Source organism: Muscardinus avellanarius (genome assembly GCF_963383645.1).
Source record: "Muscardinus avellanarius genome assembly, chromosome: 4".
In the NCBI taxonomy this organism is placed as follows: Eukaryota; Metazoa; Chordata; class Mammalia; order Rodentia; family Gliridae; genus Muscardinus; species Muscardinus avellanarius.
The window spans coordinates 105,520,753-105,589,723 of NC_137789.1; the positions used below are offsets into that span (position 1 = coordinate 105,520,753).

Consider the following 68,971-nt stretch of genomic DNA (forward strand, 5'->3'; position numbering starts at 1 on the left):
GGTTAATTCCATCTATTTTTGTGCTTAACGGAAAGAGGATGACATGTCCTCATTCTGGTTCCCCTAGGAGCTGACCCCAGTAAAAAAGACATTACTCACGTCATTTATTGAGAGGCATAGGTAACACTGAGTGGGGCACCAGGACACAGGAGGCCGCAGCCAAGGGGGTGTGTTAGGAGGGAAAGTCTCGTGGGAGGCTGGAGCTTCTGCCCACAGGAAAGCTTTGAAACACTGCCCAGTCCACTCCCTGGGACTGCCCTGCTCAGGGGAAGGAGCGGGCTATTTGCATACCTGATCAGGAATGGTCCACTAATGTCCTTTTCCTGCTCCAACACCCACCCCAGGTCCTGCTCTGCATTCAGATGTCAGGTCTCTTCAGTCCCCTTTCTTCTGGGATGGTGCTTCAGTCTATTTTTTTTTATGACCGTGGGCTGTGAAGAGTGTTGCTCAGTTATTTTTTAGAATGCCCCATTCTATAAAAATTCTGGTTTCTCTGCATTGCTTTCTGTGGTGGTGAGGTTCATATAGCACATATGTAACCAGAGGACTCAAATTCAGATCGTCTGTCTCCAGAGAGCTGGTTTGTAATCACTAAACCCTGGTGAATTCTTAAAATATTTTACTAAATTAGTTTCTATTACAAAGTGGAAGTAGCTGCTCTTGTCTGAAAATGCCTTTTTATGGATTTTCAATGTATGTTTCAAAATTAAATTAATCACCACATGTGTGATTTTAAATTTGGGAGATAATGAGTACATAAACAGTTGCTGGGTGCTATGTATGGATAATAAGAATATGAAAAGATGCTCAACAACAATAATGACCAGGGAAATGTAAGACAAAATCACAATGGGATTCCCATCGGGGATAGTTACTATTTACAAAACTATAGTCGGTGTGGAGGTGCACATCTATCCTGCCAGTACTTAGGAGGCTAAGAGGAAGACTGCAGATTCAAAGCCAGCCTCAGAAACTAGTGAGACCCTGTTTCAAAATAAAAAGTCAAAGGGAACAGGGTGTAGCTTGGAGGTAGAATGCCTGTGGGTTCAATCTCTAGTACCAAAAATCATAAAAATAAAAAATAAGCTAAACAGAAAATAAGTATTTTGGGGGCTGTGGAGCAATTGGAGCCTTAGTTCACTGTTGGGGATTGTAAAAACGGCAGAGCCAATGTGGAAGACTGTAAGGTGCATCCTCAAAAGTAAATGAGTTAGAAAGGAGAATGGGGAGCCAGGCCTGGTGGTGTAACCTGTAATCTATCTTAGTACTTAAAATGCAGAGACAGGAGGGTCACAGAGCCAGCCTCACAAAGCCAGTGAGACTCTCAGCAACGTAGCAAGACAGTGTTGCAATTTAAATATAAGAAGGGCTGGATGTGTAGCTTAAAGGTAAAAATCCTCAGTAGTAAAGAGAGAGAGAGGGAGAGAGAGAGAGGGAAAGATATCAAATTTGAGTGGCTGGGCTGGTGAGAGAGGGCTATTGGGAGGTACTGATTGATGGGCCAGAAATTCAGTTGGGGAAGATTAAAAGAAGTTGTGTAGATGGATGATGGTAAGAATAGCAATGTGAATGTGTTTAAGTCACTGAATTGCATACTTTAAAAAGGTTAAAAAGGTAAACTTTATGTTTCATATTGTTTATTCCCCCCTCCTCATTAAGAAAGAAATGTGTATTTTTTAGATTTTTTCAGCGATTGAAGCAGGATAGGTTTACATGGAAAGTGTGCTCCTCAGAAACACTGGTTCATCCACCCATCCTCATTCCACAGTAGGAAAAGCATCTGGCTTTTCTGTGTTGGAGATAATTGACTGGAAATGGCTTCATCCAACCGGTGGGAGTTCAGAGACTTTGGGGGCCTCTAACACGGAGCTTGAGGCACTGAAGGCCCTGGAAGTTTAGGTCCAGATGTGGACTCTGCCGATAGGATCTAGAGGCACCACATCTTGAGATATGTCCAAAAGAAGCATGTTTCTCGTCCACCCTGCTGGCTTTCTACAGTGTTGGGCCATCAGACAGCATTTATTAATAATGTGGAGACATGGCCTCTCCATGTGGCCCAGGCTGATCCTGAAGTGTACATCCTTCTACCTCAGCGTCATGAATAGCTGAGATTTCAGGCCTGCAGCACTGTACTCATCTTTAGAACATCCTTTTTTCTGTTTATTTTTATTTATTTATTTATTTTTAGACAAGGTCGTGCTACATTAACAAGGCTGCTTTCATACTCTTGGTTTCAAGTGATCCTGCTTCCTTAGTCCCCCAGGAGATGAGACCACAGCTACACATCAGCGAGCCTGGTGTCGAGCATTATTTCTAACAGTGTGCTCACCAGATCCCTTGGGCAGCTTAGGTGCCCAGTACCTGCATGGGCCTAAATGCACTAGCCTTATAGCTGCTCGCTCCCTGGAACACACTGAGTCACCTTGTGATAACTCTGAGTCTTCCCCAGATCCCTTTCCATATACTGGACAGCAGTGATGGGTTGACCATGAATTATTGTTTTTAATTTTTAAATTTTTTATTGGTACACTATAGTTTCACATCATAATGTGGATCATATTGACAGTGGCATAATTCACACAGTACTTGGTGCCTACCCTCCCCCACCACTTCCTCTTTCCCCCTCTCAACAATGAGCGTCAGGTTGACCATGCTACATTCACCATTATACACATATTTGAATGTAGCTCCTCCATTATTCTTTGCAGTACTGGGGACCAAAGCCCAGGGCCTGGAGCATACTAGGCTAGTGCTCTATACCTGAGCTGTACCCCAGCCCTATTTTTGTCTTTTGTATCAATGTTTTATTCTACCACTAAGCTACACACTTTTATTTTTATTTTTTTATTTCTCCCTTTCTTTTGAAACAGGATCTCACTAGGTTGATGAACGTCTTGTAAACTTGCTGAAAATGGCCTCCAACCTGTGACCTCCCTGTCTCAGCCTCCAGAGTACAGGATTACAGGTGTACACTGCCACGTGTGTCTTGGAATCTTCTTTTCAAAACACACCACTCCTTCCACAGCCCACTCTCAACTGTGGGATTTCAACCTCTACAGAGTATGTCAGGCCAAGCATTCTCCCCCTGACTTCCAACTGCATGGAGACACTGGAGGTAAGAGGAAAAGTTGGTGTAAGAGGAGAGAGAGCTCAGGGCTTGGTTCTCCTGGCTCCTTCCCTGATGAGGCACACTTTAGTAATAACAATGTTTTTTCTTACTCTATCCTGTGCTACTATGATTATCAGACTATCTAAGACTGAGGAATTCATTTTTGTGCTTTTCTTGGTGCATTAAGGTCTCATATCATAATGTCAATCATGTTGACAATGAGATACTTGCACACCCTCTTACTGTCCCCCTCCACATTTTCCTCCCTTCCAATATGGAGTACCCAGATTGATGCTGGTATATATTCACATGTATACACATAGTCTATGGTAGTATTTCTCTTAATGAGCCTAAGTCTTCCTCCAGCCCTACCCTATATCTCCTCCCTGGCTCTCCTCCTCATCTGGAGTCTCTCTTGTATCATAACTACTCCCTATCCTGCACATATATGATCCTTCACTCTCTATGATTGGCTAATCTCACTTAACATAATATTCTCCATGTCCTTCTATTTTCTTGCAAATGATATAATTTTATTTTTTATTGTTGAGTAGAATTCCATTGTGTGTATTTCCCATAATTTTGTAATTCATTTATTTGTTGAATAACACCTAGGTTGGTTCCTTAGTTTGGCCATTGTATCATGCTGCTATGAACAGGGGTATGTGTATGTAATTGTAGTTGTCTGGTTTAAACCCCTTTGGAAAGATACCCAGCAGTGGTGTGGCCAGATTATATGGTGGATTCATTCCCAGACTGGGTAATTTATAATGAACAGAAATTGATTTGGGTCACGGTTCTGGAAGCTAAGAAGACCAAGGAGAGGCTGACCTCTGGGAGATTCTTCTTGCTGTATCATCACGTGACAGAAGGAAAAGTAAAAGAAAGCAAGAGAGAAGGAGGGACCAGAGATGAACATGGAGGAAGAGGAAAACCTTCTTTTATAGGAAACCCACTCGCATGACAATGACATTAACCATGATCTCAGTACCTCTTGAAAGCCTCGCCTCCTGACACCCAGCATTGGGAATCAAATTGCTAAGTCATACACTTTGGGGGACACATTCAAACCACAGCACTCCTTCACCCATGGTCTTCCATCTGGACCCTCTCCCAAGACAACAGGTTTTTTCCCCAGATTCCAATGAGGAGCCCATCTCTGCTGCTCAGGCTCAGGGTTGACGGTGGCTCCTGGTTACTGCAAGTCTCTGAGAACACAGACATCCTGGAACTGTGTAGGCCTTGTAAACAACTCCTGTGCTAACTGTGAAATCTGTGCATGTGTAGCCATTCTTCCAGCTGGATTCTCAGTGATGGAGCAGCCAAAAAAGGAGGAGGAAAATGAGAGGGAGAAAAAGGAGGAGAAGAAGCAAGAAGAAAACGAAGGAGGAGCAAGAAGGAGTAGGAGGATGAAGAGGAGAAAGAGCTAGAAGGAGGAGAAGGAAGAGGAGTAAGAGCAAGAAGAAGGAGAGGAGCAAGAAGAAAAAGGAGGAGGAAAAATAAGGAAAAGAAGGAGAAGGTGAGGAGCAAGGAAGAGGAGTAGGAGGAAGAGCAAGAAGAAGGAGAAGGAGTAAGAAAAAGAGGAAGAGCAAGAAGAAGGAGGAGGAGGAGGAGGAACAGGAAGAACACAGAGAAGGACAGAAGGAGAAGGAGGAGGAAGCAGGAGGAGGAGGCATGACAGCATGGGAAAAGAAAATCTGGTCCTGACTCACTGGATACTATTAGCATTTCACCTTTGTTATCTCATATAATCTTCAAACTGACCCCATGATAAAGGTTTTGTTATCTTTACTCTCTCATGGGGTTAAACAATTGCTCCATATCCTCCAGTCAGTAGTGGGGCTAGGACCTCAACTTGGGTCTTCCTGTGTTTTCTTCTGCCTTTAGAGCTGAAGGAGTTATGGAAAATTCACTACAGTCTGTGCAGCAAACTTTTCAGGTAATAGACATCAATCTGTATGTGCAATGTCAAGTTCCATGTGAGAAAGTCACATACAAAATATTTGATGTATTAACTTAACGATATTTAATTCTGTTATTTTAAATTTTATAAATCTAAAAATATTAAAGTTTAGAAATCTAAATTTTAAATCTAGATTTAAAAAGATACATTTTAGAAAAATCTTAACACAAATTGCATCTCTATTAAGAACTTGGATCGTTTCGCTCTTCCTGGAGAGAACTGTGTGACTTTCTTTGATTTATTGTCTGCCTAAGTTCTGATGCAGTTGTAAAGGCCCCTCCACTTTCTGGAAAGTGCTATTACCACTGTATGGACTTTGTTTAAAATTGCTTTGCAACAAATACATGAAATCAATCATGTATATATAAATATAGATCTAAGCGTAGTCCAAGATAAAGATGATGACTCAACCCAATAATCTCAAAGAAGGATCTTAGAGGATCAGAGTTGGGTTTAAACCACTGCCAGCCAGGACATGGCCATCAGACATCAGCAGAGTTGTCTTTCTTTACACAGAACTTGCATTCTCCTATTACCACAATCTTCAACTGTAATGAGCCAGTGCTTAATTAAGGGAAGAATCAACATGTATTTACCTCCCACAATTTAGAGCCAAAAGGCATATCAGTGATTTCCTTCTTTCAACACATCCTGTTTGCCAAATGTTTTCCAAGAGTAATTTGTCATGTAAAGGTAAAATCCTTAAATGACACATGGTTTACTTACACAAAATGGATCAGTTTTGAGACATTGTTACTCCCTTTGATGTGGTTATTGTGAAACAAATGGTGAGAATTTGAATTGGTCCCTCTAATTAGAGTACTGAAATTAAGTCTACTTAATTTATCGAGTCATGTCCATAGCCTGATTTGATAGAAGTTTTTTTTTTTTTTTTTTTTTTGGTGGTACTGGGGGTGGAACCCAGAGGCTTTCTACCTCCGGGCTATACTCCCAGACCCATTTTATATTTTATTTGGAAACAGGGTCACACTAAATTGCTGAGAGCCTCACTAAGTAGCTGAGGCTGGCTTCGAACCCACGCGATCCTCCTGTTTCAGCCTCCCAAGTGCGGGGATTACAAGCGTGCGCCACCACGCCCAGCGATTTTACATAATTTTGTCTATCAATAAACATTGTGATACTTGAAGGAAAAGAAGAAGAAGAAATCCTAAGGAGCCCACAGCTAATGCAGTGGACCAGCAAGGTTGGGAAGATGCCTTAGTGCCATGTCACCCCCAGTCATCTTTGACAGCCACTGGGTAAAGGAAGTTCACTCACGGTAGAAACAAGTGCAAATGACTCTTCCGAAGTCTTTTTCAGTAACTCAGACAGATTATTCCTCAAATTAAGCAGGCTATTTGTCAAGTTCTGGCTCCTAAATAGCTCGTAGTTTAAGATCTGAAAAAGCCAAATTTTTTTGTTATAGTGGTATATGTGTGGATTAAGGGGGTTTGTTTTGGTTTATTTGTAATTCAAAGTTAACTGACTTGGCTGGGCATGGTGGCATATCCCTGTACTTAGGAAGCTGAGACAGGAGGGCTGCAGGTTCCAGGCCAGCCTCAGCAACTTGGCAAAACCCTGTTTCAAATGAAAATAAAAAGGGCTGGGGGTGTAGCTCAGAGGTAGAATGCCCTTGGGTTCAATCCCCAGTACCGAACAAACAAAAAGTTAACTGACTCTAGAGGTCAAGTAGAAGATGTTAGTCTGACCACACGGTGTGAGGGTAACTGGAGAGAAGAGGCGACTGTTTCCTTAACCTGGGTGCTTACTGTGCAACCAATACAATCTGGGAGCCATTCTCATGGGCAGAGAAAATTCCCCATCTGGCACCTTTTCTCCTCTCCCAGGACTTCCGGGTGGGCCTGCGGTGTCTGTAGCAGCCCTCAGCAGTGCAGGCTTGATCCTGTAATTGCCATGTCTTGGCAGCTCTAGGAGAAGGAAGCAATCCGTTAAAACACTGTGGGTTTGTCAGTCAAATTGCCTAGGGTGGAATCTATCTAACAGAGACTTGTGGCCATTACAGCTTCTTGGCAGGCTGGGCTGAGCCTCTCTCTGCACCAGGTGCACTTGGTTCAAATTGCTGACACTGTGGGTGTGGGGGGCAGCCAGGCCCTGTGCACCTGCTGGTGCTGCTGGTGCTGCTGCTCTGCCCTTCTCTGCACATCAAGGCTGCCGCTGCCCCCTCCCCTTCACCCCTGCCCATCTCTGATGCTACCCCTCCTAAAAAAACAACTCCTCCAGTGCTGGCGGGGTAGGGGGCTCCCCTCTGACAGTGCAGGGGTCCCCATTTCTGTCTCTCACCTTTCCACTCGACAAGTGTCTCCTCTAGTAGCCACGAGCCAGAGGCAACCTTGCTGCCACCTCCTTATGCATTCATCCATCCATCCATCCATCCATCCATCCATCATCCATCCCAATAACCCTCTTGTTATCCCTCCCAGCTTCACCCTTTCTTGGGCCTCAGTTTCCCTTGGGGCCCGGCTCCCATAGCGCCCTGGGGTTGGGCTCCCAGGACCCATTGAACACTACCTGTAGTGCTCCAAGTTCCCAGGGTGAGTGGCAGGCCACGTGACCAGGACAGTTGCCCATACAGTGGACTAAGAGCTGGGGGCTCTTAGGAGTCCATGGAGAGGATGAGGCCAGGGGAGTCAGGGAGGCTCCTGGAGGAGGCCACCCAGCGGATGCCTAGGGTGGAATCTAACTAATGGAGACTTGTGTCAGTCGCAGCTTCTTGGCAGGTTGGGCTGAGCCTCTCTCTGCACCATGAGGCCGTGGGTCAGTGGTAGCAGAGGTGGAACAGCTGGAGAAGAGGAGGCCAGGCCAGGGAAGCCCAGCGGGACCTTGGGAGGTGTTGCTTGGGAGCTGGATCAGGGAATAGACTGCGGGCTGATCCTGAAGGTGAAGACTCCCTGAGGAAGGTCGCAGGCACTGAGCTGCATGAGGCAGCGCTTTCTAGAAGGCGATGGGCAGAGGCCCCAGAGTTGGTGGTAGAGGCTTTGAGTGCTCCGGGGAGCACGCCATCTCCACAGCCCCCACCCCTGCCCACCACCATGCTCCCTGCCCAGCCCAGTCTCTAGTGAGAGCTGAGTCTGACTCAGTGCTTACAAGTTCCTTCACCAGGAATACGCTGAATAAAAGTGGGTGCATCACTCCTAGGCAGGGTAGGGAAGGCACCTGCCAGGGACTCTCAAGAAGGCCACAGAGGAGCAGGGAGGCAGCCCTGACCTTCCACCTCTAGAGGCCAGAGGAGGACAGCTTTCAGCAGGACTCCCTGTACTCGCCAAGCAGGTTCTGGGAAAGTACTTAGCGATGAGTGGTCAAAGGTCCATAAGACCTGGAATCAGCTTGAATGGCTGTTGCTATTCTCACCTGGGGCCTGTGAGCACCAAAGTGAGCTTTCCCTGCTCCTCTGTGTGCTGGTTTGTTGTGCTGATCAGTGTAGAAGGAATGAAAGACTGATCATTTGGCACACAACATAGTAAAGAATTGATGCAAGCAGGAATCATCAAGGAAATGCGAAATCCAGGGGGTGAAATTTTGAGGAGCAATCAGATATTTACAGGCTCCCAAATCATCTCCACCTGAATTAACGGAGGACATGCAAAGAGTACATGGTAACTTTACCATGGACCCACCTGACATGCATCCTAGAAGAACTCTCTTCAAGAGTCAAAGTCACAAAGGTCAAGAAGAAACTGAGCAATGTTTGAGACCGCAGGTGTCTAAAAATACAATGAAGTGCAATTCGTGGATCTGAATGGATACTTTGCTATAAAGGACACTATTAGACAATTAGTGAAATTTAAGAAGTTCTGAGGATTAAGTGATAGGAAGTATTAGTGTTACAGTGTTTATTATGAAGGTTGTATTGTAGTTAGAGATCATATTCTGTCTTGTAGTACATATACACTAAAGTAATCATGAATGATAGCATATGTCAGCAATTCACTCTCCAATGGATTGGGGCAAAGTTCTCTGTACTAGAAACTGGACCTTTAATTTTAAGAGTCTTTCCAAAAAGTTAACCAAAGTTAAACAAATAAACAGAAAAGGTGAGAAGCAGCCAGGCATGGTGGCTCACACATGCAATTCCAGTACTTGGGAGGCTGAGACAGAAAATCACAGATTAGAGGCCAGTATGAGCAATTTAGAGAGATCCTCACCAATTTAGTGAGACATTGTTCAAAATATAAATAAATAAATAAATAAAGGCTGGGAGAACAGCTCATTGATAGAATGCCCCTGGGTTAAATCTCTAGTACTACAAGTAAGGAGGCGGGAGAGGTGGAGGAAAGAAAAAAAGAGAAGGAGGAAAAGGAAAAGGAGGAGGAGGAAGAGGAGGAAGAGGAGGAAGAGAAGGAGGAGAAGGAAGGTGGTAGGAAAGAGAATAAAAGGAAGAAATGGATGAAAAGCCTCAGACAGCATTGTTTCCCATGAAGAAAGAAGTATAAGTCAACATTTAAAAGTATGTAAGTTCAGTGGCACAAAACAATGAAAATACATTAAAACATTGGCAATGGCTGTTATCACCGGCATACCAAAATAATGTTAGTCGAAATTTTTAGTCCATATATAGTAATGAAAATTGGAAAATATAAATAAACCACCAATAATGTGTTGCTTACTTATTTATGTATTTATTTAATGTGGTATTAGGGATAGAACCCAGGGATGTTCTACCTACAAACCAAACCCAAGCTATATTTAGTTTTTAATTAGTTATTCATTTTTTTATGCATGGTGCTGCGAATTCAACCCAGAGGCATTCTGCCTCCAAGCTATACTCCCAGCCCTATTTTTTTTTTTTTTTTGAAATGAGGTCTCACTAAGTTGCTGAAAGCCTCACTAATTTGCAGAGGCTGACTTCAATCTTGCAGTCCTCCTGTCCAGCATCTCAAATACTGGGATTAGAGGGGTGTGCTGCCACATCTGGCTTCTTTTCATTTTGTAACGAATATCGCTGAATTGCTGAGATTGGCCTTGAACCTGTGACCCTTCTGTCTCAGCCTTCCAGATACTGGGGGTACAGGCGTATGCCACTCTTCTCAGCTTTAGCATGATATTTAACTCACCAAAGTGTTAATGTCTGCTGGTTAGCTGGGGGCTGTTTAGAGAGCTGGCATTTCAACAGTTGAACCATTCCGACTCAACAATACTGGTTTGTACTTGCACTTAAAACTTTGTCATAAATGCCAGGAAATGCTTCAAATGTTTTATTAATATTTATTATACTTAATACAAAACTAATTTCATTCAATAACATTTTCACATTAGAACTTAAAGGGGAACAAAGTGTTAAGCTAACAATCCAACTAATAAAATACGATTCAGATAATCTCCTTTTGTGATATTTCTGAAAGATGTTGGCTTCTTAGGAGCGCATCCGGTCCAGAAGCGCTAAAGGATCCGGATTAGAGTTCTTTATTCACTAGAAAGAAAATTAATTATATTCTTTACCTCAAAGGTTTCATAGATGATAAACATTAGCCAGTAAATTTGAGAATTTTACCAGTGTTTCTAAGAATAAAAAATACGTATGTTCAAGTCCAGTACAAAATTACTCTTAAATAGAATTTGCCCTTAGTTGCAGACTGAATTTGTTATCCTTGTGACTGAGTAGCAGGGCTTCTGGTTTTTTGCATTCTTCATTCATTAAGTCAGCAACTGCGTGCTGAGTTACTGTGGCAAGCACTGGAATGCCAAGATAAAGATGGCTCCGGCAACTCCTCAACAGTCACAGAGCAGAACCCCAAAACACAGGGGATGAGGCGTTCTGTATACAATGTCCTAGCTACACGACAGGTATAAAACAGGGCAAGCCTGGAACGCAGAGACGGGATTGTGTCACAGTTTTATGCCCCTATTGGGGGCTTTCTGGTGGATGTGACATGTAATACCTGAACATGTAATACCTTCATGTTCATACCTGAACAAGAAGGAGTAACCACACTAGTACGACGCTTGAGAAGGAAGGTGGGTCGTTGAGGTCGGGTAGAAGTCCAAGCACAGGGCCGCCTAGGAGGAATGGCAAGAGAAGAAGCTCAATAACTGCAAGAACCAAACTGGCTGGGTTCAGAGTCCTTTGGAACATACCTGTTAGGTTTCTGTTGACACGTTGTTCCAACCGCTGATGCATCTGAAATAAGTATGATTTATATTGTTTTACTTGAAAGGGACATTATGATGGGTGTGATATATAACTTATAAAATGCGGCCTTCTTTGTAAGACATTTAGCATCTGGACCCAACCTGAGAATAGCTTACTAACACAAGAAAAATAAAATTCCTAAGCTTGGCATGGTGGAAGCTGAAATGGGAGGATCCGAGCTTCTGGGACAGCGTCAGTGATGTAGTGAGGCCCTCAGCAAGTTAGTGAGACCCTATTTACAAATAAAAAATAAAACAGGGCCGGAGGTGCAGATCAGAGATAGAATGCCTCTGGGTTCAATTCCCAGCAAAACACACACACACACACACACACACACACACACACACACACACACACATCTACTTATTTTAAGTTGAGAGAATTGATATATGCAATGACAATCTGATAAAAATACAACTAAAATTGGTTTGAATTATACATCATCTCAGAAGAATGCTGGTTCATCTTATTAATACATTACTATACATTTTATACTGAATGCAGTTCAGTGTGATTCTTTGCAAAATTTGCCCTTTAGAAAAACTTAGGGTTTTTTTTTCTGTTTAATGGATTTCCCCTTAAAATGAACTTTCATTTCTACTATCATAATGTCATGTGAAGATGTACTAGCAAAAGATTAGAAATGTTATGTGGATGATGACCAAACATTTCTTGATTAATATGAACACAAATATTTCTGAAAGTTTGTCTGAAAATAGAAGTGGGCACAGTGACACACGCCTACAATCCCAGTGACTCTGGAGGCTGAGGCAGGAGAACTGCAGGTGGATTTTGTGTTTTAAGCGGTGGGTCTTCCCTGTGTTGTCTAGAGTGGCCTCAGACTCCTAAGCTCCAACCATAACACTCTTGCCTCAACCTCTGGAGAAACTGCCCTACAGGGAGCACACGACAGCTCTCCAACGAGCAAAGTTAAATTTTGAAGAAATCTTAGAGTCTCTTAATCGACCTCCGTGAGTTTCTAACTAGTACATTAAATAGGAAACTTCTGAGTGAAAGATTTTATTTAAAAAGCTTTTTCTTTTTCAAACATGGATATTCCCCTTGTGTCAAATCATCTCATCAAGTCTGGAAAAAAGGAAAAGAATTAAGAATGAGGAGACAAGCCAGGCCTGGTGGTGCATTCTTGTAATCCCAGTACTTGGGAGGCTGAGACAAGAGGATCACAGTTCATGCACAGCCTCAGCTACTTAGTGAGGCCCTCCGGAACTTAGTGAGAGATGTTTCATATTTAAACATTCGGCTCAGAGATAGAATGTAGTGCTGATCTTGCCATGGTCCTGTCTTCTTAAATGTCCTGCTTTTTGCTCACAAGCCTTCCACATTTTTTTTTTTTGTTTTGTTTGTATGTTTTTGCACTACTGGGGACTGCACCCAGGGGCATTTTACCTCTGAACTATAACGCCAGCTCTACTTTTTATTCTCTATTTTGAAACAAGGTCTCACTGTGTTTCAGACGGCCTAAGTAGCTTAGGCTGCCTGGCAAGCTGAAATCCTCCTGTCTCAACTTCCCAAATACTGGGATGACAAGTCTATCTGATGATGTGAGGGCAACCTCCATGCTCCATGATGGGAGAAGCCTGCCATGCTCTCAGATCAGAGCAGTTTCAGCCCCTGTCATGTGGCAACAGATTTTGTCCTCCTTGATGTGAGAGTGGCTTTGGTCCCTCCATGACGTGGGAGCAGCTTCCATCCTCTATGCTATAAGAATGTGTTCCAGCCACTGTGATGTGAAAACAACTCCCATCCTCCATAATGGAAGAGCAGCCTCCACTCTCCAAAATGTGAGCGTGACTTCTAGCACCGTGATAGGAGAGCGGCTTCTGGCCTCTGAGATGTGAGAGCAGCTTCCGGCGTCCATCGTGTGAAAGCGGCTACCCAACCTTCTATATTTTAAAATCAGTTAAAAATAACAACTTTGGTATTCAAGAAATAACTTTTAGTGTGTCTTTTGTTTCCAAAATCATTTTGAGTTGGAATGCCTTCTCAGTCTCTAAAGGATTTTGCTGAAGTGACTATCTTATCAAAAAATTAGCTACCTTGGGCTAAGGATAGAAGACCCAAATTAATAAAATGGGAGACAAAAGAGGAATATTACAACAGAAGCCACAAATTATATGCCAATAAAATGGAAAAATCTAAAAGAAATGGACAGATTTCTGGACACATGTGACTTATCCAAATTGAATCAAGAGGACATAAAAACACGTAAATGATCAGGAACTAAGCAGGTGATTAAAAGAACAATGAAGAGCCTCCCAAGAAAGAAATCCCAGGACTGGATAGATTCCTGCCGAATCGTGTAAGACTGCTAAAGAAGCACTAACACCAGTGCTTCTCAAACTATTCCATCAAACAGAATGGGAAGGAAAGCTTCCAAACTCATTCTACAAAGCCAGTACTGCCCTGCTAGGCAAACCTGGGAAAGACACACTAGAAAAAGAAAACTCTACCAATGTCCTTTGTGAACACAGATGCAAAGATATTTAATAAGAAACTTGCAAACTGAATGCAATAACATATTTCAAAGACTGGTACACCACGGTCAATTTGGTTTCTTTGCAGGGATACAAGGATGGTTCGACATACATGAACAATAAATAAAATACGACACATAAGCAGAATCAAAGATAAAAGTCACATGGTCATCTCAAAAATGCAAGAAAAAAAAGCCTTTGGTAAAATTCAACGTCCCTTCATGACAAAAAGCTGTGAATAAATTAGGTGTGAAAGAATCATGTCTAAAAGTAATAAAGGCCATCCACAACAAATACTTAGCCAACATCATACTGGATGGGGAAAATTGAAAGCATTTTCCCTAAAATCAGGAAAAAAAAAGAATTTTCACTCTCAACACCCAGTATGTACTTAAAATTATAGCTAAAACTATCAGACAAGAGAACTAAACAAATAGTATACAAGTAGAAAAGGAAAATTTCTAATAAGGCTTGTCTGCAGAAATTCAGGTTATATACTTAGAATACCCTATTAAAGACTCTACCAAAAGACTATTAACTAAAAAAAAAATTGGTAGATTTTCTAAGCACTAATAATAAACCTGCTGGGAATAAAATCAGGAAAACAATGGTATTCACAACAGAAAAAAAAAAAATAACAAGCTGGGAATGGGGGGTGCATGCTTGTAATCCCAGTGTTTGAGAAGATGAGATAGGAGGAGCTGAGTTTACAATCAGCCTCAGCTAGTTAGTGAGGCCTTTTGCAACTTAGTGAGACCTTGTTTCAAAATAAAGAATAAAATCTCAGAGGTAGAATGTCCCTGGGTTTCATTCCCAGTACCGCACAAAGAGTAAAACCCAAGGAATAAACCTAACCAAAGAAGGTAAAAAACTTTTACAATGAAAATTATGAAACACTAAAGAAAAATCAAAGAAGACATCAGGAAATGGAAAGGCCTCCAATATTTATGGATTGGGATCATTAATACTGTTAAAATGGCCATACTGATGAAAGTAATCTATAGACTTGATGCAATCCACATCAAAATACCAATGGCATCTTCATGGAACTAGAAAGTTCTACACTTAATATGAAAGCCCAAAAGATCCCAAATAGCCAAAGCAATTGTGAACAAAAAGAGCAATGCTGGAGGCTTCACAATGCTTGACTCCAAAACATACTGCAGAGCCACAGCAACAAAACCAGCATGGCACTGGCATGTAAAAACAGACATGGAGATCAATGAACAGAATAGAGGACCCAGCAGAAAACCCATGCAGATACAGATAACTGATTGGGAACAAAAGCATCTCAGATCAAAGACATCCTTTGATTTAGCAAATGGTGCCGGGAAATCTGAATATCTGACTGTAAAATATTGAAACTAGATCCTCATCTCTCACTCTGGACAAAAGTCACCTCAAAATGGATCAAAGGCCTTGAGGGTCCTTTGGATATCATCTCTGTGATTCCCATGATGTACAATGTTTTTTCATACATTTATTTGTCATTTGTTGTGCTTCTTTTGTGAAGGGTCTATTTAGTTTACTTGCCCATTATTTAACTGGGTTATGCAACAAAATTATGTCCTTTGCCGTAAAATAGATGGAGCTAGAGAATATTATGTTAAATGAGGTTAGTCAGTCCCAGAAGTGAAGGGCCATATGTTTTCACTCCTATGTGGAAACATGGGAGAAATTGGGAAACAAAACACACGTCAGATAATCAAGGGGAAATATTGGAAGAATGGTGGAAGAGGACTTGGGGAGGTGAAAGGGGAGATTTGATGAAGGACACAGTGCAAACAATCTTTTTATATAGGGTAGGAACATGAAGAGTAATTCACCACTTAAGGTCTTACCTGGATTGCATGGACTGCTCTGTTGAGAATATTCTTTGGAATATTGAAAAACTATATGCCTATTTTATGCATGAAAAATTAATATTAGTATTTAATACTGACATGAAACATATTAACCAAATATATTAAATTCTTAAGAGTATGTTTGAAAGTACCAGAGCTAATATAGACATTTTTATCCCATATATTTCAAATTTGAAAACTCTAGAAACATGTCAGTAAGTATATTTGTAGGCTTTATGTGCTTTTATGGGTGCATTACAGCCTCACATCATAATGTAAATGTATTTTGCTTTTGATTTTGTTTTTGAGATGGAGTTTTACCATGTTGCCCAAATTGGTCTTGAACTGTGAATTTCAAGCCATCCTCCTACTTCAGCCTCCCAAGTAGCCAGGATTAAAGTATATGCTACTGTGCCTGCAAGACTGTAATTGAAGAGGGAAAAAGTAAGGTGAAAGGACCATGCATAGAGGACAGTACAGCTCCACGCACTGTCTAGATTAGCCTGGCCTCACAGGAAGTGTCCTCACACAGAGGATGTTCTTGTTCTGTCACCAGCAGCCCTTTGTTCTTGCTCAGGTCTTTTCTCTTAGGCTCAAACTTTTTCTATGAAATAAGGACTATACTGCTATTAGGTTGTTAGGAAGATTTAACAAGATAATATGAAGACATACTCAAAGGAAAAGGAACGTGATGGCAAAATCTTTTACTTATTTGGAATCCCAGGCTCTAGGTATTCGAATGCTACACTTGTTAGAAAGTGTCATGGAAGCCAGGCATGGTGGTGCACGTTTGTAATCCCAGCATTTGAGAGGCCAGACAGGAAGATTAGGGTTCGCGGCCAGCCTAAGGTACTTAATGAGGCTTTTTGCAACTCAGTGAGATCATCTTTCAAAATAAAGAATAAAAAAATCTAGGGCTGAGGGTATTGCTCAAAGGTAGGTTCCATCCTCAGTACCGCAAAAATAAAAAAAAAGAAAGATAATGTCATTGAATGATAATTTCGGTTATTAACTCTTTCTTGTGCTTTATAACTCAGGGCAAATCAGCTGTTTAATAATTTATAATTGAATTTGCTTATAAGCACGCTATTTCACTAAACTAGATAACAAAAGCGCCCCCTTTGATGAAACTCATCCAAGGCACCAAGAGCTGCAAACTAATGAATGCAGCAATTTGACTTGGACTGCTGTTCTCCATCTCCACCTATCAAACTGGACCCACAGATCTTTATGAGCATGGTGACTAATATCCATGTCTACCTCCAAGTGCCTTGAAAGACAAAATCCCTTCAGACACAAATACTGACGAGTAATGAGAGGGCATTGCTCTCTGAATATCAATGAATGAATGTGTTTAATGGTTTCCTTGTGAGGCAGATTTTGATAATATCCTGAAAAGTAGAGGCAGAGGTGCACGTAGTTGGGGACAGGTTCCTTACTATGGAAAACAAGTCACTTAGAGTACCAAGTAAAATGTGACATCCACCCTTGGAAATGGTAAACTGGGCTCCCACAACTAAAGTTAAGATGAGACACAGGGATAAAAGGCCTGATCTTTTCCTGGAACATTATTTAAACCTATCTGATAGTTTCAAATGATTTCTACAAATACCAGGGGACTGCAGAAAATGGAGGAGAAACTCCAGTGGAGTCAGGAGCTGGTCTAGGGAAAGAGTAAGAGAATCACTGAAGAAATTCCTTCCATAGACACGATGTACATAGGTGAAATTCCCAGGGTCAATCTCAATAGCCTGTATGGGGAAAGGGAGATGGGGAGGAAGCCAGGAAAGTTCACCAAGATCTGTGTGCATGGATGTCACTATCTCTAGGAACTGCATTGTGATGGGAGATCATAATGCACCAATAAAAGTGTAAAAAAAAAAACCCACATATGGTCCCAACTAATCTTTGTGGGCAGAAAATATAAACAAGAGCCTCAAAGGATAACTCACCATGAAGTTCTAGGCCACCATGTGGCCTCTCCATAAGTTTGGGGTAGGAGAGAGGCTCAATTTGCTCACTATTCCTGTGGCTAAAGTTAGGAGGCCCCACTGCCAAAGCAGGGTGCTGCTGCTTTGGGAATGATAGCTGAGCAGAAAGGTATCTGTGTAAGTGACCTAAGCATATGTCAACTCTCAGGTCTAAGTGTGGGTCAGGAAGGACAAGCTGGTAGGAGAGGTTAATTATCATGGACTCCATGGACAACAGCACTGCAGCAAAAATGTTAGAAACAATGACCAAGAAGTCCTCCCACCTCCACCTGACTTGTGAGAGAGGGTTGTATTCCTTGTATGCAAGAAACCCATTAGATTCTTGGGAAATTCAAGAAGATAGTAGAAAATAGCTCCCAAGGGAAAGTGATGAGATTTCCTGCTTATTAAACTTTTAAGTATTTTTAAATTTATTAATTCATTTTGGCATTGGGGGTCAAACTCAGAAGCATTCTATCTCTGAACTACATCCCCTCCCCCCCAGTTTTTCACATTTTCTTTTTGTACTACCAGGGATTGAATCCAGGAGCATTCTACCTCCAAGCTACATGTCTAGGCCTATTTTTACTCTTTATTTTGAAACAGGATCTCACTATGTTGTGGAGGACCTCACAAAGTAGCTGAGGCTGGGCATGAAATTGCCATCCTTCTGTCTCAGCCTCCTGTCTCATCCTTCTGTCTCAGTAGTGGAATTACAAGCGTGTGCCACCATTCCCAGCTCCCTTTACTTTTTATTTTGAAATAGTCTCACAAACTTACCGAGGGTCTTGCTAAGTTGTTGATAAACGGAATATTTCAAGACCCGAATAGCTAATTAGGAAAAGCAAAGATGTGCCACTATTTGTACATTATCGTAGTAGCACTTATACTTGGAATAAAATGAATAGTGATGGAATCCCTACGATAAAGGTTTTTGAAGTCTGAGGGCAGGGGCTGGGAGTATAGCTGTAGAGGACTTGCCTAGCATGTGTGAGGTCCTGGGCTGGGTCCCTAGCTTAGCCACAAAAGTCCTGTGATGGCTCCTCTAGCCATTGCTCTTTCTACCTCGTCTAGATGTTTACAGGGTTTCTGGCTGATGAAGTGAACTAACTCACTGCCACCCACAACTACCTAAACTATGAAATCCCAGCTCATATAAAATGAGACAGTGGCAATTATTTTAAACTTCCATTTAATGTTAACTAACATTTTAAGATAAATACTTACATATGACGGCCACAAGAAACAGCATATGACAGGGCTGTTCTTTCATATTTATCCTTGTGCCATATATTAACTCTATGTTGAATTAGATAATCTACAATTCTTCTCGACTTCCCCTGGACTGCCAATATTAGCGTTGTTCTAAAATAATGGAAAGATCATTTTACCTTCTAGGAATGTTAAAGATAAACAGCTAAATTAATATTTATTACCAATTTAAAATCTTGTTGTCAATGTAGAATTAACGCTTTATGCATAGTAACAGAGGTCAGCATCTTGAGATCTCAAGCGTTCAACTTTATAAATTGTCTACAAGTTAAAAAGGAAAAAACAGGACCGAGAAAAGCGAGGCTTAAGAGCCCCGCTAACAACCAATCTCCATTACCACAAAATCAGCGCCTTTCATAGACAGAAAACACCATCACCAGAGAAACAAAAAAATCACCAGCCGCCCCAGAGAGGAGGGGGCTCAGAGCGGAGCTCAGAGCCATAAAGGAGTTACGCCAGCCTCACGCCCGAGGATGCAGCAGCAGCGCCTTGCTGCCAGCGGCAGCGGCGAATTCACCAGACGGCTACGGCTACAAACCAACGCACTCAACAGCCCACCAGGCTCCAGAGAGAAGAGGCGGACAGCGAGCCGAGGGAGTCAGAGCGGAGCTCAAAACCAAAGAAATACGCCAGCCTCACGGCCGAGGGCGTAGCAGCGGAGTCATATTGCCACCGGCGGCAGCAGCAGCGAATTCACCAAGTCCACTACAGCTCCAGCTGCGTACTCAACAACAGTGAGTCAAATTGCGGGCCCCAGAGGAGAAACCCCAGTACTGATTCCCAGGGACTTGACCCAGTGGGGGAGTGGCGGTGGCAGAGATATCATACCATAGGAGAACGCCCAACCTGGCACCCCCCCCCCATAGTCTAAAGAAGCCTCTATTGACTCCCTGGGTCTGAGACTCTGTGATACAACCCAGTAAAGGAGTAGTGGGGTCTGAGATACCACAGACTCGAGATCCAGAGCACCTTAAGTGAAGTCGTAGTGACCCAAGGGAAGAACCCAGAGAAGGTACAAACTTACAAAATCATGGGAAAGAGGAATAACAATGGAGCAATGAATGCCCACAACCCCACAACATCAGAACCCGATAAAACAGAAATTCAGAGATTTCTAGAAGATCAAATCAGGAAAATAACTGTAGAAATATTAGAGGTGTTTTGAAAAGAATTCAGAGAGAGCCAAAGAGAGATAAAGGATGCAATTAATGAAGTAAAGGCCTCAATTCAAAGTACAAACAACCGATTAGACCACATGGAGAATAGAATCTCGCTCTTAGAAGATGAGCAATCCAAAATGAACGCATAGTTTCTAATCTAGAAAAAAATATCCAACAGCAGGAATCTGACATTGAAGAAATATGGGCCCATTTTAAGAGAGCTAACCTAAGAATAATTGGAATAGAGGAGGGAAAAGAAAGTGAAACCAAAGGGATCAACAATCTCTTCAAGGAAGTAATAGCAGAAAATTTTCCAAACATAGAGCAAGAGGTCGATACACAGGTCCAGGAAACTTATAAAACTCCCTTTAGACAGGATCGGAGAAGAGGATCCCCACGCCACATCATTGTCAAAATGACCAATGTGGAAGCCAAGCAGAGAATCTTAAAGGCAAGAAAAACAAAGGGCCAAGTGACATTCAGAGGCAAACCAATTAGAATCACTCCAGACTTCCCAAACCAAGTCATGAGAGCCAGAAGGGCTTGGAGTAACATATTCCAAACTCTGAAAGAAAACAACTTCCAGCCAAATATTTCCTACCCAGCAAAACTTTCTATCAAATTAGATGGAGAAATAAGAAGCTTCCATGACAAACAGAAACTGAAGGAATTTATGTCTTCAAAACCAGCGCTAGAGAAAATACTCAAAGAGATTAACTACAAAGAAGAAATAGGTAACACACACCAGAACCAGAGAAACAAGATTTTCCATCCAACAGACAACTAAGATTAGTTATCTGTGGAGATTCATTATTTATGTTAGTCTTATACCTATCTCTAAATTGTATTGTTTGCTTTTATTGTTGCTAAACTTTTAGGATTTCTAGTTGGGATATTAATATACCTTCAGATACAGCATTTGTAAATATTTTATTCCATTCTATCAGTAACTGTTAACTCTTTTTACATTGTCTTTGGATATACAATATTTTATTTTTTAGGGAGTTTGTATACCCTTCTGTTGCCTCTGCCATTGAAATCATATCCAAGAAATCACTGCCAATCTCAATGTTGTGAGATTTTATGACCCAGATTTTCTTCTAAAAGTTTATAGTCTTAAGATTTATATTTAGGTCTTTTATCTATTTTGAGTTAATATTTGTATATGGGATTAGGTAAGGGTCCAATTTTATTCTTTTTCATGTAATTATTATTTTTCAACAATATTTAGTTAAAAGATTATTATTTCCTCCACCAAATGTTCGTGGAAACCTTGTCAAAAATAACTTGACAATATATGGAAGAATGTATCTCTAGGCTTTTACTTAACTCCAATGGTTTATATATCTGCCTTTAGAACAGTACTACACTGTTTCAATTATTGTAGCTTTATATGGTTTGAAATCAGAAAATATATATCTTCTAGCTTTGTTCTTTTTTGAGATCGTTTTGGGTATCTAGAGTCCATATTCCATATTAGGATAGATTTTTTTCTGAAAAATAAATATATAAATATATGATAGTTTCACCTAAAAAAAAAAAGAAAAAATATTCTCTGGTAAGAAAGAAAGCAAAAAGAAATATTGAAATGTTATCTTTAAGTTATCAAAAGCTTGGTATTAGACAAATGAAACTGTTATGTGAGATTATCATTTTTAATTTTGGATAAATTGCTATAATACTAGATGTCAACCACTAAGCCAAGCATGGGAAGGAGGGATGGGGAGGGAATGGGGTGGGGATCGGGTGGGGGCTGAATGGGCGATGTGTGCATGTATGTCTACAAAAGTTTGTATCCCACTATGATGTATGAATACAGTGCACCAATAAAAAATTTAAAAAAAGGAAAAAACAAGTAGGAAACTCTCTTGTCCCACTGAGATATTCTGTAGTAGAAGTTACTAATGAGGGTCCTTTGATGGATAGTAACACACTGAGGTCATTAATGTGAAGTAGCCAAACATTTACACACGAAATTTTCCATTTCTTCCCTAGTCTGAGGTAAGATATTGCAAGTTACAGTAAGCTATTTGTCATAAAAGTAAATGCTATTTGCAGACTTAAAGAATACTATTAATAAGAGTGATAATAATAATGGGCATAGTAGTTTCAGGCAATAACACATTTGATAGATGCTGAACTAAGATTATATATGTGTATAATCTTTCACTCAAAACTTCAAGCAGACATCCTCCTCCTTTCATGCTAGAAAATATATTTAGTGATAAGTAGTATTTCCAAAGTAACATAGTTAGCAATGGGAAAGACAAGAATTCAATCCAGTCATGCATGCATCTAAAGCCTACCCCTTTATATCACCCACCTAGGACATTTCTTCATTAAAGGAAATGTTTATTCATTGAAAGCTATTTTTCTTTTACCTGCCCATGTCAATTAAAAAAAGCATCAAAATATGTTGGAAATTAATAGGAAAAGAAATGAACTGCATCTGGCAACAGCAATTAATACTCACTGAGGAGTAACCCAACACCAATGTTCTTCAAAGAAAGTAACTAAAGCAGTCATTCAAAAGGCAAACTGAAGAATTGTTTATACATAATCATTACATAACTGTGTGTAATTATTTATGCCTAACGTAGAATTCATGAAGGAAAATATATAGGAAGTTAGAATACTATGAAATGGTTAAGAATAGCAATATTGAATCAAATAGTAAACTGAAAGTCTATACTTTATAAAACTAATATAAAAGCCCCTTAATTAATAGACCAGATGCCCAACAAAGTCAGATTCTAAATAACACACAGAAGTCATTATTATAAGGGAATTACTACTATATTGTCAATAGAATACTACTATATAATGTTTTTGTCCTGCTCTGCATAATTGTTTTTCTGCCAAACTGGTGGTTTGTGTTCAGATTTTTCACTCGACTCGATAATTACAAGTTAATGTTTGTCCAATAATGAATTTAATGCTTATGACTTAAGTGATTGTTACCACACCATTCAGTTCAAAAAGAAAAGATCATACTACTATACCTTCCCAATAGATCAACGGCGTGTATATTTGCCTTTTGCCATAGCAAATATGCTGCCATGTTTGTTCTATTTTCACGCAGTGAAAAGAGCAGGGGCGTGAGACCCACCTGTTAAAGGACAAGAGCAATTGATAATTCTCAAGAGCACATATTTCTCAGCCAAACTGCATCTTATAAAAGACCCCGTGAATAGCAACAGAGCAGGAAATCAACAGGCTCCTTCTGTGCTCCACTGTGCTTTCCCATGTGCTGCTCCTGCCCTTGCAAACCGCCCTCTGTAGGGAGTTGCCACACATTCCAGCCATCTCCAAACTCACTGCACACATGAGCTGGCTCCAGGAATTGTGGCCTCTAACACAGCATTTATCATGGGACTGTGGAGTTATAGAACTGTTAAGGACTCTTGAGGACAGGAACTGTATCTTTCATCTCAAAAGCCCAAACCCTGAAACTTAGGAAAGGGTTGAAGTGTTTTACTGAAACCATGAGCTAAACTCTCAGCTCTAGTGCAGACCTTCCCAATCTATGTTCTAAAGACTCCTGGCATTCTCACAAGTCCATGACTCCACAGATATTCCTTGATTCACTGTTAGAGAAATATCACAAAACTGTGTGCAAGTCTTAAAGAAATCTCTTTAATGTTGCTTCATGCTCATTTAAAATACTTTTCTGTGGTAAAGATTAACATTTCAAATATTCGAGTTTCAGGGATACAGTATTGAGAGATTATCAGTAACATGGAGTTTCCTCCATGTTATATCAGCTTACTTGACTTCTTCTACTTGTAATGTCAGGATTCCAGATAGCAATGTCAGGCCCTCTGGCTCCCAATTGGTCATTAAGGAAATGGGCTCTGAATTAAAAGGTGTAGGCTTGAAATGAACCTCAATTACTTATTAATCATTGGCCCATGGGTTTTCTTCTTTTAAAAGATGAAAGATGCCAGGCATAGTAACACACTCCTATAATCCTGCTCCTTAGGAGCCTGAGACAGTAGGATTGTGGGTTTATGTCCAGCCTCAGGAACATAGGGAGGCCCTCCACAACTTAGCAGGATCTGGCTTCAAAATAAAAGAATAAAATATGGCTAGGGGTGGAGCTCGGAGGTGGAATTCCCCTGGGTTCCATCCCCAGTACCACAATAAAAAAGCAAAGGGGGAGGGACAGGGAAGAAACATGGAAGAAAGGATGGCGAGAAAAAGAATTAAACCTCAAACTCTCATCCTGCACAAGTGTCAACTCAAAATGGATGAAAGACCTGGAAATTAGGCCAGAGACCATGAAGAGAGCACAGGACCCAAACTCTAATATATGGACACTGGTAGAATCTTCCTCAATGACATCCTGCAAAGGTCAGGAAATTAAAATGAAAATTAATAAGTGAGGTGACCTAAAATTAAAAACTTTCTATGCAGCAAAGAAAGCCATCAAGATTTTAAGGAGGTGACATGTGGAGATGCAACTCCTCTAACCCCAATACGTTGGAGGCTGAAACAGTAGGATCACAGGTCTACGGTCATCCTCAGCAATATAGCAAGATCCTCTATAACTTGGTGAGATTCCAGTTTACAATAAAAAATAAAATAGACTAGGGGTATAGCTCGGAGGCAGAATTCCCCTGGGTTCAATCCCCATTATCACACACACACACACACACACACACACACACTCACACACAGAAGTTTAAAGGGACAACCTACTGAATAGAAGATCTTTGCCAGCTACTCCTTTGATAAAGGACTAATATCTAAAACATATAAAGAACTTAAAACATGAAAAAAAATCTAGGCCTGTTGTGGTGGGCCACACTTGTAATCCCAGTGTTTGGGAGGCTGAGACAGGAGGATCGTGGTTTGCAGTTAGCCTCAGCTAACTGCTAAGACCCTGTTTCAAAATAAAAAATACAAAATAGGGCTGGGTGTGTAGCTCGGAGATACAATGCCCTGAGTTCGTCCCCATCACCACACACACGCACAAATAGTTCATATAATCAAGTAGGCCTTTTCAGGGATGCAAGGCTGGTTCAAGTTACACAAATCAGTAAATATAATTCACCCCATTAATGAGCTAAGGACAAAAATCACAAGATTATCTCAATAGATGCAGAAAAAGCATTTGGCAAAGTCCAACACTGTTTCTTCATAAAAATGCTGGGGAAATTAAGAATGGAAGAAACTTACCTAAACACCATGAAGGCTATCTACAATAAATCCAAAGCCAGCATCATTGTGAATAGGGAAAATTTGACAGAATTTCCTGTAAGATCAGGAAAAAGAGAAGGATGGCCACTGTCACCACTCCTATTCACCATCGTACTTTAAACTCTAGCCTCAGTAATAAGACAGGATAAAGCAATCAAAAGAATACAAATAGGGAAAGAAGAACTGAAACTATCTTTGTTTGTAGATGACATGATCACTTTCTTAGAAGATCCAAAAACGTAACCAGAAGAATTTCAGAATAGTTTCAGCAAAGTAGCATGATGCCCAATCAACCTACCAAAATCCTTTGCATTCCATTACACAAATCATGAATTCACTGACAAAGCAACATAGAAAACAATTCCATTCACAATAACTTCTGAAAGGATAAGATCGTTAACAATGAATATAATTGAGGAGGTGAAAGATCTCTACAATGAAAATCATAAATCACTAAAAAATTAATGAAGATGGAAAGATCCCCCCCAATGCTCTTCGATAGGCAAAATTAGTGTAATAAAATTGGCCATTCTAGCAAAAGCAATCCCAATCAATATACTATCATCATTTTTTACAGACATAGAGAAATCAAGTTATAAAATTCACATGGAAAAATAAAAGATCCAGTAGAGCTAAAGCAATTCTCAGTGTAAAGAACTATGCTAAAGGCATCATAATACCTGATTTCAGATTATACTACAAAGGAATAGTACCAAAAGTGGTATTAGCACAAAAACAGACAAACAAAGAAATGAACAGGATAGAAGACTCAGAAACAAAGCCCCATATCTATAACCAGTTGCTCTTTCTAAGGGAGACAAAGACATACAAGGAAGAAACAACCTTTTCAACAAATAGTGCTGGGAAAACTGGCTATCAGTATGTAGAAACAATAGGTTTAAACCTAACCTCAAGCCGGGCATGGTGGCCCACGCTTGTAATCCTCGCACTTGGAAGGCAGAGACAGGAGGATCGTGCAGGTTCAAAGACAGCCATGCTGGCTTAAGAGACCCTGTTTCCAAATAAAAATATAAAAATAGGCCTGGGAGTGTAGCCTGGAGGTAGAAGGGCTTCCAGGAACCCCACTACCACCAAAAAAAAAAAAAAAAAAACCCAACTTAACCTCTCACCCTGCACAATAGTCAACTCCAGATGGTCCAAAGACCTAGAAATCAGACAAGAAACTTTGAAACTGCTTAAAGAGGGCAAAGGATCAATACTCCAACAAATAAGTACAGGTAGAAATTTCCTCAATAAGATTCTGAAAGATCAATGAATTAAAACTATAATTAACCTGGGCGTGGTGGTGGAGGCTTGTAATCCCCGGGTTTGGGAGGTGGAGACAAGAGGATCTCACAGGTTGGAAGCCAGCAGCGCTGGCTTAAGAGACCCTGTTTCCAAAATAAAAAATCATAAAAATAGGTCTGGGAGTGTAGCCCGGAGGTAGAAGAGTTTCCAGGAACCCCAGTACCACCAAAAAAAAAAAAAAAAAAAAAAGAAAGAAAAAAAAGTATTAACAAATGGCATAGCATTAAATTAAAAGTTTCGGTGCAGCAAAGAAAATCATTAACCTACAGAAAGAGAGTCTACAGAATGGGAGAAGATCTTCAACACCTGACCATCAAACAAAGGTCTGATCTCTAGAATATGCAAAGAGCTTATAAAGCTTAACATTAAAACATTGTAAAATAGGCAAATGAACTGTTTCTTTTCAAAAGAAGAAATGCAAATAGCCTACAAATATATGAAAAAATGCTCAACATCTTTAACAATCAGGGAATTGCAAATTAAAAGTACACTAAGATTCCATCGAACTCCAGTTAGAATGGCAAACATTAAAAACACAATGACAGCTGGGCATGGTGGCACATGCTTGTAATCCTGGCACTCAAGAGGAGGAGTCACGAGGATCACAGTTCAAGTACACCCTTAGCTACTTCGTGAGGCCCTTTGCAATTCAGTGATACCCTGTATCAAATAAAAATAAAAATAAAAACACAATAATAATAAATTCTGGTGAAACTGGGGAAAGGGAAATTCTATTACACTGTTGGTGGGACTGAAACTAGTACAGCCACTATGGAAGTCAGTGTGGAGGCTTCTCAGAAGATTGGGAATGAAACTACCACAAGACCCAGCAATAGCACACTCGGGTATCTCCCCAACAGAAGTGAAATCAGATTATGATACTTTCATATCCATCTTCATAGCAGCACCATTCATAATAGTCAAATGATGGAATCAGCCTAGATGTCTGTAAACATGAATGGATCACAAAAGTGTGATATATGCATACAATAGAATTTTACTCAGCCAATAAGAACAATAAAATCACACTCCATGCAGGAAAATGGATGAAACTCAGGAATATGACACTAAGCAGATATGGACAGTCTCAAAAACTGAGTAGATATATGTTTTCTCTTATATGTGGAAGCGAGAAAGATATTTAAGAATAAGGGCAACATCAGATAAATGGGCCCACACTTCAGGGGAGTGGCTGAGGGGTTTAGGGACAGGAAGAGGGGAGACAAAGTCATAAATCATGCAATAGTTGAAATAACAATATGAAGGTATACAAAACTACCAATTTCAATCTCAAAGACATGAGCGTGGAGGATGAGGGAGGAGAGACCAGGTGGGAAGGGCACAGAGAGCTGTGTGCATATATCTTTCTGATATTCTCTACACTGATATGAGGTAAATTTATAAAAATAAATAATAAGCCGGGCATGTTGGTGCATGCTTGTAATCCCAACATGTGGGAGACTGAGACAGAAGGATCACGGTTTGTGGACAGCCTCAGCTACTACTTAGGGAGGCCCTTTGCAACTCAGACCCTGTTTCAAAATAAAGAATGAAAATAGGGTTGAGGGTGTCTCCCAGAGGGAGAATACCCCTGGGTTCCATCCCCATTGACACAAGCACACACAATATATATACATAAATAAAACAAAACTAAATGAATGCTTAGCTAGAGAATTTGGACGTTATCTCTAAAATATAAGTCTCAGATGCAATAAATTATTTGCATGCATGATGCTTTGATGCATAAAAAAGAGATGGACAATTAAACCAATAGACACTTCACAAAAGAAAAAATACAAATGGCCAATCAATATATGATAAAAATGATCAACATGATTAGCAAACAGATAGATACAAATCAAAAGTACACTGAGATTCCATCTAATCCTAATCAGAATGGCAATCACCAAGAGGTCAAACAACAGTCAATGCTGCCGAGGATGTGGGAAAATAGGAACTCTTCTACACTGCTGGTGACATTGCGAATTCATGCAGCCACAGTCGAGTTCAGTGTAGAGATTCCTCAAAAAACTGGAATTGGATTCACCATATGATCCAGCTGTACTACTCCTGGGGATCTTTCCAAAGGGATTGAAATCAGAATATTATAATAATTCATCTATATTCATGTTTAGAGCAGTACAATTCATAACAGCCAAATTTTGGAACCAGCCTAGGTATCCATCACCAGATGAATGGATTGCAAAGTCCTGGGATATACGGACAGTGGAATTTTATGCAGCAATAAAAGGAACAAAATCATATCATTTGCAGCACAATGGATGGACCTGGGGAACATTATGTTGTGAGATTAGCCCGTCTCAGAAAATCAAGGGTCATATGTTTTCTCTCTTATATGGAAGCTAGGGAGTAATTGAAATAGAAGAGGGACTTTTATCTTTGCTGTATGTATTTCCAAAGGGTCACGTGAAAAGTGAAAAGTTATTTGCGCATAAAACACTTCCTTTATTTTCTCTTCCTTCCTTCCTTCCTTCCTTCCTTTCTTTCTTTCTTTTTTTTTTTTTTTTTTTTTTTTTTTTTGCAGTACTGGGGATGGAACCCAGGAGCATTCTACCTCGGAGCAACAACCCCAGCCCTACCTATTTTTATTTTTTACTTTGAAACAGAGTTTCACTTAACTGCAAAGGGCCTCATTAGTAGCTGAGGCTCTCCATGAACCGCAATCCTTTGGTCTCTGCCTTCTAAATGCTGGGATTAAAAATGTGCACCACCACGCCGGGATTATTTTATTTATATCTGTTTATTTATTTGGTGCTGGGGACTGAATCCAGGATCATTCTACCACTAAATTACACCCCTAGCCCTTGAATTTTTATGTGCAAACAGGTTCTTGCTAAGTTGCTGAGGTGGATATTGAACCTGCAGCCTCATGTCTCAGCCTCTCAAGTACTGGGACAACTAGCATTCACTACCTTCCACACATGGCTATTTCTTTGTTTGTTTATTAATTAATTAATTTATTTATTTGTCTTTGTAGTACCGGGTAGGAACCCAGGGGCATTATACCTCCAAGGTCCACTCTCAGCCCTGTTTGTATTTTAATTTAAACTTTTTTTTTATTAATTCATTCACTCATTTATTTGGTGGTACTAAGGGTAGACCCCAGAGGATTTCTACCCCCAGGCTATACTCCCAGCCCTTTTTTATATTTTGTTTGGAAAAAGGGTTTCACTAAGTAGCTGAGAGCCTCACTCAGTAGCTGAGGCCGGCTTCGAACCTGTGCAATCCTCCTGTCTCAGCTTCCCAAGCATGGGGATTACAAGAGTGTGCCTCAACGCACAGATGTCTTGTTTTATTTTTGAAACAGGGTCTCACTGAGTTCCCGAAGGGCCTCAGTAAGTAGCTGAGACTGTCTGCGAACCAGGATCCTCCGGTCTCAGCCTCTTGAACGCTCGTTTTTTTCTTAATGGTGCCTTGTAATCACACACCCTTATGAAGTTCAAAGTGATAGAGGCATACATGCACACAGCACTCACTGAGCCCTCCCCCAGGCCCCACCTGCTCCCTCTCTTCCTATCCACCTTCCTGTGCTCAGCACACTGATTGGCTTTGATAAGTTTGTCTACGTAATCATGTCTGTTGATGTGTTTCCCTCTTCAAGTCCCCCTCCCCACTCCTGCCTCCCTCAGTTAGGCCCCTCCCTCACTATACTCAACTTCCTCCTCCTTTGTTTGTGGTCACCTCCCCCGACCCCGTCCCAATTTTTTCATAAGTTCCACATGATGGAAAATAGCCAACCTTTCAGGTTTTGTGACTGAGTAAACTCACTTAGCATAATATTCTCCAATTCCATCCATTTCTCTGCAAAGTACACAATGTTGTAATTCCCGATGGCTGAGGAGATTTCCATTGTGTGTATATCCCATATTTTGTGTGTGTGTGTGGTCCTGGGAAGGAAACCAGGGGCAGTTTACCTCTGAGATACACACCCAGCCCAACCAATATTTTTATTTTTTGTTTCGAAACAAGGTCTCACTGAGTTGCAGAGAACCTCACTAAATAGCTCAGGCTGGCTGCAAACCTGCCTTAACAAATTCAATGTTTTCTCAAATATTTGCTAAGGAAGCAGAAAACAAAGCTGTACTGTTGAAAATGTCTTTTAAAATATCAGTACGTAATAGGTGTCCTTCAACAGATAATAGAAAACAAAAATGTTTTCCAACGTATATACACACAGTGGAATTTTACACAGATATAAACAAAAAAAAATATGCCATTTGCAGAAAAGTGGGTGAAACTAGAAAATATGTTCAATGAAATCAGCCAGTCTCAGAAAGTCAGGAGTTGAATGTTTTCTCTCACTGGGGAAGCTCGAGAGAAACCAGGAAACAAAAGAGACTTCAAATATAAAAAGTGACCAGAATAGTGGACGGGAATAGAGGGAGGGGAGGAAGAGAAAAGAAATGATAAAAGAAATTGATTACATTATGCCACATCCATGGAGGAAGGTATCACTACTGATCTATTTATGTACGAGGACCAGTGGGCAGTGGGTGAGCTGGAGGAAGACACGCAGAGTCCTGTGTGTGTGTGTCTGTATGACTTTGAACCTCACCATGATGTATAATTACAATGCACTAAGCAAAAGTATAAAAACTATCAGTATTTAAAGTGAAGTCAGAGCCAGGCGTGGAGGTGGACACTTATAATCCCAGTACCTGGAAGACTGAGACAGGAGGATTGCAAGTTCAAAGCCAGCCTCAGCCACTTAGTGAGACTCCATTTCCAGATGAGAAAATCAAGCTGGGGATATAAGCTCAGAGGTAGAATGCCTCTGGGTTCAATCTCAGTACCAAATTAAATACGTAAGTAAGTAAATAAATAAATAAATAAAGTGAAGTCTTCAACAGTCTATTCACTGCAAAGCGTTTTCTTCCGAGGAAAGCTGGAGCTTCTAAATAGAAAAAGTGGACCCCACGTATGTCACTGTTAAAACTAACATAGTTGAAATTTTTTTCGAAATAAACGGAGCTGTTTTATACCTCGTTCTTGGCTTCAATGTCCGCGCTGTGTGAAAGAAGCTTGGCGGCGGTCGACTTGTCGTTATGATAGATGGCGTAGTGCAGGGCAGTGTTGCCAAAGACATCCTTAGCATTCGGGTCGGCACCATTTTCCAGCAGAAGAGTGGCACATCCCTCTTGCTGGCTTTTAATGGCCTGTTGACATTGTACAAAGAAATGGACTGTACATTCAAGGATTCGAGATGACCTCTCTGCAGTTTTCACTAATCAGATATATTTCAAATGACACTGATCCCCTTTTTTGTGTGTGGTACTGGGGATGGACCCCAGGGGCATGGTACTTCCGAGCTAAACCTCCAGCCTTATGTTTTTGGTAATATATTTTTATGAGTGCATTGTGTCCAAAACTTAATGGAATAAAAAAATTGTGGAGATATACATGCACACATCACCCAGTTAGGCTTTATCCAATCCCCATCCCATCCCATCCCCCTTCCTCGTTCCCATGCTTGATTTAGTGATTGACTTTGATATGTTTTAGTACATCATGTGCTTTAAAGAATTTCCATCTTCCCTGCTCCTATCTCCTCAGATAGGTCACCTTAATCGATCCCTTTTTCATCTCAGCATTTACATCCAACCCATCTGCTGAAAGCACTGGCTACTATTTACCAGAATGAGTGGTGTGGACATGCTAGTGTCACGAGCATCCAGGTCACACTTTCTATCAATTAGAAGAGCCACCACTTCTGGTTGGCCACAGGCACATGCAACATGTAAAGCAGTTCTATGAAAATATAAGGATTTGTTAGGATATGAGAGAGCACTCTGAAATGATACAATTACTGTGCAATTCTAAACATTAAATAGCATCGGATTCCTCTGCCTCGAAAGCAAACATTTAACTTTCGTCTGAAGAAATAATAATATTTACTGTTGTTATTGCATTAATGAAAAAAGAAGCACACTTCATTGATTTTTTTTTTTTTGTACGAGGAATTGAACCCCCAAGGGGCATTCTATCTCAGAGCTACACCCTAGCAGTATTTTAGGCTTCATTTTGAAATCGAGTCTTGCTAAGTTGCTGAGGCTGGCCTCAAATTGGCAGTCCTCCTGTCTCAGCCTGCCAAATACTGGGAATGCAGCCACTTGTCGCCACAGCCCACCTGCCTCACTGACTTTTTTTTGTTTTGCTTTTGTGGTACCTGGAATGGAACCTAGTCACTGAGTATGCCGAGCAAGCACTCTACCACTGAGCCTCATCCCCAGCCCAGAGCAGCCTACTAGTTGAACAGGAAGAGCATGGCCTTTGTGCTCCACCTGCTCCTTCACAGCCAGCCTCAGACCAGCTAAGCACCTTGTAATCCCAGTACTTGGGAGACTGAGATAGGAGGATCAGAGGTTTGAGGACAGTCTCAGCAGGTAGTGAGTGAGACTCTCATCAACCTAGTGATATTCTGTTTCAAAATGGAAATGAAATTGGGCCTGAGGGTGTAGCTCAGAGATAGAATGCCCCTAGATGATATCTTCAGTAGCACACAACAACAAATCACCTGGGATTTGCTGGCCTGAGAAGGTTCTCAGGATCAGAAGCAAAACAGAAAACCTTAGCTGGCTTCCAATTTGTTTATAAGTCCCTTGTAGAGCACGTTAATGTTAACTTATAGAATTTATTTTAATCCTGATTTAAGCTCTGTGGACACGAGCTATTCTTTAGCCCATCTCTGCTTCAATTTCCTCACCAAATAAAGTACAGATTCGGATGAATAGCTACCTCTCAAAGCATAACAGTGATGCTTAAATGGAAAACTTGTGAAGCATTTAGACATTTCTAGCACAGACATCACTTCAGTAATTGTTAATACTATAAGTATTACAATTACCATTAACAAAGACAATAGTTCAATTAATAAAATACAATTATATATATTATAGATATCATTTAAAGATTATGTATTGTAATGAATCTAAGATGCTTTTTTCATAGTTTAACACTTCTGACATCAGTATGATATTTATGATTCATGATGCATTACAGTTAAAACGGGTAGCTTTTAAAGGACATTCTTATCTGGGCGTGGTGGCACAGGGTCTTAATCCCAGCATTAAGCATGTGAGACGGAGAGACAGAAGGATCATGGTTCATGGACTGCCCCAGGTACTCAGTGAGGCCCTTTGTAACTCAGTGATACCCTGTTTCAAAGTAAAGAATAAAGAATAGAACGTGGGGTGTATTTTGGAGGTAGAATGCCCCTGGATTCCATCCCCAGTATTGCAAAAAAAACAATCTTTCTTGTTAGGCATGGTGGTACACAACTCTAATACCAGTACTTTGGAGGCTGAAGAATATGCACTCTGCTGCTGCTGATTGAAATATACAGTATAAACCTATAGGCCCATTGGGTTATTAGGTTTCTTTAGTTTTCAAGTATCTGTAATCATCGTTTGCCTTGAAAATTGATCTAGTGGCATAAGTGGTGTGTTAAAATCTCCTAATACGCTTCTATTTGGGTCTATTGGAGACATGATGTCCTGAAGAGTTTGTTTTGCAAATGTGGTTGGAAGTTGTTTTTTCCCAGGGTCTGGGTTACATCATACCAGTCTCTCCCGGCATTCCTGACTTGGGTAGGAAATCTGGTGTGATTTTATTGCTTTTTTCCTGAAAGCCATCCATTCTCACTGCTTTTCAGATTCTTCCTTAGCCTCTCTTTTGGTCATTTTAATTAGTACATGACATGGGGAGGTCCTCGTGGGGAGGTCCTCCTTTGATCTTGTCATAATGGTGTTCTTTATGTCTCCTGTACATGAATGCCCAAGTCTTTTACTATGTGTGGAAAAGTCTCTGAGATTATTTCTCTGTAGAGATTACAGATATCCTTGGTCTGTGCCTTTATTCTCTCTTCAATGCCTTTTATCCATGAGTTAGGATGGTTCATATTCTCCCATAGTTGTTGGAGGTTTAAGTGCTGTTGTTGTAATGTCTTCTGTGTACTGTTAACTGTGCTTTCACTTTTGAATGAACTGTCTTCTAAGAGTAATATTCTGTTTTCCATGTCAACTGATCCTCCAGAATTTATTTCTATTGCTTTCTTCATTTCATTTATTGACTCCTTCATCTCATTTCAACCCTCCTTCTGATTCTATCTTATTATCTTAGTTTTCTCTTTCATTTGCTGTACATTTACTGTGTGGCCTTTCATCATATTGAAGATCAGGATTCAGGAGTCTCCTTTGGAAAGTTGTGATGCAGGGAATGAGACAAGCGGGCCAAGTAAACAGAAAGGGGTGCTTTATTCTTCACCCCTGGGCCAGGTCCACTGGTCCAGAGGCGGGGCCAGTGAAGCATGCATGTAGGGAGGGCAGGTGGAGGTTTTTCATGGGGCTGTTTCTTTAAGGTTGGGGGAGAACGAGGAATTGAGAGCTCTTTGGGCTGATAGGTGGTTGTTTCTTTTTCTATTCCTTTTTTTTTTTTTTACTTTTATTTATAAGTGGAGCATATGTGATCTCCTGCCTGTGCCTCACTGATTGCTGGGATTTTCGGCATGCTACACTATAGCCCATCTTGCTTTAATTTTCAAGAAACATAAAGCCATGTGAAACATGGAATCAAATGAGTAAATATGGCTCATTTTCTTCAATGGGATCACAGAGTTTATGGAATGTATGAAAATCAGATATTATGAAATGTATGGAAATCATATAATTACAGAATATATGGAAATCAAATATTTATGATGCTTAATATCAGTATTCAATACCACTGTAACTTTTCAAAAAGGTAATTTGCAATTCCCTGCCTTCCTAAATGCTTCTGTTTGAAAAGAAAGAGAAGGTGCTTCATTTGAAATTGAATCCTGTTACTTCAATTCTAAATCTATCAACTTGCTAGACTGGTTGGGAAAAGTGAAGTTCGGAAGGATGGAAAGGTCCAGAGAGATACAATAATATATTCACTGTGTAACAAGTACTCTGGTCATGCTTGGTATAAAAATGGGTTCAATGAATGAGCAAGTCTGGTTGGGGAGTTTGATGTTTGACTTATTTATTTTTTATATTTTTGGTGGTACTCAGGTTCCTGGAAACACTTCTACCTCTGGTTTACACTCCCAGATCTATTTTTATACTTTTTATTTGGAAATGGGGTCTCTTAAGCCAGCGCAGCTGGCTTCGAACCTGCGCGATCCTCCTGTCTCTGCTTACCAAGCACGGGGATTACAAGCGTGCGCCACCATGCCCGGCGAATATGATGTTTTAAAGAAAACCTTTATAAAGTAAAGCAATACTGTTGCAGTGGTAATAGGCATTTATATTTACTACCTCTTATTTTCAAAAGTAGGCAACTAAATCAAATTGTTTATATGTAATAAATCCATATATAATAAAAAACACATATATAAAAATGTATGCATAGTAAAATCTATAAGCACAGATTAAAAAATGCTCTTCAATTCTGAAGCGGCTGAAAGTTAGCAGAAGATACTTTTACTTACACTTACACACACACGCACAAACACACACACACACACACAGAGAAATTAAGGGAGCATGAGAAATTTTTATTTCTGAAAATTAAAATTGCTGATAATCTCAAGGATGACTTAATTTAAAAATTAGCTTTTACTAGAACTCTTATGCGTATTCACTATACAAATCACAAAAAAGAAAGAGGAGATTTGAAGGTATAATTTTACCAAAACAAATCATATGGTAAGCAATGTTCCCCTGGGAGCTTTGGAGATGTTGTCCACAGTAGATGACCTGAGTTGGGACACACCTGTGCAAGTGAGGCAATTGAGTTCATGAAGCACTTGCAAAAACCCAGGGTGCCAAACCAATCCGGGACAAAGACAGACGGCTGGCTAATCCTAATGGCATGAGAGAGCTTCAAAAGCACATGAGCAAGGGACTGACGCTCCTGAGAAATCAGCAAACTCTCTTCAGGCTTGAAATGGCTCCTCTAAATAAAATACTGTCAAATAACTTTAAGATTCTTTTATTGGTACATTGTAATTGTACAGGATAGCTTCACAGTGGTACATTCTTATGTGCACATAACATTATTTGGGCGGCTTCCCTCCCCATACTTCCACCTTTGCTCTCTCTTCCTCTCCCATAACTGCCTCTCCTATAGAGGGGTCTCCAAAATTCCACGAGGTCCCTTTCCTTTCCTTCTTTCTCTCTAGCTTCCACACATGAAGGAAAACACGTGGTCCTTGCTTTCCTGAGTCAGGTTCATCTCACTTAGCATGACAGTTAAGGAACCAACATAGGGGTCTGTCAACAGGTAAAGGAAGAAAGAAAATGTGGCATACGCACACATGGAAATCTACTCAGCCATGAAAAAGAAGGAAATTATTTTTTCTGCAAAAACATGGATGAACCTGGAGATATCATGATAAGTGAGATAATTTAAAAATTAAAACTAAAGAAATGGGAGCCCCCTTCCCACCTCAACACTTCCATTTAAGGGACATTTATATGTGGGTATATACTGACACAAAGAGATATCAGATTTTATTCAAAGATTTCTTAGCCCTGTAGTTGACATACTATTGGAAATATTTTTATTATTATTCATTTTTCCAGCCATGTATATACCATGTTTTCAAAATATGTGCATTATGCCGGGTGTAGTGGCACATGCTTGTAATCCCAGTGCTTGGGAGGCCCAATTTCATTTCCATTTTGAAACAGAATATCACTAGGTCGATGGGAGTCTCACTCACTACCTGCTGAGCCTGTCCTCGAACCTCTGATCCTCCTATCTCAGTCTCCCAAGTACTGGGATTACAAGGTGCTTAGCTGGTCTGATGCTGGCTGTGAAGGGGTGGGCGGGAGCAGAGAAGCCCCCTTGCCTGTGCTCCTCATAGTTGTCTGCCCGCCTGCCGGCAGACCCCAGAACCCCCCTTTACCTGTTCTTCTTGTCTCTGTCATTTAGGCTGCTCAGCCTGAGCAGTAGCAGGCGCTGCACCTCAGCGACATTACCAGCCCTGGCAGCCTTGTGGAGATTGTAGAAAGCTTTGTACAAAGCGGTGAAGGCCATTTCAGAGGCCACGAGTCTGAGAGACACGTTCCCCCTGAACACGAAAAATATACTAAATACAAAATATTGTAATAGTACAAAAATGCCAGCCCAGGCTTCTGTGGCTCTGCCCAGCAGCACCACAGTGGCATCAACAGTCGTTGCTAAGCAACCCAACTGTGTGAACAAGCTGGGCAAGCCCATTCCTGCTGGGTGCCTGGGTGCCAGGGGTGAGCACTGCGCCCCTCATCCTCCAGGTCCCTGTCCTCTTCCTCTTCCTCCTTCTCTCTACTCACCCCTGCACCTTTCAGAAGATCCTAGTATTGGGGCCCATCCCCAACTTTCCCCACCCTTCCTCCTGTTCCTCCCTCCTCCTGCCTGCCTCTTATGGTCTCCCCCCTCCCAAGGTACTCTGGGTCTCTGTTCCATTACCTGGCCTGCTCCCTGCCTCCAAGCTTCTTGAAAGCTGTCTCAGCAAGTCTGCAACCCATGAATGGTTTAGAAAAAAGTGAGAAAAATCCTTTAAAATAGACCTACATTTAGGGAGAAAAGATAAAGCAGATATGTGGACTGGGAGCGACCATCTTCGTCACTGTCCCCACCCAACATCAAGAGAGCCCTAATAAGAATCAACCTTCAAAACTCAAAGTACACAGTACTAAAGAGTGAAAATTTCTTTGGCCAATCCATTCTAAGATGAGGATCCTTTGAATAAGGATATTCTGGGCAGAGTTATTATTTTTAATCACAAAAGTTTAAACCAACCTTAATGGTCATCAAGAAATAGCAGAGCAGTCTCTACAATTCAGGAGCCAGCTGAGCCTGGTTGTTGTCCTGTTGGACATACCCAAGTTTACAAAACACAAAGAATATGGACAAGGTCACATGATGGTCAGTACAGATCAAGACGAAACAAGGCCTCTCACATCACATCCAAATATAGACACATGGAGCCGGGCGTGTTGGCGCACACTTTTAATTCCAGCATTTGGGATCTGAGATCAGAGGATCTCACAGGTTCAAAGCCAGCCTCAGCTACTTAGTGAGGCTCTCAGCATCGTAGTGAGACCGTGTTTCACACTAAACTATAAAATTGGTCTGGGAGTATAGCCCAAAGGTAGAAAAGCCCCTGGGCTCCATCTCCAAAACAACACACACACACACACACACACACACACACACACACACACACACAAAGAAATATAATCAAATAAGCTGGGCATGGTGGCACACACACATCCATAATCTCAGTACTTGGTAGGGTGAGACAAGAGGATCACAGGTTGGAGGACATCCTCAGTAAGTAGCGAGACTCTTATAAAACAAGTAAGACTCTATTTCAAACTAAAACTAAAATTGGACTGGGGGTATAGCACGGAGGCAGAATGCCCATGGGTTCACTGCCCAGTACAAACTAAAAATAAAAATAAATACAAATGCCTGAACATGGTCCCAAGCACAAACCGTGCAGGTATTCCCCCGTAGAGCTACTGCACGGCCACATCTTCTTTACTTAGTGCAGCTTGAGCCTCCCTCCTTCTACATAACATTGAGACACTCCATCTCAGACCTGCCCCACTTCCTAAGAGCTTCCATCCTGAGTTAGTCCACTCTCCACTGCTGTGGCACCTACCTCAGATCATCAGCTTTTCTGGAGGAATGTTTTGCCTTTGTTTGTGGTTTGGGGGTATTGGATCCAGGAGAGTTCTACCTCCCAGCTACACCTTAACCTGTTTTTTTCCTATGAAACAGGGTCCTCCCTAGGTTGCCAAGAATCACTCTAAATTTCTAAGGCTGACCTCAGACCTGTGATCCTCAGTTCTCAATCTCCCGAGTACTCTTCTAAGGGCTGTGGTTGTCACCGGAGAAAAGCAAAGACAACAGAAAGGGAAAATGGAAAGAAGGAAGGAAGGAAGAAAGGAAGGGAGGGATGGAAGGAGGGAGGGACGGAGAAGCACTGGACTTTTGTGTCTGGAATTCAGATCATCAAAAGTATTGCTATTGTACTGTTGGGTATCTAACCAAAAGAAAAGAAACCAAACTACCAAACTAATGCATGTGTACCTATGTTCATAGCTGCACAATTCACCATAGCAAAACTATGGAACCAGCCAAGATGTCCATCAACAGATGAATGGATTACAAAACTGTGGGATATGTACACAATGGAATTTTACTCAGTCATCAAAAAAAACTCAATTACAATATTTTCAGGGAAATGGATGGAACTGGAGGACATTATGCTAAGTGAGAGTAGTCAGTCACAAAAAATAAGAAATCAGATGCTTTCCCTAATATGTGAGAGTTAGGGAGAAATGGGTCATAAGAGGAACTCTTGAAAGAGGAAATCCTATAGAGGAGCAAACAAGACAACCTAAAGGAGGAGAAAGGAGGGGGGAAGAGGAAAATCTCTAAAACACACAATGTACTTAAACATATCGAAGTCAACCACTAAGCCAAGCAAGGGAGGGAGGGACGGGGAGGGAATGGGGTGGGAGTTGGGTAGGGGTTAAATCAGCGATGAGTACATGTTTGTACACACAAGTTTTTTACCTCAATAAGTTGTATGAACACAATACACCAATAAAAAAAAATTGAAAAAGAAAGTATTGCTGTTGTTGATCTGAGTGTTTCCCCTAAATCACTCTACAATGCCTCTAATTAGATTTGTCCAACCGAAGGATGCATAAAGTACTGATTTAAAATAAAGGAAAACTTTTTTTTTTTTTTTTGGTGGACTGGGATTCCTGGAAACCCTTCTATCTCCGGGCTACACTCCCAGACACCTACTTTTTATATTTTTATTAGAAAACAGGGTCTCTTAAGCCAGCGAGCCTGGCTTCAAACCTGCAGGATCCTCCTGTGTCCGCCTCCCATACACGGGGATCACAAGGGAGTGCCACCATGCCTGGCTCAAAGGAAAACTTTTAGGTAGCGAAAAGCATAAATCTATGATTAATTGGCGGGGGAGAAGCTGAGATAGAGTTGTTCTTTTTCATTGCCAAACTTCAGGAGAGATATTCTCTCCCATTCTTGGTGTCTTGTGTCAGAGTTCAGAATGTAGATAGCTCAAGGGGTCAGAGAAGAACCTAACCGGATTACTGGCTAGAGGGCTCACTGTTTCTCTGAAATCTAATCTCAGTCTAACCCTCCAATCATCTGAGAGAAGGACTCCCACCAGCACTCACACCAGGCTTGCTTAGCAGGGTGCTCAGTCCCTGTGCGTCTAGAGTAGGTGCCAGACCATGAGCCCACAGCCCAGGTGTGGCAGCTCCTCACCTTCCCTAAGATTCTGGCTGGGTGAGTACTGTGAGATGAAAGGGAGGGAGGCCAGGAATCTACATAGCCCATTCCCTGGCCACCTGCCCTCATGTGGTTTTGATAAGCAAGTCTCCATCTGGGTCAAGGCCTGCCACCCAGGAAAGAGAGAACCTGGTCCTCATCTGAGTCCTCCAACCAGTAATGCGTAAGTAATTTTAGTTTCCTCAAAAATGTAGTCAGCCTTTGCTAAGAATACCACATTCCTCACATGTGGCTTGCAAACTCTTTTCAACTTGACACATTCTGCTCATCTGCTCCTCCACCTCCTCAGAAGCAATCTCAATCATGACTTTGATGTTTAATCTTTTTTATTTCTTTCAAGGTGTTTATGCACATAGGTATATCAATAACATTACACATATACCTTCTTGTTTCATGTGGCTTTACACATATAGAATAACTTTATACCTTTCATTATGTGAATTTTAAAACATTCATAACATGCCTATCTATATTATAAAAATAAATCGACACTACTCATTTTAAATATTGAAGAGTATTCTGTAGCGGGAACATGGCGTGGTTCATGAATCCGGCTAATCGGGGAGCATTAGACTGTTGTCACGATTTCTCTGCTGTAAGCTAGGCTGCTAGAATAGGCTTCAATCTCTTTAAACACAAACACAGATTCTTTGGTTTTAATAAATACCCTAAATTGGCTTCCTAATTGACTGCAACCATATACACTCCCAGTGCTGGGATATGAGGGGTCTCTCTGCACAGCTTCTGTCTAACACTTGATATTGTCAACATTAAAAATACTCACCAGCCCCACAGGATGGAACACGCTTGTAATCCCAAAACTTGGGAACCAAACGAAGGTTCACAAGGCAACCTCAGCTACTTAGCTCTAGCACTTAGTGAGACTCTTTCAGAATAAAGAATAAAAAATAGGGCTTGTGGTATATCTCAGAGGTAGAATGCCCCTGCGTTCAATTCTCAGTTAAAAAAAAAAAATCCTGTCAATCTTTCTTTCTATTTTTGTCCCCATTTCTGTTTCTGCTGAGTTAAATGAATTTTCTTGTTTCATCTTCTTTTTTCTCTATGGATGAAATCTCTACATTTCCCTCTTGCTGTTTTAATAAGTTACTCTTCATGTTTAAATGCATACATAAAGATACATTTATCTACCAAAGGCAAAAAATGATTACTTTCCTCTGCTGTTCCTCCCCCCACTCTACTCTTCTGGTATCATCCAGAATTCCAGTATTAAGTTGTTTTTGTTTTGTTTTGTTATGTTTTTGTGGTGCTGGGGATTGAACTCTAGGGCATACTATCCAAGCTATACCCGCAACTCAATTTTTCATTTTGAAACAGGGTCTCACGAAATTGTAGAGAGCCTCACTAAGGAGCTGATGCTATCTGAGAACCTGTGATCGTCCTGTCTCGGCCTCCCAAGTACTGGGATTACAAGCATGCACCACAATGCCCAGCTTAAATTGTTGATTTAAGCATGTTGGCAATCAGTGTTTATTTAATCTTATTCTATAGGATTATTTGATTACACCACTTGGTGCTTCCCCCCTCCTTGCAATGCTTCTTACTGTTAGTTCTTTATTAATTATTCTTTGCCAGAGCTTGTTTTAGGGCCAGGGTATAGCACTTACCTAGCATGCCCAAGGGGGCATACTCAAGGGGGTGGGTCATTCCCCAGGAAAACACACACACACACACACACACACACACACACACACACACACACACACCTCAGCAACCTTTGCTATTTGATTTTTTTAGTCCTTGAGAAATTCCAGATTCCCACATGTTGTGGTTTTCCTTCTCCCTCCAGTGATATTTCTTGTTGTGTGTGTATATATATATCTGGTGATGAGATCCTTGTCATATTTCTGAATTATTTTTCATCTTTATTACTGAAAACTTCTTTTACTGGATGTAAAACTCTACATTGAATTCTTTTTCTTTCAGTATTTTAAAGATGCTTTTCCACAGTCTCCTTGCTTTCACTGAGTCAACAGTAATTCCTCTATAATTTGTATCTTTGAGTATTTAGTGTCTTTTCATTTTGTCTGTTTTCAAGATATTCTCCCTATCGCTGCTATTAAGCATGTGTCTTGGTGTGTCTTCTCCAAGTGTCTAAGTGTTTGGGGTTCATTGAATGTATTGGTCCTGCAGATTTATATTTTTTCATTAAATCTGGAAAAAAGTCAGCCATTCAAATATTTGTTACGGTTCTCCCAGTCTTCATGGGCTTAGAGGGTCTTGTTCCACATCTATTGTCTCACTGTGAACGGATGCACTGCTCTTCTGTGTTTTATTTCTGTTTTTCCCACCTGCATTTCATCCGGGCCCTGGATGGCAAGGTCGGGCGGGAGCACCGTTTTCTTCCCACCGACAGGTGGCGCAGAGGGAGCGTGGTGGCCGCCGCTCCCGACGCTCCGCGGTCACCCGGGCAACGCTTCCGGGCAACGCTTCCGCGCCGCCGTGGCGGCCACGTGACGACGTGGCGCTCGTCACGTGACCCGGCAGTGGGCGTCCCGCGCCGCTGTAAACAGGCTGCGCCCGGCGGGGCGTGCTGGCGGTGTCGCCGCCGGGGACCCTGGGGACCGCGCGAGCCCGACGGGGGTGTGGCCGCGCGGGACGCTCGGTGACAGGTGGCGGCGGCCCGGGGACGGGACCTGCGAGTTCGGCGGGCGCCGCGACACCCTCCGTCCCCTCCGCCCTCCCAGGAGCCCGGGGACCGCGCAGGTAGTGTCCCGTCCTCGTCCTGCCCTGCGATTGCTGACTGTCCTTAAATGTGCCTGGCTCGGAATCGGTGGGGGTAGAAATTTTTCATAGAACACGTAGTAAGGCGAGTCGTAATGGCTTGTTTTCTGGCTTCTTGAATACATTGGAACGTTCTTTTTCTTTTTAAAACCTCTTTTGAGAGCCCACTTTGAAAGAAAGAAAATGGAACCGCTTTTGGCCTCGTCCCCTGCTCCCTGTGATCCTCCCCGATAGAAGGTTGAGAAACTTCATTATGAAGTTAAAGGAGATTTTTTTTTTGGGGGGTGTGGGTTTGTTAATGCGAGGGGGATCTGAACGTGAATCCTTCGTGTGTACCCTTTCCTGTTTTTCTTCTCTTCTGTTCGAATTATGGCATGCGATTACAATTAGCATATCTTTTATGTACGGGAACCCACAATTTTGGATCGAGAACTTTCTCTTCCTTTTTTTCTCTTGCATTCCAGTCCCAGGGGGAGTGAGTGTGTACTTTTTTGTTTGTTTTGTGGTACTAGGGGTTGGACCCACTGAGCTACACTCCCAGCCCGATTTTATTTTTATTTGGAAACTGGATCTCATTAAGTTACCCCTCCCTGGCAAACTTGCGAACCTCCTGTTTCAGCCTCCCATGTACGGGGATGACAGGTGCGGCCCCTGTGCCAGCTCAGGTGTGGGCTTATGCTAGTGAAACCTCACGCCTCGTTGCTAGTTTAGGTTGTTTGAGCACAGAATGAGATTTGTGAAAGAGTTATTCGAGACCAACGGAAAGATTAGGATGTATCCTCTGAAAACTGAAAGAGAATGTGAAATCCTTCAAGTCACCCAATGATGTGAAACTGCCTTTTTTTCTAAAGGTTGTTTGAGATAGGGGTATTGCTATGTTGTCTTGATCTCCTGGGTCTCAGGAATCCTCCTGCTTACTTATTGCCTAAGTAGCTAGAAATGCAGGTGTGGGTCGCCACAATTGACTTTTTACTAAATCTTGAAATAGTGCCGCAGAGCATTTGAGAGAACTGGGTGTAGAGAAAAGAATGTTGTTTCCTATAGTGAGTGAACATATAAATAGAACATGAAGTGGTAGTGCTGGGACAAAAAAACATTGTCAGGTTCTTTTTCTTTTTTTTTTTTTTTTTCAATTAGTAGGGATCTACACCAACAGCCCTATTTTTTGTTCTTTATTTTTTATTTTATTTATTTATTTTTGCGGTACAGGGGATGGAACCCAAGGCCATTGTATCTCCAAAATACACCCCCCAGCCCTATTTTTAAGTCTCTTATTTTTGAAACAGGGTCTTACTGAGTTGAGGGGGACCTTGCTAAGTCCCTGAGGCTGGTCAGAAACCTGAGATCCTCCTGTCTCAGCCTTCTAAGTACTGGGATTACAAGCTTTTGCCACAATGCTTGGCTTTGTTTTTTTCTTTCTTTGATACTGTTTCTGCTACAAAGTGAGGAAACTGGAATGATTACTGCTCCATCTTTTGGCTGCAGCTTGGACTGCCAGATAAAGTATAGGACACCCATTTAAATTTGAATTTTGGGTATTGAATATACTTTTACATGGGTAATATATTCATGGGTAATAGTTAACCTGAAAAATCATCTTTTTTCTGAAAACCAAGTTTAACTGGGTTTCCTTATTTTTTTTCCTTCTAAATCTGATAGCCCTAGCTACAATATTTTTGTTAGGTTTAAATTAATAGCTGGAAGAAATTAGTTCAAAGAATGCATGGGAATTAATTGATTAAACCATCAATCCCTTTTTAGGTGAGGTTATAGCTTACTTGCAGAGCAGCACATGTCATATGTTAGAGACACTATGTTTCAATCTTCAACATCAAAACAACCAAAAGGTAAAGAGCCATTTGTTATTAGTAGTAGTGCCCAGCTCTTAAGGGACACCCCTCTATCACTTGTGGTCTCTTCCACTGTTTTTCCCTCTGTGTAGCTGTTCCATTTCTTCCATAACCACCTGTTACTTAGGTTTATACTTTTGGTTGTGAATTGTTTAGAATATCTGAAAGCAAGTGAGTTCTAAAATTTCTTAAGATAACCTAAATTTAAATCTTGAAATGGCACATACTGTGTTTTTTTTTTCCTTGCGGGAAAAATATCAGACTTCCAACCCTGTTATTAGTTATGGTATTGACTCCATTCTATACCCTGTGAACATGAAAAAAATTACTCCTCTCTGTATTGCAAACAGTTTCTGTTTTATCTCACTGTTGCCAACCTTGTTTTTGCTACACTGAGAGTTTCAGTTGAAATTCTTTTTCAAGGAGTATAATTTTTAATTTCTCAATATTTGAAGATTTCTTTTTAGACTGGGCTAGATCCAGTTTTTATATTTACTCTGAAATGATTGAACCTTCTTTTGTCTGTTGATGGTACTGGGATTTGAACCTAGGGGTGCTCTTTCTACCACTGCACTACATCCCCAGCTCATTCGCGCGCCCCCCCTCCCTCTCTCTCTCTCCCTCTCTCTTCCTCTCTCTCTCTCCCTCATTCTCCCTCTCTCAATCTCCATCTCTCTCCCTCCCTCCCCCCTCCCCCCCCTCTCAGACAAGTTCCAGCTAAATTGGCCTGGCTATAAGAATTTGGGATCCTCCTGCCTCATCTTCCTGACTAGCTGGGATTACAGGCATGTGCCATTGTGCCTGGCCCAGAAATGCCTGTTTTTTTCTAATTCACTTATTCATTGAACAGTCAACAAAAATCTCAGTGCCATCTATGAACCAAGCTGATGTCTGTGCCGTATGTCTGCAGATGTGTCTCTCTGATAGACAAGTAAATCAAGTGTAATCCAAAGATAATGTGATGGGGCCCTTTAAGTGATATGAAAACTAAGGAAATTAAGAAGGGGCCTTTTTTTTGGGACGGTCAGCTTCCCCAGGGAATTCAGCATTCTGCCCCATGTATTAGTAAAGATAGTTTTGGTTCTTATTCTTAAAAGTGTATTCTAGAGAACAGGCCACATGTGTATCATCTCAGTGCTTGTAGACTTCAGGCCTTATCCCAGATCTACTGAATCAGAACAAGATTTGTGTGCATCCAAAACTTTGAAAAGCACCTGCCCATGACAACAATCAGAGTTGCAAAATATCTCCATCATGTAAAACCCCACACAAATTGGATATAAGTCCTCTTCCATGTAGAGCTATGCCATTTGGCTCCAGGGCAGCAGTGGAAGAGAGCTGAAACATGGCTGAAACATCTCAGGGAATGTTTTTAAAGGCCAGGCCTGAAAGGGTTGACATCACTCTTCCCTTATTCTATTGGTCAGAACTCAGTCACATGACATTGAACATAACTGCAAAGCAGGCTGGGAGCTGTAGTCTTCTGGGTCACCCAGGAACAGGAAACTGTAGTGACTAAAGGGCATGGCCCATGTTTCAGTGGGCCATTCTGGTCTTCAGAATGTTTTGTTTTTCTTCTCCTCACACACAGAACACACCAGTCCCTAACCAAGGAAGGCAGTCCAGAGTTCTCTCCTGTCTTTGCCCTCAGTTCAAAGTACAGTCTCAAGAGCCTGTGGAAGATGACTGAGCATGTGAAGCCCTGCTGAGCTAAGGTTTCTCAGGAAGCTCTGTGCCATGAATGAGCCTGTTCTGTGTTACACCCAGGAGGGTAAGTTTGCTTTGCAGTGGAAATCTTCAGGGAAGTTGATACTTTAATACTGTAACTTGACTTTCATGTTAAAATAACCTTTCATTTTATGCCAGGAGGCACCTTACTATTAGCCTTTAAATTTATCTTGATTTGTTAAAAATGATTTAAGGATACTTCAGGATGGATAACTTTTATAAGAGATTGTATTTAGGCATCAGCATTTTACAGGATCACTGGGAGTCTTGAGTTTATTACTTCTGTTGTGGCGATGTTAGGGATGTTCTAGTACTTATCCAGGTTTGAAGCAGGCTTGTTAAGGTTACAGGCTCTAGAACCATTTTCACCATTTTGCCATAGGATTTTGGTCATGGGTTTCTTTATCCACATGTGGAGATGATAACCATTGAGTTCCTTCCTGAGGTAGTTGTGGAGATTAAATGTCACTGTAGGATAGACGCTGAGGGGAAGTACTCTGAGTATACAGCTGCTATTGATAGTTGGCTTTGATTTTATGATAATCAAGAGTAAGTATAAAACAGTTTTTTACAAAGTGAGATTTGTGAATTTTTTTAAACTGTTAAAACTGAAAACATATTTCTACTTCATCATAAAATTTTTTAAAAGATCCTTCCAGTTACACAGAATATTAATATACAACTTGGTATTCTGAAGGCAAGAGTTAGGCAACTTGAGTTTGAGTTCTACCGCCAAGTTTTTGAGTAGCTGCTTAACCTCTGGGAGGGAGTCTTCTCTCCCAGCCTTGTGTATTAATTCAGAAGGGCGATTGGATGGGAACTGGTTGGTTTGGTAAGATTCCTCCTAGTTCTGCCATTCTGGTTGTTGTTTCCCATTGCATCTCAATTGCACAACCTGAAGAGCTAGCTATAGTATAGTTCACTTGCAGCCCAGAGAAGGAAAAGGCTTTGGTTGGGGAGGGTGGAATAACCTTAGAGAAACTTTCAGGATTGATACATCTACTGTTAGTCTTGTTTCATGTGATTTAAAGCACCACCTATGGGCACAAGAAGGGATGCATTCTTGTTTCAGCATAAAGGGCACATTTCTAATGGTTACTTCTGTTCAGTGTTGAAACAGGTCTTCTTAGAGGATGACTACTCCGTAGTACAACAGAAACAAAGGTCAGGGTCACATGGGCAGATGATACTTTGGAGAGATATTGAGGTTATTCACCCCTCAGCTCAAATGGTGCTGGAGGACTTCTCTACTCTCTGGCCTACCATGGGTGGAAATCATGGCATGGTGGAGTTGTTAATCCACAAAATCCTATTGTACTATGACCCAGGGATCATGTTTTTAACCAGATTATAATGTGATGACTTGTATACTGAATTTTCTTTTTATCTGAAATTTATTTATTTATTTTGGTTGAAGTTCAGACTAAGTACTGGTTGCTCTTGGTTTTGAAAATGTTGCTTCTCTAAGTTGTGTGTTTCTGGTGACTCATCTGGGCAAGCAGCACACTTACCATCTTCTTTTTGAGTGATTGTCGAATGCTCGCCACTTTTTATCCTAATCTCCGCTGGGCACTGTGGGTTTGGGTTCTTAGGTGCTATTGAGATGTGCGGCTGTTGAAGTCATTGGCACTGCAAGTGCTGTGCCCGTGACTCTGGAAATGTTTACAGTCTGCGTGGTGCTGATACTGTTATCTTCCCACAGTTACTGCTGGGAAACAGTCTTTGAAGAAGTACAAGATACACAGGGAGCTCAGCCCTGGGGGAAGAGGCATTCTTACCACTTAAATTATAATGCTCTTAATCCCAGTGCCTGAGAGAATTCTCATCACCAGAGGGACAATTCTCTCACCCCAATGCGGTACCTGACTGAGAAAGTTGTGCGTTCATTTGTGTGTGTGTGTGTGTGTGTGTGTGTGTGTGTGTTTCCTGGGCTACCACAGGTCTGCTTCACCGTTGTCCTCATAAACTGGACTGGATAGGATTGTACTAGTGAATACTTAAGTTTGTGGCAGGTGTTTTCAACCTCGATACCATTAACATTTGAGGGTGGATCATTCCTTGTGGGCGGCTTTTCTGTGCTTTGTAGGCTACACACGTGCATATGCGTACACACACACACTTATTCACACTGGGGACTGAACCCTGTGGAATTCTACCTCCAAAATACACTCTCAACCCTTTTTACAAATATTTAATTTTGAAATAGGGTCTCACTAAGTTGCTGAGGTTGGCATTGAACCTGTGATCCTCCCCTCTCAGCCTCCCAAGGACTGGGATTACAGGGTGGGCCACCATGTCCAGCTGCATTGTAGGATATTTAATCACAGTTCATCCTCTTCTTGGTAGATGCTAGCAGCAACCCACAGTAGTGATGATCAAACCCACCTCCGCAACATTGCCCAAAATCACCTGGGGTGAAAGATCACCTCTGATGAGTACCCCCCGGACCTTTGGAGGCCTCTCGGCTGGCCCTCTGCCGGGTTCAGGTAATCCTCCTCCTGTCTGGTTTCTCTGTGTTCCCAGCCTTGCTCACGGCCTTCGCTCTTCTGACTGTGCTCTGCTCAGTTAATTAGGTGGAAAGTTGCCAAGTAGAAGGTGGGACCAGTGGGGAATGGGGCAGAGCTAGAGACAGGTGTGGCTGGGCAGTGGCTGAGCTCTGTGGCACACAGATGGGTGTGTTTAGGGTGGCAGCAAATGATTAGACTGCTGAAGTGAACGTCTTTGGATATGAAGTGAGTGGACGACAGTGGAGATCCTAGCACAGGACACAAACCAGGTATGTGGTGTCTTTCTGTTGCCTCAAACCTGCCTTGGGCATCAGGTAGGAAAGGAAGCTCCAGGAATGTCTTCTCCTTAGTGTTCTTACTTGAAAGCAGCAAAAGAAAAGTGAAATTGCTTCTCAGTACACTTGAGAAGCCGTTGGGTTTTCGATTCTGAGGTGACTTTAATAGCTGGAGTCCATTCTTTTACATGTATGAAGTGAGGCTGGAGAGTTGGTAAATAAGCAGCTGTGTATTGAGTGCAGCTGGAGGTGGTACCATGCCCTCAAGTGCCAAGGGAGCTGCCAGATGGGGAGACACCATGACGCACAGGTGCTCTGTGTGATGTGGGGGACAGGCGGAAAGGGGGCAAGTGAGGACCTCCTGGATGGGCTGGAGGCAGGGCAGGCGTCCTCACACACACTTAGTGTTCATTTCAGTCACTGTTCATTTTGAGGACTTCTGGGATTTGAGAATTGTGTGGTTTTTCCCAGTTAAGATCATTCTGAACGCCCCTTTTTGTAAATTTTCTCTTAACATTTATTGTTCCACATTTCTCATTTTAAATATCTTTTAATGTCTGAACGGTGTATTTTGTAGTTCTATCCTAACTTACTTAACCATTTCCTTTTTATTTACCACATCAATTATTTTGAAGAATTTTGCTACAAAAATATTCCTTGACAGTTATCTTTGTGCATACATTTGAATCCATAGTTGAAATTATTTCTTTAGGATAGTATGAACTAGAGTAGTGAGGATATGTTTAAGGCTCTTGATTCATTTTGTGGAACTGCTTTCTTGAAAGTTTCTAATTAACATTACTACTAGCAAGATGGTGGGTGGCCATTTTAGGAAATCCTTTTCAATATTGATGTTTTTGTTTTTTAATTTTTATTTATTTATTTTTTGTTGTACTGGGGGTGGAACCCAGAGGCTTTTCTACCTCTGGGCTATACTCCCAGGCCTATTTTATACTTTATTTGGAAACAGGGTCTCACTAAGTACCTGAGGTTGGCTTTGAACCTGTGCTATCCTTCTGTGACAGCCTTCCAAGCACTGGGGTTACAAGTGTGCGCCACCACACCTGGCAATATTGATGTTTTATAAAAGAAAATTACATAGTGGGGCGTGGTAGCACACGCTTGTAATCTCAGCATTTGGGAGGCTGAGACTGGAGGATCACGGTTTGCGGCCAGCCTCAGCTTCTTAGCGAGGCCCTTCGCAACTCAGTGAGACCCTGTTTCAAAATAAAGAATAAAAAATTGGGCAGAGGGTGTAGCTCGGAAGGCAAATGCCTCTGGATTCCAGCCCCAGCCCTGCAAAGAAGAAAGGAGGAGGAGGAGGAGGAGGAGGAGGAGGAGGAGGAGGAGGAGGAGGAGAAGAAGATGATGATGATGATGATTACAGCCGGGTGTGGTGGCGCACGCTTATAATCCCAGCTTTCAGGAGGCTGAGACAGGAGGATACAGTTCGCAGACAGCCTCAGCTACTTAGTGAGGCCCTTTGCAACTCAGTGAGACCCTGCTTAAAAAATAAAAAATAAAAAATAGGGTTGGGGATGTCACTTGGAGGTAGAATGCCCCTGGGTTCCATCTCTAGTATCCCCCAAATAAAAAATAAACAGTAAAAAAAAAAAATAAAGAAAAAATAAAAAGAAAATTACTGGGTAACAGGTGGTAAAACATCTTATTATTTTCTTTCTTTGCCTGGTTATTGATGAGGTTGACTTGATTGTGTTTTTTGTTAAAAGTACATTAGCTTGTTAATTGACTGTAAATATCTATTTCTTATGTATCATTGGGACTATTTGTGCTTTTTATTTTTAAATTGCTTTATACACTTTTGTTTTTCTTCTACTGCTGAGGATCAAACCCTGGGTTTGCCACAGACATGCTAGGAAAGTACCACTGAGCTACATCCTCAGCCCTAAATAAATAAATAAGTATATATATGTAAAGTCTTTTTGTCTGTGATATCTTTCAAAAATATTTTTACAGATTTCAATTTTATTTTTTGCTTTGTGATTTAAAACTTACATGAAAAGTGTATAAAGAATACAAGGAACAGCCACATATGCTTTACTAAGACTCTCTGATTTTCTTTTGGCCCATTAGCTTTATTATTCTTTCCCTCTTTCTCTGTGTCTGTATATGAGTGCATTTACTTCTGATTATTTTTAGTCTAAGTTGTGCATTCCCAAGAACAGCTCAATGGTTATTTCCTAAGAGCCAGTCAAGTTGTCAGTCAGGACAGGTAGTCCTTATTGCAGCCTCAGCAGTTATCCCTATGATGTCCTTTATTGCTCTTTTGTTTTCCCTGCCCAGTGTCTAATGTAGAGTCACCCTGAAATAAATTAGCTATTGCCATTTCTTTAATATCCTTTAATTTGGAATCGTTCTTCAACCTCTCTTCTCTCTCTCTCTCTCTCTCTCTCTCTCTCTCTCTCTCTCTCTCCCTCTCTCTTCCTCTCTCTTCCTCTCTCTCCCCCTTTTGTGGTACTGGGGATTGAACCCAGAGGCATTTTACCTTTAAACTAAACCCAGCCCCTTTTTATGTTTTCTTTGACAGAGGGCCTTGCTAGGTTGTTGAGAGCCTCACTACTTGCTGAAGGTGTCCTTGGTTCTACTTTTTGGGTTTTTTTTGTTATCCCTCTCTATGGAATTGGAATTGTTTTTTCATAACTGAAACGTTGAAAATAGGGGTCCTGGGAGATAAGGGGCTTGGGGAGATTGTGAAGGAGGCAAGCAGCTAGTGAGGTACCAGAATCTGGTTTTAATCAGAAAGAATCACAAAGAACTCAGCACCTCAGCACCTTCGGGGATGGGTCAGCCTGTCGGGGGGAAGGGACTGATGAGCCACAGGGATGGCTGGCTGAGTCACCCACATGGCAGGTGGAAGTGGTCCCGCTTTTAAGCCGTGTTTTGGGGTTGGAACACCGATTCTCTCACGACATCTGTGGTCTCGAGACCTCAAGTATGTCTCTGGCACCTGGAGTCTTGTGATATCTCCGCTTCCAGAGTTCAGCCTCCTGTCCCCACTGCGAGATCGTGTGGGGGAGGGAAGGGACCCGACTTATCAATAACTTGCATTGTATTTTTTAATTCATTCTGCTGTTTATTTGTATCCTATTTGAACTCATTGATTACTTATATAATTTTTGCCTCGTTCTTACCTTTTTTCTACCTCTCTCCCTTCCACTATTCTGGTACATTTCTTTTCCTCTTTTTTTCTATCCCTGCCTCATATGAGAGAAAACATGTGGCTTTTGATTTCTGAGTCTGTTTGATCTCACTTAGCATGATATTCTCCAGTTTCATCCAATTTCAAAATAATTAAAGTGAGACTATTATAGTGACACATGCATACCCAGGGTTTTGTTGTTAGCATTTTCATTGCTATGACCAAAATATTGGCCAAGTACAACTTAGAGGAGAGAAACTTTATTTGGGTTCACAGTTTCAGAAAGTTCAGTCCATAGGCAACAGGCGCCAAGGCAGAAACTGTGGCAGCAAGGCAGGGCAGAGGGCCACAACTTTCTCACCATGACAGTCAGAAGTAGAGAGAGGTGGGAGGGGATAAGGGACAGATATCGTCCCTGAGGCCATTCTCCCAGTTACCACCTCCTCTAGCTGTGCCCCACCTCTGAACCTTTCAGACTTTAACTGTAACCCCCTGTCAAAGTAGAAGCAAATTAGTAATATACTTCCAATATACAATGACACATGGTAATCATTCCCATTCCAAAGAGAGGGATAGGGGCATACACTGGCAAGGTTATAAGGGCAGGCTACTGGAAGCCTTTTAGAGATCACATCTCACCACCATGCTGGTGGACATGTAGCTATAGGACTCTGTTTGTCCTACTGGGTTTCAGTCTTGGTTTGGCCCCATGACTGGAATCTGCAGAGGTAGGGTCTTGCTGATTCGTGAGATGCCTTCAAGGCATCTTTCCTGTTGTCTATGTACAAAGTACTTAATCCCCACCCCCTTACTTGTAGATTGATCTCAGAGGCATTCTACCTTCAAGCTATATGGTCAGGCCTTATTTTTCACATTTTGAAACAAGGTCTCACCAGATTGTTGAAAATCTTGCTACATTGCTGAGGCTATCCTTGAACCTTGAATCTTTCTGTATCAGCCTTCCAAGTACTGGGGGATTACAGGCATGCATCACCACACCTAGCAATTTAACTTTATTTTTATGGTACTGGGGATTGAACCCAGGGTTATTCTACCTCTGAGCTATACCCTCAGACCTATTTTTTATTTATTTATTCATTCTTTTTTTCTTTCCTTCCTTCCTTATTTATTTATTCTTTTTTTGGTACTGGGAATGGAACCCAGGGACATTGTATTTCTGAGCTACACCACTAGACCTAATTTTTAGTCTTTTTATTTTTTGAAACAGGATATCACTGAGTTGTCAAGAGCCTCCTTAAGTAGCTGAGGCTGTCCGAGAATCTCAATCCTGCCTCAGCCTCCCAAATGCTGGGATTTTAAGTGTGTGTTACCACCCACCATGCAGGGCTTGCCTGCCTGCCTGCCTGCCTGCCTGCCTGCCTGCCTGCCTGCCTGCCTGCCTTCCTTCCTTCCTTCCTTCCTTCCTTCCTTCCTTCCTCCCTCCCTCCCTCCCTCCCTTTCTTTCTTTTTTCTTTCTTTCTTTCTTTCTTTCTTTCTTTCTTTCTTTCTCCCTCCCTCCCTCCCTCCCTCCCTCCTTCCCTCCCTCCCTCCCTTTCTCCCTCCCACCCTTCCTTCCTTCCTTCCTTCCTTGAATGGAACCCAAGGGCATTCGGCCTCCAAGCTATACCCTCTGCCCTATTTTTTATTCTTTATTTTTGAAACAGGGTCTCACTAAGTTGTGGAGGGCCTAAGTAGTTGAGGCTGTCTGCAAAGCAGGATCCTCAGGTCTCAGCCTCCTGAATGTTGGGATCCCAGCTATTTTTGAAACAGTCTTTTATTAAATTGAGGAGGCCTCACTAAGTAGCTGAGGTTGACCAGGAACCTGCAATCCTTCTGTCTCAGCCTCCCAAGTACTGGGATTATAAACATGTGTCACCACACACCAAGCTCTTCAGGAACTACACTGTCCCTGTCCCGATTTCACACCCACTTTTCTGGCCAAAGTACACATTTTTAAAATCTCATTTCTATTTTGATTCCTTTCATCACAGCTAAAAGCTTCTCAGTAACACCCTTGTCACAGCCTGAAGCTTTGCTGCTTTAAAATTTCTACCACCAGGTTAATTAGTCTATAATATTTAAGATTCACATAATCTAAGAGACATGGGAAAAATGTAGACAGATTCTTCTCCAGAATATAACACAAATAGGCTCTAGACCAATCCCCTGTGGAATCGTAGCTCATGTCTGCAACCTCATGAGCAACATCTTTACTGACTGCATTCCACTCAGAGTTCCCTCCAGAATCACCCAGTAAGCTCTGTTTATCATCCCGACGCTTTTCTAGCCTGCATCTTCAGACCTTTCCAAATTCTTCCTACAATCTTGTTTTAGAGGCTTCTGAACCATGTGGTCAGGTTAGTCATAGTAGTGGCTCTGCTCTTTGGTACTTAATTCTGTTCTTTTTTTTTTTTTTTTTTTGCGGGTCTGGGGATGGAACTCAGAGGCATTCGACCTCCAAGTTACACCCCCTGCCCAATTTTTTATTCTTTATTTTGAAACAGGGTCTCCCTGAGTTGCGGAGGGCCTCACTAAGTAGCTGAGGCTGTCCGCGAACCATGATCCTCTGGTCTCAGCCTCCTGAATGATGGGATTACAAGCGTGCACCAACTTAATTCTATTTTAATCAGCATTTGCATTGCTGTGATCAAAATACCTGACAAGCACAACTTAGAGGAGGAAAGATTTATTTGAGCTCACAGTTTTGGAAGTTTAGTCATTAGGCTTCAAGGCAGAAACTGTGGTAGCAGGTCATGGTGGAGGGATGCTGGTCTCACATCATGGTGATCAGGAGTAGAGTGGGTAAGAAGTTCTGATGCAGTCCCTAAGACTAGGCCCTAGTGACCCAGCCATGCTCCGCCTCTGAACCTTGCTGCAATGGAGGTGTGCTTCCAACACATGAGGCTTTAGGGGAGATTTCAAACCCAAACCACAGCACCATTCACAATGGCCCTATCACAGAACCATTTTAGGTGGTTATTAAGAGATGAATGGATAAGAAAAATGTGGGATATATAAACAGTAGAGTTTTATTCAGCCATAATGAAGAAGGAAATTATCTTTTTTTTTCTTGTAAGTAAGTAGAAATACATTGAATTTTGTTTTTATTGTGTTCCCAAACTGGTCATGTATTATAATCTTTTTGTGACCATTTTTGTAAGATTTGGTAATAGACTTATGTAATTTGTAAAATGAGTTGGGAATTGTTTTCTCTTTTATTTTCTTCCTCATTGTTTGGTACTGTTCACCAGGGAAATCATTTGGGTTTTGAGTTTTCTTTTTGCAAAAGGTTAGGTTAGCTAATTTAACTTAGAAGCTATATGGTTATTCAAATATTTAAAATCTCATTTTGTTTCTGTGTCAGTTTTAGAGAGTTACAGAATGTCATATTTACTACACTATCACCGATATTTGTGTGGCATAACGTTTTTAATTTTCTTTTAACATATTTCTTTATATTTGAAGTACAGCTCTAGTAGGCATGATATAGTAGTTGTGTCTTATCTCCTGATGTCTTTTAATTAGGTCCTTTATTTAATTTCTTTATATATGATGCACATTTGATCCTATTTTTGGAAGGATTTCATATGTGCAAAAATTGCAAAATTGTTTAGTAATCCCACAATCAATCCTCAAAATGCTTTTGACACTCATGTACCCAGCTGAGTTTGAATAAGACAGCTCTACATTTCTGGTTCACTTCTTATTTTGTAAACAAGACCCTTTCCCCAGTCTATTCAGTGCCATGATTTTCCATTTGCATTATTATTATTTTGTTGTTGATGATAACTGGCTGTTTAAAATGACCCCAAGTTTAGTGCTGAAGTGTTGTATACTATTTTCAAATAGGAGGCTATCACATACCTCGTGGAGAAAATGCCTGTGTCAGGCATGGTCACTCTGAATGAGTTGTGGTGCTGTTGGTCGTGAGCTCAATGTAAATAAATGGATGGAAATAATATGCCTTAAACAGAACATGCATGCAACAAGTTTCTGTGTCGACTAGATGACTAATGTGTTGTGCCCAAAGGTTTACAGGGAACTAACTCACACCTCCCTGAGGAGCCAGCAATTCCATATTTGTGAAGTCAGTGTTCACGATTATTTTTATGGAGCGTAACTACCGTGAATGAGAACTGAAGTTAAGGTCGTGCGTGTGTGTGTCTGCTTGGCACTCTTCTCATTTCTTTAGGGACTATTGACTATTTTTGGGTACTCCATTTAATGACTGTTCTTAGTGGTTACATTTGCAGTTAGAACATACCTCCTTAACTTACCCTTGTCTACTTTTTTTTTTTTTTTGAGGTACTAGGGATTGAACCCAGGGGCATTTTTCCTCCAAGCTATACCCCCAGCCCTATTTTTTAATCCTTTTTTTGGAAACACGGTCTTACTGACTTGCAGAGGTCCTCATTAAGTAGCTAAGGTTGGCCACGAACCTGCAATCCTCCTGTCTTAGCCTCCCAAATACTGGGATCACAAGCGTGCACCACTATGCCTGGCTTTACCCTTATCTACTTAAGAGTTAATATTATACCCACTTGCCCTCAAAATGCAGGAACTTTGCAATAATGAAGTACCATTTCCACCCTATTTACTATTCTATGCTTGACATGTTTTTTGTTTATAACTATATTCTAAGCTCCATGATGTGTTATTCTAGTATTAAGTAGCCAGTGCCTTCTAAGGAAATTAAGGGAACATTATAAGATAATTAAAAGAGTTTTTTTTTTTTTGTTTCAGTATTGGGGATTGAACCCAGGGTCTCATTTATGCGAGGCAAGCACTATACTTCTGCTCTACATCCCCAACCCATTCCCAGTAAGAACTCTTTTTGTTCTTTATATTTATCTACATACTTACCACTTGTAGGAGTCTTCATGTCTTTTGGTAGATCCTAGTGTTTAATCTGATGTCATTTTCTGGGGATACATTTTTCTAGTTTTGCCTATCTGCATATGTTTTGCTTTCTAGTTTTAAAGGGTGTTTTAGTTGTTTTGGAGTGATAGTTTTCTATTAATTAGGCCCTTTTTATTCTTTTAATTTTATTCTTTTAATTAGGCCCTATTTATTTTAGATATTGTTGCATTTTTCCTCTGGCTTTTTATTTTTTCTCTGATTAAAAAAATCAGCCATCATTAATATTGTTGTTTCCTTCTAGTTACTTCCAAGATTTTTTTTTTGTTTTAGCAGTTTATCTGTGATGTGTTGAGGTTCATTTGTGTTTATATTGGTCCTACTAATTGTTCACCAAGCTTTTTGGGCTTAGATGTTAGTATTTTATGTTAAGCTTGGGAGTTTATTGTCTCTTTTAATATTTTTTCTGCTTTAACTTCACTCCCCCACACATCTCCTCTTATATACACGTTATACTGCTTGCTATTATCTCAAGGATTTAAGAGAGTTTGTTCATTTTTTTTCCAATCTTTTTCCTTCATTTTTCAGTTTGAATAATTTCTCTTGGTCTTTCAGTTCACTGACCTGGTCATTTTGTGTACTGTTAAAATCATGCCATGGATTTTTTTATTTTAGTTTTTATTCTTCTCTGTTCTTGAAGTTTCATTGTTTTTATTTCACTTTGTTTCACTTTCATTCTTGAAGGGTAGTGTTGCTGAGCAAACAGTGATAGATGACAGTTGTGTTTTTCCCATACTGTGAGGACAGCATTTTACTGTCATTGCTGGTAAGACTTCTGGATCAGAGCCAATCATAATGATATGCTCTCTCTCTCTGGCCATTTTAAAGTCTTCCCTTTGGATTTATTTTGCAATCTACTTCAATGTGCCAAGATGTACAGTTTTATTTAAATTATACTGCTTAGTACATATTATGTATCTTGGATTTAGAATCAAATCTTTGATCTGTCACTTAAAATTCTTAGCTTCTATCTCTTCACATATTACTTCTCTTTATCCTCAGTATTGTCCTGGAACTTATATAGCCATTTGTGAGTTCCTGTTTGCTTATTTTTTAATGCCTTTCTGTGACTCTATACTATCTTACATTTCCTAATGGTAATTAATTTCTTCAGATATGGCATCTAGTTTGGTGATCCTTTTTTGGGTATATCTAACTTATTGTTGAACACATTTGGCTTTTTTTTAAATGGCTAAATTTTTAATTTCTAAAAGCAGTGTTTTATTCTTTTTTGAGTTGATCAGCTTGAGTAATTTTTTAGTACTTCTGAGCTATACCCCCAGACCTTTTAGTTTCTTATTTTGAAATAGGGTCTAAGTTGCTGAGGCTGATCTTTCTGCCTTAGTTTCTAAAGTCCTGGAATTATAGGTATATAATGCCTCCACACTTGGCTCAGAATTCCTTTATTGGAGTAGTTTATATGTAGTTATTTAATATTCTAATAGGCTAGGGCAGTATCTGTAGTTTTCCTTCTGCTGACTCTCACTCATCAAGACTTCTCTATGTATATGGCAATTTTTTTTATTATGAGCTTATTATTTTTTCATATTTGGTCTCTGATAGTTCTGATGACCTCAAATGGAGATTTTTTTTTCTCAAGAGATTATTTTACTGTACTCTACCAAGGAATAGGGAATGCTTTTGTCTTGAGTGACTTGGGCCATTTAGCAGAATCCTAGTGCTAAATATAGGCATCTTGTGTTGTGTGAGGAGCAAGAACTACCTCACAATCAACTGACCAGCTGTTTTTTTTTTATTATTATTATTCCAACTTCACCTTAGTGCCCCAGCCCCTCTTGAGCTGCCTCCTGGCTTCCCTCCTGCCAGCCCTCTTGGTGCTGCATGGGGTCTGCTGAGTCAGTTACCAGAGTTCTTGCCTGCTCCCTGTTTTCCAACTCTTGCGATTCTATTGCTTTGTTTCCTTTCTCACTCTTTCTCTACCTGGTTTTATGTATTTTAAAATCCCTCTAACCACACTTCTACTGGTATTTTGGGGAAGAGTAGAAGTAAACACATGATTAATCCACCATTTCATTCAAAAGCTTCCTATTGGGTTTAAATTTCTGGATTAACTGCTAGTGATATTGTAGATAAGAACTCTCCATCTCACATGCTAGACACCGTGCTTGTGAAAACTGCAATGATAGTAGTGAGCAATGTACTTACAGCAATGCGTGTAAGTACATTACTCACTACCATTATTGCAGTTTTCCAGACACGAATAACATGATTGGTGATGAAATTAAACTATATGGAATTGAGACCAAGTATTTGAACCAGACTGTATCTTATGAAGTCTTGGGAAAATATCCAGATTAAGCTATATTACAACAGAGTCTCAAGAGTGCGGTTCAGCGAGGATGGATCTTGCCTGATCAAAGGTAATACAAGGCTGTGGGTCAGGGGCTCCTGCCACCAGGGAGGCTATCCTGCCTGCCAGATGCTTGGGTCCCCACAGGCCAGGATCACATCAAATATGAGATCAGCTTCTTAGATGTCTTCAGGATGCCTACAGCACTTGTGAAGAACAGGTAGATGAGCTGTGGCGTCTAGACTGGCAACCTGGAAGAGAAGAGGATGGTCCCGACATGATGATTGCATCATGTTACATTGCAGTGGACACAGAATTTCCAGGTGTCATGGTGCCACCAATTGGCGGATATATATTACTATAGATTACCAGTATCAACTATCCAGTTGGGCCTTATATTCATGATTGAGAAGGAAGAATGTCCTTCTAAAACCAATGCTCGGTAGTTCAACTTTAGATTAACCCCTACTGAGGACTTGTGCTCCCGAGAGTCCATAGACCTTCTTGCTTCCTGCAGGCTGAAGTTTCAGAATCATGAAGAGGGAAAGGACCGGCATGGTGCACTTGCATAGCTGCTTATGACACTAGGAGCAGCTTCCTGTGATGTCACATGGCTTTCATATCATAGTGGCTGTGATTTTGTCCACATGATAAAGGTGCTTACAGATTCTCCTTTGTCTGAGAAAAAAAAGCTTGAAATATTTCATATTGGGAACCTTTTCTTCACATTTATTTATTTATTTTGCTAGGGATTGAACACAGGGGTGTTCTACCCTCAAGATACACACCCTGTTCTGTCTTGCTAGGTTGCTAAGAGTCTCACTGAATTGTGGAGGCTGGCTTCGAACCTGTGATCCTTCTGTCTCATCCTTTTAAGTACTGGGATTACAATCCTGTGCCACCACACCCTGCTCTTGCCATTTATTTATAATGTGGAATACTTGTTGGAGAATTGCAAACACCTTGAGGAAGGGCTTTAGGAAGTTTCCAATCAGTTGGATTTGCAGGAACTGAAACGCAGCAGTAGCAGGCAGGCTCATGTTCAGTGCTGGTGGACATTCTTCAGGATGAAGGAGGTTTTTTGAGGACAATATTGACACCAGCTGCTGGCAGCTCTGTGTCCTAAGCACAGAGTGGCCAGCACAGAATGAGAATGTGGACTCTGACTGGGAAAAGACGAGCATCCTTGGGGATGCTCAAAAGTGTGTGGAGTGATTGCTGCAGGCTCTGCAGGGCGTGCCTGATCCTAGATGGTGCTTCCTGTGCACTTACCTTCCAAGAGAAAATGCTGCTTTTGAGTAAAACTGTAACCACTGTATGCATTGAACAGAAAGACTGGTTTTACTGAAGACCAAAGATGTCATTATTTTAGATCCACAAGAGAAGAGTTTGCTCTGTATCTGTAATCAAGTCTGCCATTCTTTGTCTCCACATCTGTCCTCTCCACTTGCCGGCTGCCACTAGCATCAGTAGCTCATTTGACCCCTTTTTAGTTATTATTCTTTTGGGAGTACTGAGGATTGATCCCAGGGATGCTCTACCACTGAACCATAGATCCCTGGCTCTTTGAAAAATTACTGTTTGGAAACAGGGCCTAAATTGCCTTGGTTGGCCTCAAATTGGCAATCCTCGATTCTGAGCCTCCTGAGTAGCTGGGATTACAGACATGCACCACCATGCCTGGCTGCTTTGACACCTTTAGTAATATCCCAAACAAGTCGGAAACAAGTAAAATGTACATAACTCTTAAAAAAAATACTGAAATGAGCTTTATTTTGGATCCTTTCTGTTTAATCATTTCTTAGCACATTGGAATGAGGTGCTCTTTCATCATGGAGAGGAAAATTCTTGCCTGCATGCATTGGCATGGTTTTATTGTAAAGAATGGGGAAAGGGACTCTGTTGCTTTTTTCTCTTGACCTGGTTTCTCTTGTCTTCTTAAGTGTACCTTAGCATTGTAGGTATCTTTATGAGACATTTTTATTTTAAGGAGCAGCCATTTACTTCAGTGCTCGTTTTAGGAGTAGAATGTTTATTTTCTTGCTTGAAGAAGTGAGCCGAGCAGTGGTTGTTCGACAGGGTCCCGGGCAAGGCCATGCTACCCTTGCAGCCCTCTCCTCTGCACGCCGGCCTCCTGTCCCCTTGTGGCCAGGGGCTTTCTCATCCTCACATTATTTTTCTCTGTTTTGTGTTGTCTGCTTGTGGTTCTCACCTCTTGATGTCCGTGGCCTTGCTTGTGAATATTTGAGGATTGTTCCTCTTCGTGCATTTTTTCAGGTGTGTCTTCTTGGAAGTGCCTAGTTCCTGATGTGGATTCTGGCCCAATGTGTCTAGGTTTCACCTGCTGTCTCACACGTGAGCTTCTCCCCAGCAGCACCTGGCTTTCTTGGGCACGCCTGTCTGCATGTTGGTGGCAGGAAGGTGATTGCTGTCTCTAAGGAGGGCATGCCTCACATGTGTACTTCTAGTCTGTTTAAAATATCTCTTAGAGGCACAGGGGCATAAAAATAAAAGCCCTTCAGCCTAAAAACCAGTGATAGAAATGTTCAGTGAATTAAAAATGTCTGTGCTATTTATTTTTGTGTGAAATTTATCTAATCTTATGCATACTTGGAATTTCTTTGTTTCTGGGATTCTAGCCAAGGAGGAAATACGGGTTTGCAGTCATATTTATAGAGCTTTTTTTTTTTGTTGTTTTGTTTTTTTGTTTTTGTTTTTTTTTTTTTTTTTTGGTGGTACTGGGGTTCCTGGAAGCCCTTCTACCTCTGGGCTACACTCCCAGACCTATTTTATATTTTTGAAACAGGGTCTCTTACTCCAGCGCGGCTGGCTTCGAACCTGCGCGATCCTCCTGTCTCCGCCTCCCTTGCGCGGGGATTACAAGCGTGCGCCACCACGCCCGGCTTTTATAGAGCTTTTAATCTCAGAGACTTAATGGTCCAGTTTATTGAAATATCAATATTCATAAAAACATCTTCAATTAAGTAAAAACAAATTCTTATGTGTATGAATTAGTAATACAAGAAATAGCTTTAGGAACCATTTCTTAAAAACTCATTATATGTAATCAAATGGAAAAAAATCCTAGCATGTGTGTGGATGGCAGAGCATTAACTTGTCATCTGCATACAACTGTGCAGTTTGCAGACACTTCCCACATTCATTACAGCATTGTTCTTTTAGAATGTTAAGTTGAAACACAGGCAGCAGAGGGACATGAGCAGCTGTGCTAGCCACAGTAGCTGTGCAAGGCTGGGCCAGTCTTCACGGCTGGCTTGCTGACTCAGAGCCTGGAATGGGGTGGGGCTTGCTGCTGGCCACCTGGTCTGGCCTTCACACGTCAGCCCTCAGTCCTGCATCTTGGTGTCCCCTTAGGATCTAGCTCAGTGGGCTGTGAGGATTGCTTTATGTGCAGAGGTGGCCTGTGGTGTGGTGAGCTCTGTAAATGTGTCTCTGCACAGGTTGCCAGCACTGATAGCAAACCTGCCTCCAACCAGGTCCTGGTTCTGTGTCTGGTGCTTGTTTAAATGTGTTACTTTTTTTTTTGCATATTTGGGATTGAAGCCAGGGGCATTCTACCTTTTTGCTATACCCCCAGCCCTATTTTTATTCTTTATTTTGAAAGAGGGTCTCACTGAGTTGCAGAGAGCCTCATCAAGTAGCTGAGGCTGTTTGGGAACCTGCAATCCTCCTGTCTCAGCCTCCCACATACTGGGATTACAAGTGTGCCTTCACTGTGCTTGGCAAATGTGTTACTTTTGACAGTTTATGAAGTTTATGGTGTGTTCACTAACTTCTAATTTCCAGATGAGCAGAACACTGAAATTGCCACAAATTATTACATTGAAGCCACACATTTGCTTTTGTAAGATAAATTTACTTGGAATATTTGAAATTTTTTTTTTTTTTTTTTTTGGTGGTACTGGGGTTTCTGGAAACCCTTCTACCATTGGGTTATATTCCCAGACTTATTTTTATACTTTTTTTTTTTTTGAAACAAGATCTCTTAAGCCAGCATGGCTGGCTTCGAACCTGCGTGATCCTCCTGTCTCCGCCTCCCAAGTGCAGGGATTACAAGCGTGCACCATGCCCAGCTGGAATATTTGATTTTTAAAGAGATGAGAAGTGTCGAAATGATGCCTGGCTATAAATTCTATATTAAATTTCACCATATATTTCTTCCTTTCAGATATCAATTTGTGCTATGTATATTTATTTCTTTAAAATGTAAGTTTAATTTGTGGTACTGTGTAATTTTTTAAAAACTGGTTAAGTAAAGAAAAGTGAAAGTTCTCTGGTGATTCTACACCTACTTCCTCCTGAGTGCTTTTCAGCCACTGTTAACAGTTTGGGTTCTCTTTCTCTCTCTCTCTGTCTCTCTCTGTCTCTGTCTCTCTCTCTCTCTCTCTCTCTCTCTCTCTCTCTCTCTCTCTCATGCACACACACAAACACACACACACAGACACACACCTGTGAGTCTTTGCTCACATACACAGCCTGCTGGTGCTAGAAGCAGCTCTGAGAGCTGTCACCCCTGTGCCTGGGGTCAGAAATGGGGCCTCTGTGTCACTGCAAACATTGTGTGTTGTCTGCTCAGATGGTAATTATCACCCATGCTACTGTCGGTACTGTGGCTAACAGCTGCTTCTTTCTGTGTCACTAATCCCTTGAAATGTTGTTCTACACAGCCTTCCCTGGAAGAATCCTTAACTCAGTATAAAGCCCTCACTTCATGAGGGATGATGTGAGTAAAGGGGACCACACTGCTCCAGTGCACAGCCACATTCTGTGACTTTCCTTCTATCAAGGCCGACTCCTGCCTTAGAGTGAGTGTCCTCTTGCCGATGAGATTTCTGGATCTTTTTTTGTAAACAGGTCTTCAGTTGGCCAGATCCTGCTTGTATCCCAGTCCTGTATAAATCCCTGTCTTTCCTGGAGTGGTCCCAGTGCAGGCTCAACTAGGAATTGAGCTTCTGAAAAATAATGTTGTATGAAAATGATTTTGAAGAAGAAGTGATTGAGGGTTCATCTAATACCATAGTTAATCAGAACTAGGAACCAGTAGAAAAGTTTCACTGATCATTTTTCTTATCTGTTATGCTGAGTTATTATTAACAAACTTATAGCTAGATTGTTATTATTATTTTGAGGGCCTGTTTTGAAGACCTAAAAGTCTGTTGAATGAGGCAAGGCTTTCCTAAGTACTTGATGAAAGGGGTTGGTTGATTTGACTCTGGCTGCTTTAGGACTTGGTGAGCCTCTGTTGAACTCAGGAAGCGATGAGAGGACTGTTTCAGTAGCTGGTGCTGTGTCCTCGTAGCCATGGGCCTGCTTCTTCCTGTCGTGGCTGCTTACTCCCAGTTAGAGTGACCCTGAAGCCACATCTCGGCCCCGGCCTTTCCTTTGCCCAAGGTGCATGTGGGTTTTGTGTTCATGGCCATACTTCAGACTGCTCTTTTTCCCAAAGGGACTCATTTTCATTGTACTAGTGATCTACAAAGCATATTGTCAGCAGAGGAATGCTTTAAGTGCTGTTGTGGTAGAGGTGTGTGTAGGCTAGACTAGACAGTGGTTAGGAAGTGTGGAAAATAAGCATTTTGGGGGTGTAGCTCAATGTTAAAGCATTTGCTTGGAATATGGAGGCCCAGGGTTCAATCCCCAGCATCACAAAAAAAGGAAGAAGAGAGAAAGAAAACAAAATAAAGACATAAAGAGAGAAAGCTATCTTTGTTGTTTAATGGATATAAATTTTTTTTTTTTTTTTTTTTTTTTTTGGTGGTACTGGAGTTCCTGGAAGCCCTTCTACCTCCTGGGCTACTCTCCCAGACCTATTTTTTTTATTTTTGCAAACAGGGTCTCCTAAGCCAGCGTGGCTGGCTTCGAACCTGCGGGATCCTCCTGTCTCTGCCTCCCAAGCAGGGATTTCAAGTGTGCTCCACCACACTTGGCTAATGGATATAATTTTAGTTTTGCAAGATGAAAGAGTTTTAGAGATCCAGTTTACAAAAATGTGAATATACTTAACACTATTGAACTCTGTAGATGTAAACATAATTTGGTAAACTTTCATTACATGTTTTGTTACCACACACACGAAAATAACATCCTTTGTGGAAATAGATTTAAAAGATTAAGTGCAGGATTCTAGTTTCTTCCCCTTTTTTGTAGTTAATTCTGTTTACTCTTCCATTTTTAAATTTATTTTTCATTAATTAAAGTACGTTTTGTAGTCCCAGTGATCAAACCCAGAGCCATGTGTATGCTCGGCGAAGCATTCTACCTCTGAACTGTGTCCCGAGACCCTTCCTTCCCTGTAAATTGGATCAGCAGATTAGGGCTGGGGTAATGTATAGGATTGGAATTCATTCAGCATTTCTGAAGCCCTTCTCACGTAGGGCGCTTTGCTTTAGTTGATCACTTGAGAACTGAGGGCTGTGAATCCCAGAGGACAGATAAGGAAAGGATTCCAGCTATTGCTGCTTTGCTGAAAGAATTGGAAAAGACCTCTTCCCATTGAGCAGGCAATCCTGAAAACACTTTACATACCATGGACATTTTATTAATAATTTAAAACATACAGATGTATAGTCACTTAGCAAATTTTTAGAACCTCAGAATGTTCCCGATGTTTAGGAAAGTGGAGGAGCAGTGGGACCTGCTGCCCCCTGGCATCCTCTGGCAGCCTCTTGTTTCCTCATGTCCCTGTCCCACTGCATTTTTGGAGCACATTCTTGTTGTGTGATAGTGTTTATAAATATTTCAGCAGTTTCACTGAGAGATAGTTGTTTTATTAGAACTAATCACAGTACAACTCTCACCCCCAAATTCTTTCACACTTCTTTGTGTGTTCAGGATCTAAAGAAGGTCCAACGTTACATTCCATTGACATGTTTCTTTTCACCTCTGGGCCCTATTTCTTACATGTTTTCTTTGTTCTGGAAGTGTATTTACTGAATAAATCATGTCATTTATCCTGTGTAATTGCTCATACTATGAGTTTTGCTGAATATATCCCAGTTGGCATCATTTAACATTTTTTCTTCTCCATATTTTTTATAAAGTAAATGTTAGTTTTGGAGTCTTGATCTGATTTAGGTTCATTTTTGTTTCAAGAATATTCATAAGCTGTGTGGTAGTATATGCCTATAGTCCCAGCTACTCAGGAGGCTGAGGTAGGATGATCCTTTGAGCCCAGGAGTATGAGGCCAGTCTGGGAAACACAGTGAGACCCTATCTCAGCATAGTGAGACTTTGTCACTTGATGAAGAAAACATACATACACACATATACACACATGAATATGGTCTGTTTATCTGGCTTTTTTTTCTTTGTAATGGTAATAGTCACTTATAATTTTTATAGCTTCATAATTTAATTATGTGCTGCATACTGTTGCCCTTCTAATTTTATTACTCTGTTTATTAGCTGGAGTGCTTATTAGCTTTCTTCTTAAAAAATATTTTGTGACTTAGAAGTATAGTTTATATAGGGAAGACGGATTAAATGAATCATTCTTTTTATTTATAAGGGTTGGAATGTCCTTAACATTGCTGGAGGTGGCTGGTAAATATTTTCTTTTATTTTAAAAAATTGTAGTGTGAACACATGAGGTTTTTTTGTTTTGGGTTTTTTTTTTATGGTACTAGGGTTCCTGGAAGCCCTTCTACCTCCAGGCTACACTCCCAGACCTATTTTATACTTTTTTATTTTTGGAAACAGGGTCTCTTAAGCCAGCGTGGCTGGCTTCCAACCTGAGCGATCCTCCTGTCTCCGCCTCCCAAGCACAGGGATTACAAGCGTGCGCCACCACGCCCGGCAACACATGAGTTTTTAACACTTAAGTTCCTTTCAGTTATTCTTATTGATGATCAAATTGTTCGTTCTTTGGCCAGTTGGAGCATATTTTTAGGTTAGCTCCTGGCTCACTTTGGCATGACTCCCTCTGAGAGCTTTTCTGTTTGGTGTGATAAGAAATCCAGGTTCATTTTGCACATTTTCACCTCTCTATGTGGAAGTAGCCCTTTCTTCAGCCAGCCCTGGATCCTTTCATTGGGAAATTGTATTTAGAGATCATATTCTGGATGCCACAGGTTAGTGGTTGCTGGTAGGCTTTTTCAGAGGACATAGCTAAGACATACATTGCTATTGTCTTAAAGAGAAAATATCTCAGCTGAGTGTGGTGGTTGTGGTGCTTGTAATCCCAGTACTTGGGAGGTTGAGACAGGAAGATCGCAGGTTGCCAGCCAGCCTCAGCTACTTAGGCCCTCTGAAACTTAGATCCTATTTCAAAGTAAAGACTAAAAAATAGGGCTGGGGGTGTAGCTCAGAGATAGAATGCTCCTGAGTTCAATCCCTAGTACCGAAACAAACAAACAAACAAACAAACAAACAACTATCTCATGAGTTTCATACTGTTTTTTAGATACAAATTTAAGAATAGAGAATGTGTGTGTGTGTGTGTGTGTGTGTGTGTGTGTGTGTGTGTGTTACTGGTGTTCCTGAAAACCCTTCTACCTCCGGGCTAAACTCCCACACCTAATTTATACTTTTTATTTGGAAACAGGGTCTCTTAAGCCAGCACGGCTGGCTTCGAACCTGCGCGATCTTCCTGTCTCTGCCTCCCAAGCGCGGGGATTACAAGCATGCGCCACTACACCCAGCAAGAATTGAGAATTTTATTAAACTTCTTTGATGTTATTTGTA

General features: G+C 41.1%; 1 protein-coding gene across 1 annotated transcript; it reads right to left on the reverse strand.

The window, feature by feature from the left end:
* Positions 1 to 10,408: 10,408 nt before the first annotated feature.
* LOC308262381 (uncharacterized protein) lies at positions 10,409 to 37,496 on the reverse strand (the record flags this gene model as incomplete). Its single annotated transcript, XM_080694803.1, has 6 exons — positions 10,409 to 10,500; positions 10,999 to 11,087; positions 11,166 to 11,208; positions 31,475 to 31,648; positions 32,126 to 32,177; positions 37,366 to 37,496. The coding sequence occupies 6 exons, from the start codon at positions 37,494 to 37,496 to the stop codon at positions 10,498 to 10,500; spliced, it is 492 nt and encodes a 163-aa protein (XP_080550929.1). The 3' UTR covers positions 10,409 to 10,497.
* Between the last annotated feature and the right edge of the window lie 31,475 nt (positions 37,497 to 68,971).